At 40.2% G+C, this 57,587-nt stretch overlaps 3 protein-coding genes across 3 annotated transcripts; 2 read left to right on the top strand and 1 right to left on the bottom strand.

Moving 5' to 3' along the window:
- Positions 1 to 19,485: 19,485 nt before the first annotated feature.
- LOC119646769 (phosrestin-2-like) lies at positions 19,486 to 21,549 on the top strand. The gene is made up of 5 exons (XM_038047351.1): positions 19,486 to 19,741; positions 20,004 to 20,332; positions 20,393 to 20,871; positions 20,937 to 21,066; positions 21,157 to 21,549. The coding sequence occupies exons 1-5, from the start codon at positions 19,633 to 19,635 to the stop codon at positions 21,226 to 21,228; spliced, it is 1,119 nt and encodes a 372-aa protein (XP_037903279.1). The 5' UTR covers positions 19,486 to 19,632; the 3' UTR covers positions 21,229 to 21,549.
- Positions 21,550 to 30,138: 8,589 nt separating this feature from the next.
- LOC119646970 (AN1-type zinc finger protein 2A) lies at positions 30,139 to 36,730 on the bottom strand. The gene is made up of 4 exons (XM_038047672.1): positions 36,570 to 36,730; positions 36,155 to 36,512; positions 36,017 to 36,101; positions 30,139 to 30,330 (listed from the first exon to the last, which is right to left on the bottom strand). The coding sequence occupies exons 1-4, from the start codon at positions 36,622 to 36,624 to the stop codon at positions 30,154 to 30,156; spliced, it is 675 nt and encodes a 224-aa protein (XP_037903600.1). The 5' UTR covers positions 36,625 to 36,730; the 3' UTR covers positions 30,139 to 30,153.
- Positions 36,731 to 37,003: 273 nt separating this feature from the next.
- Positions 37,004 to 54,276, top strand: LOC119646637 (PITH domain-containing protein GA19395). The gene is made up of 5 exons (XM_038047150.1): positions 37,004 to 37,314; positions 37,369 to 37,490; positions 49,517 to 49,621; positions 49,684 to 49,769; positions 54,136 to 54,276. The coding sequence occupies exons 1-5, from the start codon at positions 37,120 to 37,122 to the stop codon at positions 54,258 to 54,260; spliced, it is 633 nt and encodes a 210-aa protein (XP_037903078.1). The 5' UTR covers positions 37,004 to 37,119; the 3' UTR covers positions 54,261 to 54,276.
- The last annotated feature ends 3,311 nt before the right edge of the window (positions 54,277 to 57,587 follow it).

Raw genomic sequence — 57,587 nt, 5'->3', positions numbered from 1 at the left:
TACACGGTAAAGTCAACTTTCAGCTACTGTAACTTTGTTACTAATAGTATGATTTTAATCAAACTTGGGGATAATATGCTTCATATTAAATTTCATACTACTACCAACTTTTATAACTCTGGGATAAACTTAAGGGGGGTTTGACTCAATTTCCCTAAAAATATGGTAATATACTATTATTAACTTTATTTGAACAGATATCGATATGGAGAGTATTTTGAGGCCTGGGCACTATATAGAGGCAGCTTCAAGAATTTTTTCAGATTTTTCGGTTGAGTAGTTTATGAGAATGGGTCCGTTAAAGAAATCGTCACTTTCCACCCCTCCCACTGCAAACAAAACCTTAAAAATGAGAATAGTGCGCTTATATGAAATCTAGGCCTCAAAATATGTCACATCCCGATATCTTCTCAAATAAACTTACTAATACCATATTACCAACTTTTAGAAATTTACTGAAAAACACTCACTAACCTGTGTCTTAGGAGTAGTACAGTGCACGAGCATAGAGGAAAGTATCGCGCATAAGTGTGCCAAGTTCCATGTAAATCCGGCTATTAGTGTCAAAGTTATAGCAGTACAAACTTATCAATTTTACACGAATTTACTGCACCTTAAACCATGCAAATTAGCTGCTGACATCATAATTAACGAAAATAATTGACATTTGAGTGAAATATTAGAATTTTAGAATTAGAAATATTAGAATTTATAAAAAATCTGCTCCTCCACAGTCCTTTTTAAGGTTTTGTGTTTACAATCGGTTTACGGTCTGTCCGTCACACGCATTTTTCTCGGAGACGGTTATAGCGATTGACACCAAATTTAGTAGAAAGGTGAGAAATGTGAACGCTCACGCATACAGTGAGTTACATTCTTTTGCGTCGAATTTAAGAGGGGCTCCCCGCACATGCAAAAGGGAGGTGTCAATTTTTTTTCATCAAATATAGTCATGTGGGGTATCAAATTAAAGGTCTCGATTAGTACTTTTCGAAGCCGGTCTTAGTTTTGACATTTGTTAGAAAGGTGGAGAGTGCGTGGCGGGAGGGGGTTGAAAGAGATCATTTCCTTAAGGAGGGCATTTTCAGAAACTACCCAACCCAAAAATCTGAAAAAAATCAGGAGGCTGTCACTATATGGTGCCTGGGCTCCGAAATACCTTCCATACCGATATCTAATAATAATACATGACTATAATTTTTAGTAATTGGCTGCAAAATCCCCCTCAAGTTTATCCTAGCACCACAATTTTGCAGTGCCATAGGCTAAAATATGGAGCATGATCTTACCAAGTTTGATAGAAATCACACTATTACTAACAAAGTTATAATACATCTAAGTTGTTGCTTCTTTGAAAATTCAAGACTATGACATTCATAGTCCGTATCATCCGAAACTGGATACTCTCACATAATGTATGCATATATTACGTCCTACGTGCTAAGAAATACACAAAACCTTTCATACCTGAAGCGTCCAGCTTCCGGTCTCCCGAATTTTTTTTCTGTTTTACGTTAATTTCTTCACATTTGCTAATATTATTGAACTAGTGTGAAGCGCACGAGGTTGGCTGTTATCAACACAGTGCTTTCCAGTTCAAATCAATCGTGTGAATGACTTTTTAAAAAATAGAGGGCAATGGAATTTTTGTACACACGGAACGTTCGTGGGGTCGCCGATTCCTCATATAGGGGAGCACAAAACCTTTTATACCTGAGGTGTCTAGCATCGGGTTTCCCGACTTGTTTTGCTTTAAAAAGGCTGAAACATTTTCGACTAGATTCATATACGAACTATTCTTTTTTTTGGGTAGGAAGGTGAAATGCGTTTACGCACAAAGTGCAAGAGGACTCCTGTCTCAGACAGACTACCGACTAAAACACGCCCTCGGAGCGTCTAGCATTCTGACTCGAAACCATTTGATACATTACGTCTTGCCAGGCCTATTCAGTATAGAAACAGAACCCCGTGAATTCAGTGAGCCTCAGCTATCCTGGGATTTCTCCCATCCACCTCCCTCTTCTTCGCCTTAAAACGTGCTACTCGGCTCCACGTGTCCTCGCTCTGCAGCATGGCCTCAAACAAGTTATCAGGGAACACAAGCCATCCTTATATCGAAAGGTAATGGCGATGGCACTCCCACCTTCTTCAGAAAAAAAGGTGTGGCAGGCATCATTTATCTCATTCTTCCAATAAAAGCAGTCGGACAACCGTGATTTCCCGATTGTGTACAGATAAGGTTGAAAATATCCGCTGACCAGCTGGGTTAGGTAAATGACAACCTAGGCCCTTGCAGTATATTTCCTTACCTAGAGAGTCAATACAAACTCCGGAACCGTTAGCTGGGACGGACTGAAACACACTCATTATAAAGCGATGCCTGCTGGATAAGGGACCTCCGACATTGGACATCAGCTGGCAAATCGCTAACCGGCTTCGACAGAGCCATGGTTCCATCAACCTGAATAGAGAGTACTGTAGCAACTATCTCTCCTTGTTCAGCACAACGAATGCGGTTTTCTCCAAAGCAAGGGAGTGTAGTTCCACCACTTTGGAGACCCTAATTAAATTGCAAATTATTTTAAACCCACTGAAGACAAAAATACACTCATTACATGGATATTATTTTCTTAAACTCACATTTTTACACTTATCAAGATTCATCTATTTACAATTCAAAAATTAATTAATCATGGCCTGCTCCGCCACGGGGGACACCGATGGTGGCCACTATCAATCGAATTAACAACATTCGGAATAAATTTCGAATGTTGTTAACCCCGCTGCGCCACAGAAGAATCCATGTTCAGCCATACATCTGCTTGCTGTGCGCTGAGCTTGCTCAACTACATTAACCAGTGTCACAATATCATCCGCGTTCCCGATCAGATGCGATTCAGCAGGCATCTCAAATCATAGAAGACTATCGTATAAGGCGTTTCAAAGGTCCGGACCAAGGATAGATCCCCGAACGGCCCCAATGTTGCCTTCATTCTACGCCGTCCTTGATAGAGCTCACTAAGTAGAGCGCGGCCGTTTAAATAGCCTCCCAACATCCGCAATAGGTAACCTAGAGTATGGAAACGACTTTCCAGTGCCTAAGCATGTGGCACCACCTCGCAAAATTGAAGGCGTTTCTTACGTCTAGAGTCACAAGGAACACCACTCGCCGACAGTCGCGGCTGTCTGCCTGACCCAGTTTTAGCGCTTGGACCACCCCCTCAATGGCATCAATTGTGGATCGCCCCGCTCTAAAACCATATTGTGTTGGTGCCTTGATGAGCTTCTCAAGCAACTTCCCCGCTGTGTCGAACATAATTAGCGGACGATGCGCTAACGGCACTTCGGGTTTGCATTTGCCCCTTGGTTATTAACTCAAATCTCACAACCTTCCAGCGAGAAGGAATAACACCCATTGCCAAACATGCGTTGAATGTGCTGAGTAGCAAATCCGCTTGTAGTTACATACGAGTTTCAATACTTCGCTAGGAATAGCATCCGATCCAGATGCTTTCTTATCCTTCATAGATTGGACCGTCTTCTTTAATTCCTTTCCTGTGAAGAGTAGGCATTCCTCGGTACTCGCTGTTTCCTCGACAGTGTCAGTTGGGATGGAGTAGACAAGAAAAAGGCCTGTACGATTTCTTCCATTTTTGCTGCTTCCGTAGAACGGGGTAACCAGCTTATACCCAAGGCCCCATTGCTCTCTGTTTACGTGCCTCCTGCCTGTTGATTTCGTGGCGGAGTATCTTTTTCCCACTCTTATACTAATCTAAGCATCACCTCGTGTTGGCCTCTTACACGCTGAGCAAACCACCGAAGTCTGAGGCAATGCCATCATAGGTTGCGATTTCAGCGGTCAACACGAATAGTTTCCGGGGACACAGTTGGGAGGCGATGCATTACAAGCTTTGGTGATAAGGGTCGTTCTTGAATGAACTAGCAATCCAGTAGAAGTTCTGCTGTCTGCGCCTAGGTCATTCGCTGATATACTCATGAGAGGGCTTCGCCAAATTTTGAAACGGCGATTTAGCGCTGATGTTACCGTCGTAGTCGACTTCGACTTTGCTATAGAGGAGCCACTGCCGTCGCTATTCAACTTTGGCCATGGTTGCTGATTTTTCTCCTTTTTTCGTTGCTTGGTTCGCTTGGTTACCACCTCGCGGAATTCTTCTTGCTGGGTCCTCTTCGGCACACCCACGCCATTTTCCCCTCATCTCCTTTTGTCGATTGTTTGGTGACCCTCTTTTCCCTTAGCTCCTATTCGGCTGTCTTCCAGGATTTTCGTTGGTGTGCAATAAGGTTCAGCAGTTCTTCCATCTCCATTAAGCCATTTTTGACATCAATGGAGATAATTTGCTGGACGATGGTGGCAGTCATCATTTTGCGTAAGACCACCCGCACTTCCATCTTCTTTGGTGTGATGGCGTTTCCCAACAAATGGTGTCACGCAGCTCGGAGTTTGCCTTTATTTCTCCAAACTTGAATTCAATGGCGTCTCTCCTTTTTGATCGCCGAGACTCTTAGCCTCTACGGTGTCACTCCCTTTTTCACTTCCAGTGGCCTTCAAGTCGAGACAGTGGCCCTTTCTACTTTTTCATTAAGTGACCGTCGTCGTAACTTCACGCTTCTTGCAAAGGGATTTAAAGCGGAATCTTCCAATTTAGCTGCCAGAAGCCGTGAACGTGGCGTATTGTTGCTTCTTCTAAAAGTTTCAGCTATTGTCGGTTATGTTGTCGTGTTTGTTAGTGGTGTTGTAATTTTGATTTTGATTCTAGTTGCAAGCCGTTATCTCCGCTAGAAAGTGCAGTCACCTTAAATGATCCCCGTGATTGTCTAGGCGAGCAGGGACGTCACACGTGGGTTGACACAAATCTTTATGGGAGTTTCTGTTCATAGCCGCTAGTCAGGAGTGCAACTCCACTAAATCTAGACTGCCAACTTAACAGTGTCATAGCTCGTTTACACGAGATGTCATTCTCGTGTACTATTCCGTAATTGTTTGGCAAATCATAAATCAATTGTTAGGCGTTGCATCACCTTAGCGCCAACACGTTCACAAAGGCTGTCAACCAACCAAACTCCCCTAACAAATTTGCAAGTTGTGAACTTGCGACTGCGCGAAATAATATTAGAAATCGGACGACACATGCGGGTGCTAATCCGAATGGTAGCAGTTCAGCGAAATGACAGGGCCCTCGGTTCGCAAATATTATCCTCCTGTCAGAACTAAGAGATTTTATTCACGTGCCTAGTCTCAATAGTCAGAAAAACTAAACCCACCCGGGATAAACTACTCTATTAGTGACGTGAAGTCTCGAGGCAGTTTGATACCACGGAAAATGTCTCCACCAAGACAGCTAGACTGCCAAACGGCCTGATAAAGAAAGGGACAAAATCACAAAAAACTTAACGCGGGCGGGATTGATTAGGAAGGACTAGCCCTGAGTGAATTTTGGCACCTACGCAACGAGTGGCCCCGTCTTGCTTTCCTTGTCATGGGGAGCCCGATGATATCGTGACCAGCATCCCCATCCCCAACCTAAATGTTTACACCCTGCCGCTTCAAGCTCAATAGGAGGGATCTTAAATATTCGAGAGGACTGACACTTTCCTGAGGAGGGCTAGAGCAAAAATAACTTCAATTTTACGCATGATTATAATTTATATAAACAATAAGCCTTACTATATTTGCTAATTTATTGTAGTGAAAAGATTTGCGGATATTTCCTCAAATGAAACATCTGAACCACACTAAACCAAGATACAGATTTCTTAAAACCCACAGTTCGAGTGATTTAATTATTTCCAAAATCAGTTAACTGAGAGAACTTAGACATTGCCTCCCATTACATTTTCATATTTATACTTTACTTTTTAATTATATTTTTCAAGTGCACTTAAAAATATAATATATAATTATGTGGTAGTTCAAAAGAAGTCAACACTTAAACGACTTTTGGCAGCCAAAGTGACTTGTTTTTCATAGTACAATTTCTGCGTTACATCATCTGCGGCACATGATTAATTTCTTATCTTTAATGCAACAGAATAGTCATAATTGTGTTCTCAGTCAAACAAAATTTTTCATCTTCTGGTCAAGTGGCACTAAAGCAATGTTAAATAAAACAAGTCGGGAAACCGGAAGCTGGACGCTTCAGGTATAAAAGGTTTTGTGTTTCCCTATGTGAGGAGCATAACGTAGTTCCCCATTGGCTTATAGCATTGACCCGAGATATTGAAATCGTTCAGTTCTGGGCAGGTTACTGCCATTGCCAGAACTGAGCGATTTAAGTATCTCGAAGGGCAGGTTACTGCCATTGCCAGAACTCAGCGATTTAAATATCTCGAGTCAACGCTATCAGCCAATGGAGAACTGCGTAATGAAATTGTTTCACGCATTAATGCAACCTGGATGAAGTAGCATTCCCCAACTGGTGTTCTTTGTGATCGACGTATCAGCACACGTTCCAAATTTAAAATTTACTGCAATGTCGTCCGTCTGCCACTCTCTATAGTTCTGACTGTTGGCCGACTATAAAGGACAATGAACGACGTCTTGCGGTAATGGGGACGAAGATGTTGCATTGCACTGGTGGCGTGACACGTTTTGATCACGTCTAAAATGAGAATATCCGCGATCGATATGGGTTTGCACCGATCGTGGAAAAACTGCAAGAGGGGTGTTTTCGATGGTGTGGTCACATAATTCACACTAACGAGAATTCAACGACCAGTATTGGTCACAACATCAAAAACAATGGTAAGCAACCAAAAATCCGGCCAAAATAATGGTGGTTTAATATACTGGATGGGGATTTAAAGGTCTTAAGATTACATCCTGATCAGGCATTTGATAAAATAAAATTACGAAACCGATCACCACAGGCCGACCCCGCTTGTGAACTGATGGCTGAACAAAAAGAAAAAGATGTGAGGAGCGACGAGTGCACGACAGCTCCGTGTAATATAGCTAAAAATTCCATTGCCCTCTATTTTCTAGAAAGTGATTTAAATAAATCATTTGATGGAAAGCCCTGTGTTGATAATGGTCAACCTCATACGCCCCTGTTTATTATCATTATGAGTTTAATATTATTAGCAAATGCCAACAATTTAACCAACATCAAATATAAACAAGTCGGAATACCGGAAGCTCGTGCTTCTGGTATAAAGGTTTTGTGTTCATCTTATCTAAGAAATTTCAACGCACATTTTTCTATCCGTATACAGCTACAAAACTACGAGACATACGTACATATTACAGCCGTAGATGTTACGCTCACCCTAAACAAACAAACTGCCTATTTTCGAATACTGTACAGATATAGGCACGTATATAAATTGATCGTACCCATATTTCCGATTTACTTCTTATATCTATCCGAATTAAGTTCTACCAGCAAAGTTCATTAGCACGCATATACTATATACTTACATACACACATGTCTCGTTGGAATAATTGATATTCATATACAAATGATTAAAGAACTAAAACAAAATAATTCTTTTCCACCCAATTCATACGAACTTACTTCCTGTGGTATTGACGAATTGATATGTGATGATGACGTCATCAGGTTTTAGAGTGCAGGAAATTCACAAAAAATTGTAAAGTTTTACCTCCTATAACTTTGTTAATAATAGTTGGATTTTCTTCAAACTTGACCAAATTGTGCATTATATTCTTCATTATACCCATGCCAAATTCTGTACTTCTGGGACGAACATAAGGGGGGTGCCGGGTAAATTTCTAAAATGTGGAAATATACTATTATTAACTTTATTTGTGCAGATATCGGAACCGGATATATTTTGAGGCCTAGATTTCGTAGAGATGCACTATTGAGATTTTTTTCAGATTTTTCGGTTGGATAGGTTCTGAGAACGAGACCTGTTACACTTTTTGGGGGTCATATTTTGAGCCCTCACTCCCCTATGTTTTATCCAATATGAAATATTGAACCAGTTTCGAAAAGTACTAATTGAGACCTTTCATTTGATACCCCACATGGCAACATTTTATAAAAAAAAATTTTGCACCCTCCTTTCACATGTATGGGGAGCCCCCCTTAAACTTAACACAAAATGGCGTCAGTTACTGCATGTAAAGGGAACGGCAGATTACATACTCCTACCAATTTTCGTGATAATCGGTTCAGCCGTTTCCGAATAAATCGGCTGTGACAGACAGACAGACAGACAGACAGACGGACAGACAGACAGACAGACAGACAGACAGACAGACAGACGGACAGACAGACATCGAATCGATTCTAATAAGGTTTTGTTTCACACAAAACCTTAAAAAGGGCTAGAGAGAACTAGATTCTTCTTGAAAGGAATTTTAATATTTCACTCGAATGTCAATTATTCTCGTTAATTATGACGTCAGCATCTTATTTGTATGACTTAGAATGCTGTTAATTAGCACGAAATTGATAAGTTTGAACTGCTATAACTTTGGCATTAATTGCCTGATTTCTATGAAATTTAGCGCATATACACGAAATATTGTCCTCTATGCTGGTACAGAATCCGGAAGTCCTAGGATGAATTTAAGGGGGGTTTTCAGTAAATTTCTAAAAAGTAGTAATATACTATTAGTAAGTTTATTTGAGCAGATATCGGAATGGGACATATTTTGAGGCCTAGATTTCATCTAGGCGCACCACCCTGATTTTTTTCGGATTTTTGGGTTGAGTAGTTTCCGAAAATGAGTCCTGTCTCACTTCAAATGCGTACATTTTGACTCCTTACTCACGCACTTTGCAATTTATGCCAGAACTAATGTCAGTTTCGGAAAGTACAAATCGAGACCTTTCATTTGATACCCTACACACCTATATCCGGTGAAAAAAATGTGTGAATCCCCTCTTTGCATGTATGGGGAGCCCCCCTTTAAACTCCACCTAAATTTATGCCACTCGCTGTATGCGTGGGATTTCATAGTTCCCATCTGTCCACCAAATTTCGTTCGGATCGGTTCAGCCGTTTTGGAGAAAAATGCATGTGACAGACAGACAGACAGACAGACATTGAATCGATTTTAATAAGGTTTTGTTTTACACGAAACCTTAAAAAGCTGCTCCTTTCTACATTTAGAGAAAAAAATAAAATATTGCATGCGCATAGCTCGTCAACCAAACTTATGCACGATTGTTTGCGGTTACTTGAAATACGCTTCAGCTCTCCTAGAACTCCCCAAGATGCCCGCACTCATCTACTATTTTCCGCCAAGTACCTATGTTGCACCCCACTTGTCGGCTCTCTTGAGAGAGTGGGTTCCACTGCATGGTGGTAGGTATCAACGGCCGCTCCGAGGAGCCCAATTAGCGCTGTGGTGCGCCGTTTTGATGCCACAAACTCCTAAGACCCTGACTGTTGTTATCAGAGCAAGGAGGCAGAGTCTAACCGGTTCGGATCCGGCCCGTAGCATTAGCGAAGGAAAGCAGCTCTCCCACCCTGCAGCTAGAAATCTCTCTGAGAATCCCAACTAGCTTCTGACTCTAGCTAGAGCTGGGCGGAAGAAATACATGAGGGTTTCCCTTCCTTCTCCGCAACTTCGGCAATACGAATTGTAGGGTATGCCGAGTCTGGCGACATGGTCCCATATGGGCCAATGCCCCGTGCAGACCGGCGTAATCTTGAATGGATTTGAGCGCGCCTGGCACAAAAGCTCTTGTGATCAGGCTATTTTATAAGCGACAGCGACTTGGCACAGGAAGTATGCCGCGGCTGCTAAGTCGTGCGAGTACACTCCGCCCTTGACAGCCGCCAGCGAGATACCGGCTGGATTCACCGAAGGGCTGCCAAGAGCGGCGCCCCGCCTGACCAATCCGTCAGCCCGCTCGTTTTCCTCTATATTCTTTCCCCGGGATCCCAGAGGACGATGACCTTGAGCGTACCGCCCATACTGTTCAGCGCGTCTCTGCACCGCCCCTCTAGCCTGGAGGATGCCGTCGCTGTGTACAAGGTCTTAATGGCAACTTGGCTGTCTGTCAGAATGACTATGTTACGCTTTGGGCTCGGATCACACTCCAGTCATCGACAGACTTCCAATATTGCCAGTACTTCCACTTCTGGGAGACCAAACGACTCGGATACATTGTGTATATTCGAGAAAACCCACGCGCCGACTCAGCAGATCATCTTTGATTCAACGGTAAAATATACTGTGTCATAACCTTGCAAAACGCCGCCGGTCTTCCACTTTGTCCTGGTTGGAAAGACCACAGCAAAGTTTCTAGTGAAGTTCAACTTGCCTGTGGCATAGTCTGATGGGAATGCCCAGATTTCGCAAGGTACTTCGTTTAGGATGCTGCTGTGGACGTAGGACTTCACTGCCCAGTATCCGGACTGAAATAGTCTGACGGCGACGCACGCTACAACGTATTTAATGTGGAGGTTTAGGGGGAAGAGATGCAGGAGTACGTTGAGAGCATATGCCGGGCAGAGCTGCAGAGCCCCAGTAGCACCTACACACGTGGTTCTTTGAATCCTATTAAATTTCATCTTATTGTATTATTTGCTCAAAACCTGCCACCATACAATAGAGCCGTACGTTAGGATTGGACGCACCAGAGCGGTGTACATACAGAGAACCATCCTCGGCCTGAGGTCCCATTTCTTTGCAAAGGTTCTCCTACAAGCATAGAAGCCTGTATAGGCCTTCTGAACTCTCAGTTCTATATTCAATCCCCAATTTAGTTTTGGATGGGGGTGACTTTCCATGTACTACCACGAAAGCGGATCTAGTGATGTTAGTATGTCTAGCGACATCCAGCTCGTAGTCATCGTCAGTAGAAACTGCGCTTCCTAAATACACAAATTGATCGATGACTTCGGTGCTCTCCCCGTACATGCAATTAGGGAGATTGCGCTGACCTGTTTACTGATAATCTTGATTTTCTTGGTGTTTATCTTCAGTCCAACTCTACTTGCCTCTCTTTCCAAATCCAGAGCCATTTGCCCAAGGTTCATAACCCGGTGTAAAAGTAAACAGATGTCATCAGCGTAATCGAGGTGCTTGAGGAAAGATATCATGGCCCTTTGAACTCCTCCATTTCTTCGGACAAGGCAGCGGCAGCGACAACAAGAAAAAATAATATCTTTGACAAGATGTTATCTTGGCTTTGAGCTTCAAATTCCTCTTAGAGTTGCCTCGATACAGGACGTTACATTTTACACAACCGTATGCTGCTTTGAGAATAGTTATTACTTTCTCCGAAACGCACCCCAGATACATTCCTTGTTCACACTGGCGAAGCCTTTTTCGAAAATAATAAAGAACAGATGAAGCGAAGATTTAAACTCCGCGCACTGTTCCAAAATGATCCACAGGGTGATAATGTGGTCTGTACAAGAGAATCCGGAGCGGAAACTAGCCTGCTCTCTGTAAATGTTTCGAGATGTTCTTTGATGTGTTCCCGGATTGCTTTATTATTTCTTATTTTAGGGTTCATTGAACTATTATCTTTTCGATTTCAAGAGCACCCTTGTTTGAAATTTAAACAATCATCCCCTTCTTCTGCTTTAGAGAACGTCTTGGATTCCTAAGATTTCCGTACGGGTGGAAGTAGCAGATACGCAATAATTGCAGGTGCAGCGAGGAATAACTGCGCCGAGAGCGTGAAGCCCAGCGGCTTTACTCCGTTTGAGTGCATTGATGGCCAAGATTCTTTCCTATCAGTTTGGAGGAACAGTCCATATCCGCATGTTACGGTGACGAGTCATTTAATCCACAAGAGGCGGATCCGGATGTGATACGATTAGGAACCGCGGAGAAATGTCCCTTGCACTTCAGGTGCTCATCATCGTGGATAAGGCATATAACGTTAATGTGCTTCACAGGAATATCGAAAGGTTTGCGACCGCATGTAAGCGCTTCCACGATTCGGTAATCAGCAAGGCCTAGTGACGCTCCACCCCCAAGAAAAAATAATTTTTGATAGCGGGGGCAGTATGCTCAGACCTCTCCTAAGTTGCGTGCAATTGCTGTTAGAAAGTATCCTTCTCGATAACTTCGTTGGTGCATTGCATTGTACAATTGTGCTGCTCTTTAACCTGAACCGGAATCTGGCAGTCAGAATCCTTTCAGAAACCGGCTTCTAGGTGAAGAGAACGTACCATGTGGTAGCCATCTATAACAATCTGCCACCGGATTCGCATCTACCACCGCTTAGCTTTCGTTTCCCGGGTACAAAGGTACATTGCCATTAGTGTGGCAAGAGGAAAAGGAGTACTTTCCAGAGTCCCACCATCTTTTTTGACTTAGGCCCAAAATGCCCAGCTTATATCGTTGGAATTCCTGCTCAAGTTGGAAAAAGCGAGAATTCTGGGGAATCTCAATACCATTGTGGAGGAGCGAGCACAGATTCTAGGAACCAAATATAGCCAAAGATCGTAAACGTTAGGTCAGTTTCGAAATTCGCAGGTGACTGGCCTACAAAGATATATGATCAGTCATTAATAGGCTCTCGCACCCGCTAAGCTTTCCCATCTCCAAAGCGGTATTATAGTGGTCACTTTTATCAATTATTTTAATTCCGCTTTCAGAAGCATGGGAGACGGTTACTCATACCATGAACCACTCCACTCGTACTATTGTCGCCTTATCTTTTCAAAAAACCAATTATAGATCCACCGACGAAAGCTATCTGTTAAAAATAAACGAAAAATAAATGCAACATGAAGGCTTGAAAAATTAAAAACAATAAGCTGCTTCTCACTATTTTAGTTGATAACTTTACTTGACCCTAACTTAAAATTTCCCATTAACGCAAGATTTAAAAATACACTCAAAGTATTAAAGCAACCAGCTAGCAACCAGCAAATTTCCAAAATATTTTGCTACCGAAACTATAATTAACCCTTGGAATTTCATTGATTTTACTATTATGACCTTCAAAAAGGATTTTAATTGATTTCTGAAATGTGCTCACTCTCTGCAGCAATGATATCGATATCCATATGAGCGAGAATTCCACAATGTCGGCCGGGCATTTGAGTTTAAGCGAAATGAGATGGTGGGACTCTAGAGATTGATTGATTCTGTCCTGCCTACTATGCTCTTGTTCTCTATTAAGCCAAGCGGCAGTAGACGCGAACCCGATATGGGACTGATGAAAAGTGCATTCTCTTAATTTGGGAGTCGGTTTCTGGCAGGAACTTCACCATGAAACAGTACAGTGCTACGTAGATTTGCTATGCGAAAGGCAAGAATAGTTCCTTAGGAGCGACATCAGGCAGTTCAGGAGAAACCTCCTTTCCATTGAATTGGAACTGGAAGGAACAATTCATCCGCAAGCCACCGTAACATGCGAATGTGGATTGCTCCTCCAAACAAAAGTGAAATTAACTCTGCCATCAATGCGATCAGGTGGAGTAAAGTTACCGACCGTGACGGTCCCCTCGGGGAGCTACTCATTGCAGTTTCTATAGAGCTGTTACTTCCATTTATACAGAAATCCTGAGGTTCTGAAACCTTTTGCAAAGAGTGGAAGAAAGAGAAAGTCATTAAAAATGCGGAAAAAAGTACCCGTCTTGAGTGTGATAATTTGAGAGGCATTCCGGATAGCTAATAATAAAGGTAAAATCTCGGAATCTGAGATACGAACTCAAACGCACAAAGGAATGCTTAAACCTTACCAAAAATATCCCGCCATAAGCACCCTGGCCTGCTCCATTCCTGGTAAGTTCCTCTTTATTTTTAAGGTTTTGTGTAAAATATTCTACCTACCTGTCTGTCTGTCACACGCATTTTGCTTTGGTGGAAAGGTGGCAACTGTGAACGCTCACGCACACAGTGAGTGGATATTCTCACTTAATATATGAATATATATTACGTGCTAGGTACTAATGGGACAAATATTCACTCAAATGTTTTTATAAAAGAAATACACAGAACCTTTCATACCTGACTGTTTAATATTATAACCTTGAACTCATTTCCGATTCCTCAGAAGGATTCTGGTCCGTATAGAGGCATCATTGCTCCATTCCTGGCCAGTTCATCCGCTACGTCATTGCCTTCCAACCCAACATGGGCTGGAACCCAGAATATCCAGACCTTACTGGGCGATCCCAGCGTGTTCGGTTTCCCAAGGCATAACAATACCAGTTTAGAGTCTACCTGATTGGAACTAAGTGCCTGGATAGTCGCTTGGCTGTCGGTCAAAATAATAGTGTTCCCTTCCTTCTAGTTTCTTTCGAGGTTGAAACCGGCAAATTTGTCTATGACATATATGTCCACCTGGACACCCGCTTCGTCTACTGTGAGGGACCCGTCAGTATACCAGGTAATCTGTTACTGGTTTAAGCCATATGTCACAACCACGCTCTCCCAGTTTGCTCTGTTACTCCAACGTGTTTCAAACTTCTTATCCAAATGAAGCCTCATTGTCATATTATCCCACTCTTGCCCGCCTCCGTGGCCTTGGTATATATCCCAAAACTATGCTGCTCTTGATCACCCTTAGAAGAGATGACTTCTAGGCCTTTCTAGAATGCTGGGAAGATACCATCTACTCCGGCTAATTTCAGTGCTTGAAAGGTTCTCAACTTACCAAAGCTTCCGAACATACCTCTTTTGCTAGTTTCTAGCTCTCCTTTCGTCCCCTTTTGTTCGTTGTACGGGTGTTGGTTAGAATGTTGTCGCCTTCCGCCGTGGGATAGGATCCCAGGAAATGAGTTCTGAAAAGCAGAAGTACTCTATCCTCCTCATTCTCGGTAAATGTCCCATCTTCCTTCTTCAGATAGCTATAGCTTTGTATAGCTTAGTTGCTTCTGTGGTTTGTTCGATCTCCTCACAGAAAGCTTTCCCAATTTGCTTCCGTGATTGTGTTGCTATACGCAATTAGTGCATTTTTGTAACTTGGCCAGTCTCCGGTTCGTTTTGCCGGTTGAAAAGTTTTCACCCTTCTGTTCTCAGTCTGGCTTATTCCACTAGGGTTCATCTCTTAATCACTTAACTGGTTTAGCCGGACAATGACGAATTTGTCTAGGTCTTCCAGTTCACTCCTGATATAACTGCCCCTATGTAGATGAGCGATGTTGTTGTGCTGCATATAAAAGTGTATTACCGTATTTTAGAAATTTACCCGAAAATCCCCCTTAAGTTCATCCTAGAAGTACAAAATTTGGTGTAGTTATAATGAAATAATGGACAATTTTTGAAAGGTTGACAAAAATCCAACTATTATTGGCAAAAATATAGAAAATCAAAATTGTGTATTTCACGTGAGTTTATCCCACTTTAATACTTGTATGACGTTATCATCATAGAAAGTGAACTCATATGAACGCCGGGGTTGGAGTTTGGAAATACATATTAAGAAATATTTTAAATTTTTGGGTATATAGGAAGGGCAAAACGTGAATAAGAAATTTCTCACACAAAATGAACACAAAACTTTTATACTCGAAATGCCCAGCTTATATTATTTCCCCTTGTTTCTTTTTAAGGTTTTGTGTTTACAAAATCGGTTTACTGTCTGTCTGTCTCTCTGCCCATCAGACGCATTTTTCTCGGAGACGGTTACAGCGATTGACACCAAATTTGGTACAAAGGTGGGAACTGTGAACGCTCATGCATATAATGAGTTACATCCTTTTACGTCGAATTCAAGGGGGTCCCCATACATGCAAAAGGGGGGTGTAAAATTTTTTTTCATCAAATATAGTCATGTGGGGTATCAAATAAAAGGTCTCGATTAGTAATTTTCGAAGCCCGTCTTAGTTTTGACATTTCTTGGAAATGTGGGGAGTGCGGGGGGTTGAAAGTGATCATTTCTTTAAGGGGGCCATTCTCAGAAACTACCAAACCGAAAAATCTGAAAAAAATCAGGAGGCTGCCACTATATGGTGCCTGGGCTCTATACCGATATCTGTTCAAATAAAGTTAATTTTTAGTAATTGGCTGCAAAATCCCCCTTAAGTTCATTCTAGCACCGCGCAGTGATGTAGGCTATAATGTAGAGCATGAACTTACCAAATTTGGTGCAAATCGCTCTAATACTAACAAAGTTATAATATAATATAAGTTGTTGCTTCTTTGAAAATTGAAGACTATGAATGTCAATATCACCCGAAAGTGGATACTCTCACATAAGATATGGATATATTACGTGATACGTACTAAAAAATACACAAAACCTTTTGTACCTGAAGAGTCCAGCTTCCGGTTTCCCGACTTGTTTAGACATCGAATATACTACGCAAGCGAAACTTTAATTGAATTGTTTCACGATGAAGTATGATGTGACCAGTTACCCTCGTTTCACATAACCGGCGGTCTTCATTTTCACCTCCTTTGCACCCTTTTCATTAACACTAGGATTTAAGGGCATGTCAATCTCAAACCGAGAAACAAATTCTGTTGAAATAAAAAAACATTGAATCTAAGACGCCATCATAACGCACCCCACTTTTTAAAGCACGAAAATTGGAAAAAAGTGAATCGAAATTATTCGGTATGAACGGAACAAATGGCATCAAGGAAACGGACTAGCAGTGTTACACGAAATGGCTTTTAGAAGTAAATGGTTTGCATGGGAAGAGATCCACAAATAAACACAGGTCTCTTCAGACGGGAACATTTTCAATCAAATTAACCACATGTTAATCGAGCAACATGATGCTCCAGCTCCAATAACAACATCACCTCGAATTCCGACTGACAGTCAGGTGGGAGTAACCACAACAAAGCCCTCCTATAAGGGTAAATGGATTCCACAACAACTGCAACTGAATCATCGGCAATTTACCTTCGCATCCACTTTAAGAACTTTATCATTGGTACTGCCACAAACATATTTGGACTAAACCGCAAGAAAACTAGGAACGACTGGTACAGTGATGGTTGTCAGTTAGCATCGGAACGAAAGAATGCTGTATATCAAGCAATGAAGCAATCTTAAAGAGCACCATCACACCTTCAGACTTACTACGGACTACGTCGAGCGAAGAAAGAATTTCACAGCTTGGGAAAACTAAAAAGTCCAGAAAGGTGTAGGAAAAAAGCGTTCCGGGCCCCAAAGCATGGAAGAAGCAGTCCGCGTAATTCATCGGTTTCGGAACTATGCATCACCAGGAGTGGATGGAACTACAGCCTAATTTGTTTAAATATGGAGACGATCAACCACACCAAGCAATTCATTAATTTATGGTCAAGGTTCGGGACGACAAATCAATGCCCCATACATTATAAACAATCGGGAAACCGGGAGCTGGACGCTTCAGGTATAAAAGGTTTTGTGTATTTCTTTTATAATAAAATGCGAGTGTGCATTTGTCGCAGTAGTACCTAGCACGTAATATATGCATATATTATGTGAGAATATCCACTATCGCATGATATAAGTCTTGAATTTGCAAGGAAGCAACAACTTGGACCTTTGCTAGTAATAGTGCTATTTCCACCAAACTGGTAGGACTATGCTCTATATTATAGCCTACATAGCTGCAAAATTTAATGATTCCAGGATGAACCTAAGGGGGGTTTTGCAGTCAATTACTAAAAATTATAGTAATATACTATTGTTGACTTTATTTGAACAGATATCGACATGGATTTCAGATTTTTCGTTTGGGTAGTTTCTGAGAATGGACCCATGAAATAAGTGATCAATTTCTACCCCCGCACTTCTCACCTTTCAAGCAAATGTCAAAACTAATACCGGCTTCGCAAAATACTAACCAAGAACTTTCCTATGATATCCCACATAACTATATTTGGTGAAAAAAATGTATACCCCTCCCCCTCAATCGCTATAACAGTTTCCTAGAAAAATACGTGTGGCAGACAGACAGACAGTAAACCGATTTTAATAAGATTTTGTTTTATACAAAATCGTAAAAAGATATCACTTAGTGCAACAATTATAAGGTATAACATAGTTAAAGAAGTACAACCTGTAAGATATTCTCCACTATTTAGCTAGTCCCATACGCCCAGCATATTAGCGACGAGGCTCCACTCTAAGCAAATCAGTAACAGATCAGATTCTCCTGTGACAATCACTGTTGGAAAATGACCATAAGTGATACCATCTTTTCATCGATTTCAAGGCAGCCTCCAATACCAAAGCCAAGGTAAAACTTTACACGGCAATTGAAATTTAGTACGGCTGGCTAAACTAGCCAGTCTCGAAACCTTCAAGCTCCTTCCTCCTAGAACAATTTTTCGAAGTGCACCAATAACATTGGTAGTCACATTAAACAATATACATGAGTATGACCCAAAATAAAACGGCAGCAGAAATGAAAATGTTGCAGTCAACAGAATCTATTTCAACTTACGAAAACTGTCCCATCTGAAACGCCTCACCATAGGGTCAAACCTCTTACTGTACAACACAAGAATTTTTGGCCCCCTGCAATAGGATGAATAACACAACCGTTTAGTTGTGGCTAAAACCAAGTTCAATAGGCTATGTCACTCAATCCATATGGGTGAGGTTGCCCCCGCCCGGATAGCTTAAAGAGGTAATATTTGTGATACAAAAGGATGACATGCCAGATAACTACGGGACGAATTCACGAAATTCACGAGGATATTCGAGTGATTTTTCACCGAACTCAAATTGATAGACTATGTTCAACATGTTACTGTAAAAAGTTTTTCTTTTTAATCTCTAGTCCTAGAAGATTCCTTTTAACCAAATACACTTACTGTAACTCTCTATACTCAGTGAGCCCGCACCTACCTACATCTCTGTTCATTTAGAAATATAAGCTGGTATAAATACTGTTATTTATTAGGATTACATCGAAAAGGTTCCGAAGCAAAAACCTTTTTATCAACTGAAGCAGCTAAGCTAAGCAAACAACTAAGATGAAATTTTAGTTTAATCTCTCATTGTTCATTAGGAGGCAGGATTATTAATTAGGAAAACCTATACGAATGTATATCTCGTATGTTTCAATGCAAAAGCGATATCTATAACTGGGGCAAATACGGACACACATACAAACCTCGTTGGCCTAGACCTTGCTCTTACGACTATGTGATTTGGCTAATTTAATCGAACTCAAAGTTTCGTGGCGACCAACTATCGGGTTTTCAAAATGAAAGAATTCCCACATAAAGTAACATGAACGGAAACTTGGAAATAATATAAACAAATTGAAAACCAGAACTGCAAGAGTTCATCCGAAAGCTGCAAATATGTAAGTTCGCAATGCATTAATCTAGGGCCATCAAGTGGTGTTACTTAGAAGGTATAAATGCCACGTAATATGAGCTCCACTCGCGCCCTCAAAGACAATGTTATTATCACCTCAACCGTGTTTCGCCCGAATTGCATATTTTCCAATTGCCTTTCGCTATTCTAGTGACAAATTATCGATTTAGCAGTTTATTTCCGTCGAAAGACCATTATTGATTTCAAATATACGAGAAGCCTCTCCGGTGCTAATGACTTGCAATGGAGGCTAATTGGATAAGTTTAGTACGCCGCTATAAAAGCACCCTGTGCTGCGAAACAAGCGCAAACGATCTCTCGGCCTGCTAAGCGACAAACCCAACCTCGACGCAACATTTTCGTAACGGAATAAAAAGGAATCCTTGTGACCAGCAAGCGCAAGTTCTAAGTGTATAATAGTGTGCCCAGTTTCATAGTTTATTTAAAATGGTTGTTAACTTCAAAGTATACAAGAAGTGCTCGCCTAATGGCAAGGTTACCCTCTATATGGGCAAACGGGACTTCATCGACTCCATTACTACTGTGGAGCCAGTCGGTATGACCTGTGACTGTTTATCTTTAAATCTTAAGTTCTTACAATGTGGAAGGATAAATCTGAGAACTTGCTAGTGCGTAAATAGATTGAACTTTCATTTGTTCAAGTAAACAATTCAAACTTGACATGCAAAGTTTCCTTTCTAACGAATTTTATTAACCAAATAAAAGTCAAGTGACTTCTTGTTACCCCAGATTTCAAGATGTCTTTAAACTGAAATGTGTCCTCTGAAGAAACGATAAATATTTGTTTCAATTTATAGATGGTCTTGTTGTCCTCAATGACGACTACGTTCGAAACAACCGCAAAATTTATGCCCAACTCATTTGCCACTTCCGATATGGCCGAGAAGAAGACGAAACCATGGGACTCAACTTCCAAAAAGAACTAACCCTTGCATCGCAGCAAATTTATCCTCAGGAAAAGTCTGACGTAGTAATGACCAAAATGCAGGAGCGTCTTCTCAAGAAGCTCGGACCGAACGCCTTCCCCTTCCTCCTCACTATGCCGCCAAACTCCCCAGCTTCAATTACCTTGCAGCAGAAAGCTGGTGATGAAAGCCAGCCTTGCGGTATTCAATACTTTGTCAAGGTAACAATAAAGCCCTACAATGTCTCCTATAAATAGTGACGTTGCTTTCCCGTGTGGTAGGTATTTGCTGGTGATTCGGAACTCGATCGCAACCATCGACGAAGCTCAGTGGCTCTGGGTGTCCGCAAAGTACAGTACGCCCCAACAAAGCAAGGAGTACAACCATGCACCATTGTGCGAAAGGACTTCTTGCTCTCTCCTGGCGAACTGGAGCTGGAAGTGACCTTGGACAAGCAACTGTACCACCATGGGGATAAGATTGCTGTTAATATTTGCATTCGCAATAACTCCAATAAAATTGTGAAGAAGATTAAGGCAATGGTGCAGCAAGGAGTCGATGTTGTCCTCTTCCAAAGCGGACAATTCCGGCACACTATCTCGTCCATGGAAACTACTGAGGGATGCCCAATCCAACCCGGATCCAGTGTCCAAAAGGTTGTCTACTTGCAGCCGAATCTAATTCCTAATCAAAATCGGTTTGGAATTGCAGTTGAAGGCGATCCAAAGAGGCGTGAGACTTTCTTAGCTTCAACTACCCTGTAAGCAAATGAGTAATATTAATGTGCATATAAAGTATCAATGGTCATTTTTCACCCCGCCACAGACTCTCTGCTCCGGAATGCCGCGATGCGTTTGGAATAATTGTCTCCTATGCCGTCAAAGTCAAGCTTTTCCTTGGCGCTTTGGGTGGAGAACTATGTGCTGAGCTTCCATTCGTACTTATGCATCCAAAGGTAAGGTTTAAAAGGGTCTTTTGACAATATTAAATAATATTCACCCACTTAGCAAAACTGTAAAGACTAACTAACCAAATGATGTTTTAGCCAACTCGTGGAAAGATGTTGCCACAGGAAAGTGCTGAAATCAATGACGAGAAGATCGTCGATTATGAATAAACGGAAGGACGATGAGCCAAAGGATCTTAAGGAACAGGAACGCTTGACTGGATTCCACTTTATTCGTTCGTTTTAAGTTGCGTAACCAAGTTTATGTCCTATATATTTTATAATCGAATTTCTGAAACAAACTACTCCATTATTTCGCTCGCGTAGCTTAAAATATTTTTCTCTTCTCAGTTAGAATTAAAAATGACTTATTGTAACCAAAGTATTCGCTGCTGAAAATGAAAATGGATATATTACCTTAAAATAGCACGATTTGTTTGAAATTTTAATAGATATACAAATAAACTCAAATATCACATGCTGAAACCTGAATACCTCACTAATTAATAATTCACGTGTTCTCTTATTCACTCTTTGATCAAACGAACTGTATTTTCTCAAATTCATCTTTCATAATTATTCATCAACGATGGAAATTGAAGTTTTTGTCTGACGTCAGTTAGTGTTGATGAAGTTAAATGCATGATCCCGGGACTTAGCTGAACTTCAGTATTCAACAAGGCTTCCTTCAAATTCCTTACTTCGCTTCAACTGGCCTTCATAATGAAGTTTTGGGACAACTGTCTCCCCGGGCTTGATAATAATAATATGTGATAGTATTATTATCTTAGGAAGTTGCACTGCGTGCTAAAGAACTACTACGCTAATTTGATGGTTATAGTATGCCTACTAACTATAATATGTCGATCAATTCAATAATCGAGAGGAATTTTAGGATGTTTCCTACTACTAAGCGCCGGACATTGTCCTAGAATATGTAGTTTCATCGCTCTCACCACAGAATGTACAGGGATGTCCACAAATATCAAAATCAAACCAGTCGGGATACCGGAAACTGGACCTGCGGGTAGAAAGGTTTTGTGTTCATCTTATGTGAGGAACTTTATACGCACAATTTTCCATTCGTATATGGCTAAAAGCAAAAATATCCCCCATATTTTTTCAAAGTAATTTTCCCTAATTCACCCTAAACAAACAAACGTCCCAATAGGAAAAGCAGCGCTCCAGAAGCACAATTAGAACGCTTCCATAGCATCATAGAACGATTCTTTTGCGCTTCCGCTTCATATACTTTTTACCATTGCGTATCATTGCCAGGAAGCGTTCCTTTTATGCGCCACTAAATAAGTGCTTCCTAAGAAGCATATTGGGATATGGAAGAGAAGCACATCAATTTCACCTCAGAGAAGAACTGAAAGCAAGCATACTAATGCTGCTCGAGAAGCACTTTTGAATATGAAGCGCTTCCGAAATTTACGATTCCTATTACCGAATATATGCACATATATAAATTAATCGTACACATTATTGCGACTTACTTCGTGTGCAAAAGCATACATGTTTACATATACAGTACGTATATTGAATACCGCTGGTTTAATGTACAAATATGTGTATCTATCTCAATTAGACACTACCCCAAAGCTTCATTAGCATATATGTACATATTTTCGCCAACACCTTCGAGGCGTGCCTAAAAGAAGGAACATTCTCTGCCCAGTGGAAAAAGCAAAAGTTGGTGTTGCTTCCGAAACCTGGCAAGCCACCTGGAAACCCAGCGTCTTATCGTCCTATCTGCCTGTTGGATACAATGGGGAAGATGATGGAGAGAGTCATCTACAACAGACTCCTGCCCATCGTCGAAGCCAGCAATGGTTTGTCGGAACGCCAGTTTGGTTTCCGACGCGCCCACTCTACGGTGGACGCAATTAACATGGTGGTAAACCTGGCAAAAGGTGCACTGATTTCTGGCGGCTGCTGTGCCGTGGTGGCGTTGGATGCCAAAAACGCATTCAACTCGGCCAACTGGAATAGAATTAAAGGGGCGTTGGCTGACATAGGTGTCCCCGGATACTTAGCGAATTTGGTGGAAAACTACCTCTCAGAGAGGACTCTCTGGTTCGGGACGGATGAGGGCCCCAAAGAGTACATTGTCACAGCTGGGGTACCACATGGATCGGTGCTTGGTCCCCTGTTGTGGAATATCATGTATAATGGGGTGCTTGCTCTTCCCGTCCCAGAGGGGCCTACGATTGTCCGCTAGCTGTGGTTGTTGCAGCAAAACACCCAGAAGATGTGGAGGTTTACGCAACAGAAACAGTGAGAGCGGTAAAGTCCTGGCTAGAAAAGGCCGGGCTGACCTTGGTGGACGCGAAAACGGAAGCGGTCTTAATAACGAAACACAGGAAAAATAACACTATAAAAGTGGAGGTCGGTGGACATACGGTCGTATCAAAGCCGGCTATCAAATACCTGGGGGTAATAATTGACACCAAATTGAGTTTTAGGGAACACCTAGAGTATGCATGCCAAAAGGCAGTCAGTGCCACCACGGCACTTGCAAAAATGTTGCCAAATATTCGTGGGCCGAAACATTGCCGAAGGTGGTGCGCTCCATCCTGCTCTACTCGTCGCCTGTGTGGGCAGAGGCGTTTGCAAACTCTCCGAGACGGAAGCAAGTGAACTCGGTTTACCGGCGGATGGCTTTGAGGGTTTGCAGTGCTTTTAGAACCACATCAGATGAGGCAGTATTGGTGGTGGCAGGCATGATCCCGGTTGACTTTCTGGCCAAAGAAATGAGTGTCCTGTACAGTGCAAGACATATAGAGGGGCATGCACAGCGTAGAAATGCGGCAATGTCAGAGTCGCTTGATCTCTGGCAACGCAGATGGGTCGAGTCTGCGAAAGGTCCGTGGACGCACAGGCTCATTCCCAACATTAGGGTGTGGCTTGAGCGAAAACATGGGGAGACCAACTACCACATTACCCAGTTCCTCACGGGGCACGGTGGTTGCTACAGGCAGTATCTGCACCGCTTTGGGTTGGATGATTCTCCGAACTGTCCCAGATGCGATGGCATACCGGAGGATCCAGAGCATGTGATGTTTCACTGCCCACGATTTGCGATGGAGAGAAGGAGCTTAAACCAGGTGCTGGGCAGGAGCGGGACCCCGGAGAGCTTGGTTACTGAGATGCTGGAGTCCGAGGAGAAGTGGCTTGCGGTTGGCTCCGCAATCATCCAAATGCAGGAGGAGTTGCTGAAGGAACAAAGAAGAAGGAAAGCTGCAAATAGGAGAAGGATGAGTGCCTAAGAGCAAACCTACCCCGCGAAGTAATACCTCAATGGTGGTCCCGCGGGGCTGGGGCTGAAGAGACCGGGGGTGGTTTTTAGTGGGTGTGAATCCCACACACGCCCGCTGTATTTCCGCCGTTCAGGCGGCGGAACTGCGGCGGACGTATCTTTCTAAGATTTTCCACCTCCGTGTACGCACAAAAAAAAATATATGTACATATAAATACATACATATGGCAGTCTCGAGTAATTGATCAATATCAAATATAAATGATTAAAAAACTAAACGAAATGTTTTTTTTTTTGTTGTGGTATTGACGAATTGATACGTTATGGTGACGTCATATACATTTTATAATGCACGAAACTCACATAAAGTGTAAAAGTTTCACCCTCAATATCAAATATGGAACCAGTTTCGAAACGTACTAATTGAACTATTTCGTTTGACACCCCACATGGCCATAGTCTGTAAAAAAAATGTACACTCCCTTCTCACATATGGGAAGCCCCCCTTAAAGTCAGCACAAAATGGCGCCACTTACCATATGCAAAGGGATTCGCAGACCACAAGTCCTTACCAAATTTCTTAACAATTGATTCAGCCGTTTCTGAATAAATCGGGTGTGACAGACAGACGGATAGACAGACATCGAATCGATTCTGTTTCACAAGTTCTGTTTCACACAAAACTTTAAAAATCAACAATAAGATTGTTCTTGCTGAGGTTTAAACAATCCAGCGAGCGCTTTGGTTCAAATTTTTCCCATGAGCACCCTAGACTGTTGCATTCTTAGTGAGCTCGTCCAGTATAGTTCCCTTAATCATTACTCCTTTCTCCTTACTGGCATTGCAGTTGACCCATTCCCGATTTCACAAAACCGTTCTGACCAGTTCATCAAGTACACGTGTACGTGGAGCAAAGAAATATCATTAAGTTTTCCGCCAGAGAGGCAATGAATCCAACCGAAATTTTAGAGCGAATATGTGCACAGTTTCGAGAAAATACTTTTGAAGGATCCAAGTATTTGTGTGGCACAGGGATTCCTTGGAGAGCGTGAGGAAGTCGATAGTCTGAGCCACGATCGACGACTATTATTAAGATATCGAGACGGTCCGTAGTCTCATAGAGCAAAATCGATGAATATCCCTAATCGAAACCATTAAGGAAATCAACTGGCAATGGAAGTGTCCAAACAATCGTGGCAGATGACTTGGAATTTCAAAGTCTCCGCGACATTGATTGAAACTTTCTCGACGATCCCAGCAAGAGAGACGCGTTTTAGATAGAATCGTTATCTGTGATGAAACTTGGATGCACCACCAACATACACCCGAAGCGAAACAGGCCAGTTTGGAGGTAAAGAAGGAAAAAAGAAGAAGAGCAGGAAGAGAGCGCCAGTGAAGACAAAGATGTAATCGTCTACCATTAAGGTAATGGCAACTGTTTTTCTTATCCGAAAGGTGTTATTCATCTCGATTTTCTCTATGATCGACGCTGTATTATTGCGAAATGATGAATACCGCGCGATTGGCATTTCGGCAAAAAAAGAAGACAAAATCCGTTAAAAGCGTGATTTTCCTTCATGACAATCCAAGTCCTCATGTAGCCAGCGCAATGAGACAAAAATTGGACTTCTTTGACTGGGAAATCTTAGAACAACCTCTCTTCAGTCCGGACTTGTCTCACTGCGATTTTCACCTTTTTGGGCCATTAGAAGAAGCGCTTGGAAAAAAGCAAGACAAAAATTGGACTTCTTCGGCTGGGAAATTTTGGAACATCCTCTCTTCAGTCCGGACTTGTCTTCCTGCGATTTTCACCTTTTTGGACTTTGCAAAAAACCGGTTTGACTGTTAAGGTGAATGGGACCCTGGCTGCAATAAAATTATCCACCTACCATCGAGAGGCATAGAGAGAAAAAATTCATGCAACATTATTGGAGTACAAGTTTTTTTATGTGAAAGGTCTAGAATCATATTCAGCGTAAGTGTCCAAGTTGAATCCTGCAAAATGAATCTACTAACAAAGGAATCACAGCACATATCTCTTGAAAAAAATTATTCATATCAGTCACAGTGGAATTTACTGACCAACCTACAGCAAACACGAGGAGGCCACAGATCCACCAGCAGTTTCCACCAGCAGTTTCCACCAACGATTATGTCACATATCACACAATTCCAAGATATACATCCATAATCTTAATCATTGTTACAATTAGCAACATACTCTGCAAAAGTAGGAATAGTCTCTGCAAGCAGAAACCCACCCTAGCACCTAAATTACCCCCAAAGCCGAATTTTTCCATCGATAAAAATAATAGCGGCTTTTGTTAGTTTGAAAAAAAATGGATAAAAACTAATTTCTTATATTAATAAAGCATTGCTTTTTGGTGAACAAATACTGTTGACGCTTCATAAACATTATTCGGACTTTGCACCAGGAAAAGTTAAGAAGTGATTTGCTAAGTTTAAACGAGGTGAAATGAGGACCGAGGACGAGAAACAGTTGGCTGGTAGTATTTTGGGATGTGCAGGGTATAATATTCACTATCTTGAGAAGAGAAAAACCAACAACAGTAACTATTACATAGCGTAAGAAAGTGATGTTTCATCAAGACAATACACCGTGCCACAAATCAATGAAAACGATGAAAAAATGTTCTAAAAAGATACTTCACTTGGACGTAGACTTTTGTTGGAGCTAAAATGAAATAAAATATTCTAATGGCATAAGCAAGTAGTTGTTTAAGAGCGATTTACGAAAATTATGTAGCTTAAATGGAAAGTTTCTAATTGGTGGAGATCGCCATTACAGAAACACTATTTGGGGTTGCAAGAAAGTCACCAAATGGGGTAATATCCTACAAAACTTCATACAAACTTACCCCGTCTCACTGCTTTTCGTAGATGATCCCATTTAACAAAAAAGCTTCGGCATCAAATCTAGATGTGGTACTTTGTAATGTCCAAAATATCTGTTCTGCACACACACAACAAGCTCACTTCTGATCATTTGCCAGTTATCTTTAAGTTTAGTTCTCCGGATTTATTAAGCAATCAATTTTTCTTTGATTTCAAGTTGGCTGATTGGGCAAGATTTCAAAACAGATTTCTAAATCAGATATTAGCCATAAATCGTAGTCTCCCGAGAACACCTGTTAAAAAAGTTATTCACATTGCCTTTCTCTCGGGATTGGAAAAACTCAACTCAACCCACTCTCATACAGAAACGCCCATAGATGTGACTGGTGAAGGCATAGAAATTTAGGTGGAAACAAATAAACTAACTGATTCAAGAATTACTCATCATCGTTAGAAACAACCAGTGGAATAATGTATCTGGAACATTGTCCGAATTTGAAAAGAAAAAAATAAACATATTTCGAGTTTAGAAGAATGCAGTCAAGTTTATTTAACAAAAAACAAGTCGGGAAACCGGAAGCTCAGCGCTTCAGGTATGAAAGGTTTTGTGTATTTCCTTTACAAAGAGATTTGAGTGTGCATTTGTCTCATTAGCATGTAGCACGTAAAATATGCATATATTATGTGAAAATTTCCACTTTCAAGTAATATTTGCATTCATAGTCTTGAATTTGCAGAGAAGCGACAGTTTTGACCTAGTATAACTTTGTTAGTAATAGTGTGATTTCCACCAAATTTGGCAGGATCATGCTCTATGCTGTAGCCTACATTGGTGCAAAATTTTGTGATTCTAGAGTGAGCTTAAGGGGGGTTTTCCTGTCAATTACTAAAAATTCTAGTAATGTACTACTATTAACTTTATTTTAACAGGTATTGGTATGGAGGGTATTTCGGAGACTAGGCACCATATAGTGGCAGCCCCCTGATTCTTTTCAGATTTTTCGGTTTGGTAGTTTCTGAGAATGGGTCCGTTAAAAAAATTATCAATTTCAACCCCCCGCACTCCCCACCAGTACTAATGGAAACCTTTAATTTGATACCCCACATGACTATATTTAATGAAAAAAATGTACACCCCCATTTTGCATGTATGGGGACCCGACGTAAAAGGATGTAACTCACTGTATGCGTGAGCGTTCACAGTTCCCCCCTTTCTACCAAATTTGGTGCCAATCGCTATAGCCGTCTCTGAGAAAAATGCGTGTGACGGACAGACAGACAGACAGACAGTAAACCGATTTTAATAAAAGAAAGGGTTACCAAGGACATTTGCTAAAAACTTTTGCGAAAATGGGGAACTTTATGCTCCTGCAACAGAAACCGAGGTTGAATAGATAATTAGGGAATGGACCACATTTTCCATGCCTAAAACTTTCCAGCCGAAGATTATATGGAATATAATCAAAAGTGCACAAACTTTGATTCCGAACATTTGCTTGCCAAGAACCGCAATCGTCTTTCTTATGCATATCTTCAAAGCATGCGTCAAATGCGGCTATTAGCCAACCGTTTGGAAGTCCGTGAAAATTATACCGATTTTGAAACCACAAAAACACGTAAGTCTTCTGAGCAATCTTGCGAAAGTGTTTGAGAAAATCATCAAGCAACACCTTTCCGGCTAGGTGGAATGACAAAAAATGATACCAAACGGACAATTTGAATTTAGACAAAGACATTCAACAACCCAATAATTAATGCGTGTAAAGAACGCAGTTGAATTATTTTTCGGTGCTAAACAATCTATGGCTTCAGTGTCCCTCGACATAGAAAGAGCTTTTAATAGAGTGTGGCACAACGGTTTGCTCTACAAACTCGCAAAGGCGGACTTTCCGGCTTACCTTTTTATCTGGTGAAGAGTTTCCTAAGTGCCAGATCACCCAATTTCGTTGCTCTGGGTTTGAATCCCAGTCGTCATATGTCATCACTTGCACAGCGTTAACTGTGATGCACTACAATCTGATTGTGCAAATGCCCTACTTTCCATTAAGGAGTGAACAGGAAACAATTTCGGGGACCAAGAATATTAAGGCAGGAGTCCTCCAAGGTTCAGTCCTGGTCCCACTGTTGTACCTTGTATACAGGCTTGATTTTCCTTGGTCAAACGGTGTACAAATTGCAATATTTTCGAACGATATACAATTTATACAGCAGATACCTTATATTCTCTCAATCGGTTTCACATTAGAATATTGCAAAAAGTGGAAAGTTAAAATTAACGAACAAAAAACTTAAGACATTCTTTTTACTAAACGTAGAGCCTTATATACCTGCCATATATTTATCCATAAATAAATCTAAAGGACTAAGCAGCTCAAATATAGATCTTTATTATATAAAGATCACATTACGTTGTCAACAAATAGGGTTAATAATCCTATTAAAGTTCTTTACCCACTAATTAATAGGTCATAGAAAATAGGCTGTTCATTTTTAAAATGATTTTTCAGCCTGTAATCTGCTGTAGGGCTCCAATTTTCACTACTTGTGCAGGATCAAATACCATCGAACTGGAAGTTGCACAAAATAAAGTTCTGAAAATAATTTTAAACCGCTCGAAATTCTTCAGCACGAAAGCACTGCTAAAGTCGACTTGATTGATTCAAAAATTAATAAATTGAGGAAAAAATTTTATGGCGGGATTTCACCTGTAGATAATCTGTTAATAGCTTCCATAAAGAAAATAATTAGCTTATAAAGTTTAAATAGGTCAAGTTAGGTTAAACTTTCAAGAGGTTTTCAATTGCCATTTTGCTCTAAATTACACGTAGATACATTAAGATCAAAGTTACAAATTGCGAGCATGCAACACTAGTAATCGTTAGATGTAAAGTAGGTTAACTGGATTCCGAATTTTAAGCTTTGTTTAAAACAGTATAACATATTATTGGCAATAAATTACATATCCATCAATATTCCTTTCAAAAAAAAAACAACATCAAATATGATATACGACATTTATTTTTACTTTCTTCTGTGGTAATATTCGTGGAATGATTATGAGCATCTGAAGTTTGTCCACGTCGATTGAGTTCAGCTAGTTTATCCTGTTCAATCATTGAGAGTTCTAATGCACGCGCCAGCGCTTCATCGTCATTCTAAATGAAAAAAATATATTAAGTAGATTCTTAATTTTGAAGAATAAGTGAAAACATATTCCGAAGCACTCAAATTTCAACAACAACCATTTTCTAATTATAAATCTATTAAGTTCATCAGAAGTTACTTCACATTAAAAAAAACTATTTGCCATGGAGTAAAAACTTTAGAACTTGTTTCCCCCAGAAAATTAATAAAATCTAATACTTAAATTTGCATTCCTCTAACTTCTCGATTACACAATGTTTAAAAGATAAAATTGTTTTTAGATGAAAGCGCAGTCAAAACTATTCTTGTTATTCTGAATATATTGATTGATATTCTGGAAGTTTGGAGAGACAACATCAGAGAAGAATTAAACCTCTAGTTTCCCAAATAGGATAGAACAATAAGTGTAGGCCGCCACTTAATTAAGAAACCTATCCTTTGCTTCTAACATTAATCAATAATCACAATAATCTAATTCCATTAACTCTGACGAGAACTTTATTCAAGGAGGTGTTGCAGTGATTACATAGGGCGTTTTTCATATAAGATGTTTCTATGGAACAAGTCGGGAAACCGGAAGCTAGACGCTTCAGGTATGAAAGGTTTTGTGTAGTTCTTTTATAAAGAGATTTGAGTGTGCATTTGTCCCATTAGTATGTAGAACATTAACGACGTAATGATGTAACTCACTATATGCGTGAGCGTTCACAGTTCCCACCTTTCTACCAAATTTTGTGTGAAACGCTACAACCATCTCTGAGAAAAATGCGGGGGACGGACGGACAGATAGTAAACCGATTTTAATAAGGTTTTGTGTTTACACAAAACCTTAAAAATGATCTCGAGCAAATTGTCCAAAAATGGAATGATCGTCTCATGCAACACCATCTTAGATTGAATCTGAATAAAACTGAATTTTTGACGTCCGATCCCCATGAAACAAACACTATCACGGTCAGTGACAGTACCCTGCACAGAACTGAGCGATTTAAATATCTCGGGTCAATGCTGTCAGCCAATGGAGAACTGCATTGTGAAATTGTTTCACGCATTAGCGCAACCTAAATGAAATGGCATTCCACAACTAGCGTTCTTTATTTCTCAGATTCAAAATTTACCGCAATATCGTCCATCATATCTCCTTCTATGCTCCTGAGCGTTGGAGACGAAGATGTTGCATTGGACTAGTGGCGTGACATGTTTCGATCACTTCCGAAATAAGGATATCGGCGATCGATATGCGGTTACACCAATCGTGGAATAATTACGAGAGATGCGTCCTTGATAGTATGGTGAAGTAATTCGCACTAACGAGAATTCTTTTACCACTATTGGTCTGAACATCGAAGTCGATGGTAAGCGACCAAAATACCGGCCGAAATAACAGTGGCTTGATACGGTAGATGGGAATTCGAAAGTCTCGTGATTGCATCCAGATCAGGCCTTTGATAGAACAAAATGGCACTATCGATCACGACGAGCCGACCACGCTTTTGTATGGGACAAAGACTAAAGAAAAAGAAGGAAAGCTCTCCCTTAGATGCATTACAAAATCAATCATTAGTTTGTGGAACGTTTTAACACTACTTGAAATAGAGTCGTTATGAAATTGGTATATACCGCTGTCCTTGGCATATATGTAGAATTCCTATTGGGGTTTGACATTTTATTGTGTGAATCGAAGAAAAAACAATTACCTTCGATTATTCGAAGCAAAGAAATTACATTGGACTGCATATGCAAAATAAATGTTTGTCACAAAATTTCCCCTGATCAGTGTTGAAGAAAAGACCTGGAGGACCACCAACATCATTTACTAAGCATAATGTAAAGCCAGTCGAAACATTGATTAACAATTAGAGATATAGTTGTCGCTGGTAGAATCTCAGATGCTATGCATAATGCTACCTAAGTGGTTACAGTCAAATCAAATGTAGATGATCTAAAACTATTCTTCGTTTTTGACTCCCCTAATTAACAAAGTTGCATGCCATCAAACTTCGACAAGGTATATCTGAGAGGCTCTGAATAAACTTCCCACTACTTCACTACCTTCATTGTCAACTCTTAAGAAAAATAGCTTCTAATAAGAATCTCGAGGTGGCACTTGACAGCTTTGATTTAATCTTTAATATGTCGACGACTCCAGCCGGGCTCCCATAATATCTAGCTTCGTCTTTCCATATACACTTCCGAGCTATTCTTTATTATTCCTTGACCGGTAATATTTTTGAATATCTTTCCATAATATGGCAGCCATTTCAAAATTATTATAGAATTGAGAAGGAGGTTTATTCGTTCGATTTTCTTCAAAACGAACCTGTAGTATTCGAACTATCCTGATCGACTGCTTTTGCCTCTACGATCCTGGACATCTATATCCTCTTGACACTTTTTAACGGCTTGATGGAAAGCTATGTAGTCTCAATGCATCTTTCACGTATCTCTTCTCCTATTATTTTGTGCCTAGAATACATGATTAACCGCTTGCAATTTGTTTCTGTGATTCATTTTTTACCGGTAAAAAAAGGAAATAAATGCCAGAGGAAATTTGTGCCATTAATATCTAGGGAAATGCCTTTACCACAAATTTTTCCACAATAAAACGATGACCAATTGGCAAAATTACAAGAATGCCAAACGGTAAGCAAAAAAAGCGATCGCTGCTACCCGAGCGGTCGAGAAAGATCTGTATCGACTTGTCAAAAGCCGACACCAACGCACATAGGATATCGAACACTTCTGTTGCGTTAACGACAAAAACCGTACTTTGCATATCGACGCCGCGACGGATACATGGCGAGAATATTTCAAACAGATTTCAACGGAAGAATTTGTTAGGGCCATTCCACCTGTCAGCGCTACTGAAATTGTGGGAGCAAAAATACGAATGAAATGGGGAAAAGCAACAGGATCTGATGACATCGCATCTGATCTCTGGAAAGCGAAGAGCGAGGACCCGAACACTATGACCCAGATAATTCTCGAAATTGGATTATTGAGGAAGGTAGAACACCATCTCACTGGCAAGAAAGTACCAGAGTTGCAATAAGGAAAAAGGAAGGATGTCTGGCGAAATGTTCAAATTACCGTCCGAACCGGTTGCTATTCCATACCATGAAGATTTTTGAACGCATTATTGATAACCATATTCATGAAATCGTTTAAATAATTGTGAATCATGCCAGGATTGTCAAGAACTGCGGAACTACTGATACAATAATAATCGTTGGCACAACAATCCATATTGGATCAGGGCCTTGAAGAGTGTTAGAGTACTTCATTCAAGACCGTGACGGTACACCACAGTACACTGTGAGAGGCAATGTGGTCAGCATTGCGCTCGCCCGAGATTATTATCCTTATTTGACTCAGATACTCATTCACAGCTGAGTCAATTGGTGTCCGACATCTAGTCACGAAAACAAATTCCTCTGCCCCCAGCGAGATTTGAACCGCGACCTTTCGCTATAACAGCCCAGCGCTCTAACCACTTGAGCCATCCGGACACCACACATCGCCCTCTTTACATTGCATTTCGGGATCAAAAGAAAGCGTTTGCCACATGAACGCATCTGGTATGCTCTACGACAACACCTAATCCCAGAAGAATTTGTCAGCTTGGTTCAATTGCTCTACCACTATCCGATTTAAATATATCGGGCCAACGCTATCAGCCAATGGAGAACTGCTTTATGAAATTGTTTCACGCATTAACGCAACCAGGATGAAGTGACGTTCCACAACTGGTGTTCTTTGTGATCGATGTATTCATATCTAAAATTTATCACAATGTTGTCCGCCCTGTCTCGCCCTATTTTTGTGAATGCTGGCCGACTACAAAAGGCAATTAGCAATGTCTTGCAATATTGAAGGCGAAGATATAACGTTAGGCTAGTGGCGTAACACGCCTTGATCACATCCGAAATGAAGATATCTGCGATTGATATAGGGTCGCACCGATAGTGGAAAAATTGCGAGGGAAACGTCTTCAATGGTATGGGCAAGTAATTCGCGCTAACGGAAATTCATTTGTCAAAATTAGTCTGAATATCAAAGTCGTTGGAAAACGAGCAAAATGCCAATTGAACCAACAGTGGCTTGATAAGTTACTTTTGCGATCTTCTCAAATTGGCCAAATAAAGTTTATGAGCTCAGACCAAATAGTATTTATGATCTCATGAAACCCCCCAATTTTTACGCCTTTAGTAGCTCCACAACTATTCCATCCACCCTGGCACTTTGCTATTGTTTCCAGTGCACCTTCACTTCTTCAAATGTAGGTTCCTGAACGACCTCTGCTCCTACGAGGATGGTGGCATTGAATAGCTCCGCTAAGTTTTTTCGCTGCGTTCCTGCAAAATATGGCTCTGGGTTGGGGTCCTGTTGCTGTTGTATGCGAATTTCGCTCTTGTAACAACCAACAGATTTCCCTGGAAAACAATCCCTTTGCAATAGATTGAATAGACCAGCCGATAATATTTAATCAAATAAATATCGATAAAAAGCACATAAAAACGAAAAGTATCAACAATCGTACAATAGGGTCTCCTTCGTATTTTCAGTAATAATAGAAACAATTTTGTATAGCATTCGAAAGAAACTGAGATGAAAAATGTATATGGAAAACTGTCATTTTCAAACAGAATATTTTAAATTCACTTCCGATTTAAGTTTAGTGAAAAGCGCACATCTGGTGTACAAGTATAGCATCACAAGTCAGGTCGACTGCAACTAACATGCGCCCATTGCACCTTCTCAACCCCAATACCTCCACTACTTTTACGTTCGGATACACGCAAATCTATCTTCCTCTTTTTCTTCAACCTTTGTCCCGTTCACAAGCGGGGTCGGCTCGTCGTGATCGGTTTCGCCATTTAGCTCTATCGAATGCCTGATCTGGGTGCAATCTCGAGGCTTTTAAATCCCCATCTAACGAATTTATATTAGCTTGACACATCTTATATGCAAACGATTCGCTCAATGATGTCACTAGGCATCTCAACTAATCAGCATATTTTTTAAGTTTCGATGCTAAGTCCTAAACGAGGGGTCCGGTCCGACATCAAGTGGATGCGGACTTAGGCCCCGCAATCCCTAAAAAAATATAATCACTTTGTTCTTTTCCCGCCTTTTAACTACTCAATGTTCAAAAAAACTCTCAACATACCCCCAAAGGTATCAAAATATGATTTTTTTCTTCAACACTTTTTCGACAGTTCCTGCGATACAAGTGATCAACTCCCTGAAAGATAGACGCGGCAGGTACCAGCCAACTAGTGGAAGAACAGTATTAATGCTATCCCAGCGCCAACCCAAACGAAAACTGTATACTTCTCAATCAGTAAGTTTTTGCAAACTACCCTTGCTGCCTTTTTTCCATAAAAAAATATTACAAAAGAATTGTCTTCATCACTTATTTTTCTTGGGTCCTTGACTTCTAACAAATAATGGAAATAGAAAAGATGAACTCTGACGAACCACTTAAAATTATTTCTCGAAATTTCTGTCGGAATTTCACAACGTCTCCCCCTCGCTAATTTCCATTTCATTAGCAAACCTATGACTAATATTTGTCACATTTTTTAGATAAATAGGAAACAACCAGATTTTGTATGTAACGTAAACAATGCAATTTCTTGGCTCGACCGAAGAAATCAGAGTGCTCGGAAAATAAATCATTAAAATCGGACTCACCATGTCTCCCTGTACAGCTTGGACGTGGTTTGTTCTAGAACTATTTACAAGGTCTCGCCGTAGACCTGCGGCTTGACGCGCTGGCCTGAAACAAACCTCATTACTTTCCATTCCAAACAACGTCTTCATGGCACTTACGAATTATTTGGCGCCTTCCTATCACATTTGTGGTCGGTGGGATGTCGATGACCCAAGCAGAAATTTCTCCTGCAAATTGAACACGTAATCGGAACCAGCTCTTTCTTTTTGCAGTTTGCGTAGGAACAAGCATTCGTGAAGATTTTCTTGGTTTCCAGCTTGCAATATTTGTCTATGTGCTGGCCAACAGTCTGATCCGGCAGGACCCCTCGAGGAGTAGGCACTGGTTCTCCGCACAGTGGACATATAGGCACTTGGAAGTCTTTCCTACCAGGGGTCGGACAATTGTGCTGCGAGTAGGAATAATGACTTGCACAGAAGATTCTTTTACAACCATCGCACTTCACAGGCAAAAAGTCTGAAAATATAGAAGTTGTCAATGCGTACCCTTCACCAGACTTTCTCCTGATCTTACCAAGCTTGTTACACGACTCTTCAGAGCAATGCGAACCTAAATCCGGGAACTCCATCTCTATGAACACTGAACACAGTATCGAAAACAAGTAAACTGCCCATCACTGATTACGAGCCAATGACTAAGCTTCATAATGACATTGACAGCCTCAGAATTGAGTCAAAAAGGAATGCCAACACTCTGAATCCCAGCTGATTGCCAAGTAACTTATTTGCTAATGGAGTTGAAAACTTGGCAAACCAAATATAAGAGAATAAGCACCCATCGATGGAACAAATGCTTTTCCGATAAGTGACCTTATGAACCTCGATTCTGTGTTTGATTTTGCTTTTACCAGTGGAATATTTTCATAAAATTAGAAGGTTTCATAAATTGGCGTCAAGATGGCGCTTCATGGGTCGATGTCGGTAGTACACTTCCTTAAAAATTCAACTTCATTTTGGCATTTCTCTGCAATTACATTGCGGTTTCCAGAGTTGTTTTGCATGTGTATGGCCCATATTGGGAGTTCTGCTTTGGGGTTCCCGCGGAAGTTTTTAATTTAAAGGACATGTCGCACCCAGGAGGGCACGAAGGCTGCTCCTGTTGCTCAGAAGGAGGGTCAGAAGATCCGCTCGAAATGGGCATACAATACAGCTTGTACAAGAGGATCGACTTGGAGAACTTGGAATGCCTTAACGAGGAGGAGGATGGATCGGGCAAAACTGTTTTCAAACCATACGAATCTAAACTGGATACAAGCCAGGTATTAAGTGAAGCGTTGATAACTCATTTAAGCGACTCACAACTTTGCTTGCAGTTCGTGCAGAGTGACAGCGACGAGGAGTTACTTTTCAATATACCTTTCACCGGCAACGTTAAATTGAAGAACATAAGGATCGCTGGCGGCGATGATGACTCTCATCCAAAGATGGTTAAACTGTAAGACTATTTCCTTCCACAACGCTTGATTATCTCTTAAACATCCACGCACAACATTGGGTTATGTATATGGGATATATTTGGATGACTCAAGAAGTGTTTATTCTTCGCATCACTAATCACGCGCATACCAACTAGGGGTTTAAATGGTGATGGCAGGTATTAGTGCGTCCTTGCACTAAGCCCTAATGGTCGCTTAACTGTCACTCAGAATAAATATGTTACGCTTGGGCCTCGGAGCACGCTCTACCCATCAGCAAGTCTCCAGTATTATTAGTACCTCCGCTTGCAATACACTGGCGAATGCTAGAAGACCATAGGATTCGGCTACAAGTATCTGAAAATACTCCAAAATCGACTCGAGACCATTTTTGACCTATCCATATAGAATACACAACCATAACCTCGGAACACGGTGCCGGTCTTCCACTCTGCCCTGGTTGAAAAGTCCGTTGTCACTATGGCTGTAGCGCCCATTCAAACCATGTTATTAACTCACGAATCAGATTGTGCACAACTATCACCAAGGATCCTATCAGCAAGCCGAAGTGTGCCCAACAGGGAAACGGCGACATCCTTCCACACAGACACATGGGTATGCATCGTGACTATCTCTTTTATTTAAAGAGTTATTCTATATGCAATTGTGTTATCTCCCACCATACAATTGTGTTAACAATATTTATACATACATCTCATATTATGCCAACTGCTTCTATTTATCCCTCCCGCCCTTTGTCTAAAACTAAACCTTATTAAAATCGATTCGATGTCTGTCTGTCTGCCTGTCTGGCACCCATGTTTTAGTCCGAAACAGTTGAACCAATTGTAATGAAATTTGGTGAAAAAGTGAAATTCTAAAAACCTATCGAACTGAAAATTCTAAAAAAAAAATCACAGAGACCTATGCGAAATCTAGGCTCCAAAATACATTTTAATTTATTGCGCTCTAGGACGTGTATGACATCATTGTCATATTTGTAAAGTGAATTTATATGGAGACACTTTCGCTTTTCTTTTTAAGGTTTTGTGTAAAACAAAACCTTATTAAAGTCGGTTTACTGTCTGTCTGTCTGTCACGCGCATTTTTCTCGGAGACTGAAGCCACGATTGATACCAAATTTGGTGGAAAGGTGGGAACTGTGAACGCTCCGACATACAGTGAGTTATATACTGTTACGTCGAATTTAAGGGAAAGCAGCCATTAATGTAAAAAGGGGGTGTACATTTTTTTCCCCAAATATAATCATGTGTAGGCTATAATATAGAGCTTGATCCTGCTAAGTCTGGTGTAAATCGCACTACTAACGAAGTTATAATAGATCAAAGTTTCACTTTTTTGGTTGAATTTACACACACAAAACGTAGAAGCTAATGAAGTTGAACGTGTGTCGTCAAAACTTTGGAAAATTTTGTCTTAGAAGCAGTTTACACAATAATAACAATGTGAAAAAGGGAGTAATTTTTTTCTAATATCTTGTTGAATAGGCTTTAGTCTTTCTTATCACTTCACATCTTCACGGAATAGATTCAATTAAGTTCATTATTAGTTCTGCTGTTTTAGAAAAGTTTTGATCTCAAATACGTCAATCTAACTTTTCTCAAAGATGCTCAAAAAGATTCAGGTCAGGACTTTGAGAAGACCAGGTTATTTTTACAACTTGGTTGTCATTTGGCCAATTTTGAACAAACTTGGACGAGTACTTAGAACCGCTATTCTGCGAGAAAACCCAGCATTTTCCCATCTTGTCATGAGTATGTGCTTTCCCAAAACGTCACAAATCATTGGCGATCTCATAACTCCTTCAACTTGAATCAATGGATCATAACAAGAAAAGCACCCTATAATACATGTTGTTAGTGCCGAAAATTTCACACAAAAGTGATACCAGCCCCAGATAATTACGCTTCCATCCCTTGGTACTTGGGATCTTTACAGGCTTCACCTGGAGGGCGAACATATATAATTTTATCAGTACCTAACAGATTAAGTTTGCTTTCGTTGCTCCAAAAAACGCGACCCCAATCACCGACTGATCAATCTTTATGAGTTTCCGAAAATTTTTTATCTATCTTTAATTTTTTTTTTCGAAATCCAAGTTCTTTTTGATGGCCGTCCTCCCATTAGTCAATTTTTACTAAAAGTTATAATAATTAAGTCATATCAGTAAAAATCAATTGTTTCACAACCGCAAAAGACACAGCTGGGGTCGATATTTGAACATTGTAAAATTCACCAGCTTCTTTCGAACATGTGTACTATTTTTGTGCAGATTGTCTCGCGCAGCGCTAACCAAGGATCTGCTCATTGATTTCGTTAAGTTAGGCATCCACTTCCTGTCCGTTTTTATGGACTCCCCATAGCGCAGATTTTGTGACATCAAAAACTACTCCGGCTTCTCATAAAGTGTTATCATTCTCGACTGCACTTATGATTAGTTCCTTGAAAATGCTATAGTACGTGGCATCGTTTAAAAACTGTAATATCCAACTCTAAGAAAAATTTCCAAAGTTTTGACCGGTTAAAAATCCGGTATTCCGACTTGTTTTTATTGATTTGTTGAAAACAAAACCTTATTAAAATTGATCATCTCAAAGCAAACTTAATGCAAACAAAATTAACTGTAAAGTATAATGCAATAAAGAGTTACAAAATCTTTTATATCAAACGGCTTTATAGAAGTTGCTAGGAACACCAAGAAAAAAAATGTTTTCGCATATATTACAAAAACAGCAAATAAAGTCCAAAATAAATAAGTACATTAATTAAATAAATTAATATATATGTATGTATATGCAATCAAATACACTCTTGGCCAGATAAGTGTTACAGAGCAGCTTATCCTGTGTAATTGTCATTCTTTAAGGTTTTTTCTATAGCTATGAACTTAAATGAATATGTGTATGTATTTTCATGAAATTTATGTAAAATGAATGTTTTTATTTTTTTGTTAAACCCCGTTTTTCGAATATTCCCTGCTATTGACACTTTTTCTTACAACTGGAAAACTACATAAACTTCATAAATATAAAAAAAAGTTAGCTCAATAATGCTTGTATCTAGTAAAGGAGGAAGGTAGTGATTTTAATATTTATGTGTAATTTTGTTGCGATAATGATCACAAAAAAATGCAGTGTTACCTTCTTTGCCCCAGAGCAGCCGCAGATTCATCCTGCGAAATTGGATCGATCGCGGGAGGAAACGGTCTGTTGATAGAAGGCTCCAAATATTTATTTATTATAGTTATGTAGCCATGCGCATTTAGTGCGATCAGACTGGTTGTGGCTTATTTTTTACTCATCTGTAAATATCACTCTCCTCAATATTCGTCTAAGTCTAAAATTCATGCTCATTCGCAAATTTCAACCGAGCAGTACTCATTTTCGCCGTTAGCTTTTTTTTATGGTCGCCTTCCGTAGAATCCTATTTCTTACAATCGTCCGCGTACAGTTCGCGAACTGATGTCGATTTGGTGACATTCTCAAAAGTTCATTGCTTATTTGACTTTTGAATCATGTCTGATGAATAAATTATTTTTTGTTCATTTATTTATTATATCGAAAAAATCATTGTAATATTCAACAAGAAACTCAAAGACTGATTTCACTCAAGCAATTCTAAGAACAAATGAACTGCCCCAGAATAACATTTCTCACCCAATATCCTTCGTAAATTTTGCAATGAATCTATTGCATTAATACATTTTTCCCGCGGTGGGTGATATTCTTACGCGAGTGTAAATAAAAAAACTTAAATTTCTGAGCAAAGTCATTTACAAGTCAATTTTTTCACTTTCATATCCTTACATTCATACATAAACAAATAAACCCTAAATTCCTGTCAACAATAATCATCCAACATATTGGACCTTATTTAAGAAGCACCCGCTCAAGCTTGACTCCGTTCATATTCCCGGGTCTGGAATCAACGTGTTTCTGTTTCTCGCAGCATCATGTATTCGTATCATCACAGCTAGAAACGCATGTTGCCAATGCGATTCGTAAATGTGTAAATTGTATGGTTGGCTTGGGTTCGTGCATTAATTCATATTATCGTATGCTACACGTGTATATTCCATGGTTTGATAAAGTTGGGAGCAACTACTTTTGAGTCAAGCAGTTTCGAAGTGCTTGTGCATGTGACTGCGATCAGATCAACAACGAGAGCTGAGCTATCCCAAAACCTAAAGGAAATGCCGAAATAATTCCGAAAATCCACAGCACTTACTCGATGTATGGGTCCATACCAAAACCTGAACTATAAAAGGAACATTACTCAGGCAAACGAAAAATAAAAAAGCGGTCCTACCGCACGAACCAATCGGTTCCTTTATTATCTTGGTTCGAGCCGCCGGGAAAAAATATGTCCAATGGAGTACAGGAATCCCATCTCGACTACACAAAAATAAAAATCAACGTCATTAATGTGTATCACTTGTAAATGATCAACGCCATCTCAACATCCCATTTAGTAATTTAATTATCCAATTACATTAATTGCAAATTAAAATGATCATTGACGTAGTATTCTTCTCCTAAGAAGCACAGCATTTGTAAATAGCCAAAAATAAGGCAATATTTACAATTTTTTCTTTATTGTAACTGATGTGGATACAGCAGCGCGGCTTTCAAATCATCATGCAGCATACGAATTCACCGTTGTTTCGGTTGGCCTTTTGCTCGCTTACCATCAACTTCGATGTTCAGACCAACCTTGGCGAGTTAATCTTCGTTAGTGCGAATTAGATGACCATACCATTGAAAATGCCTCTCTCACAATTTTTCCACGATCGGTGCAACCCCATATCGATCGCGGATTTCCTCATTACGGATGTGATCAAGGCGTATCGCGCCACTAGTCGCAACATTTTCGTCCCCATTATCGCAACTCGCCGTACATTGTCTTTCATAGTCAACCAACACTCACAACTATAAAAGTAAATTTTAGATTTGAGACGTTGATGACAATGACAAAGAACGCCAGGTATGGAACGCCATTTCATCCAGGTTGTGCTTATGCGTGAAGCATTTTTCGTGAAACAAAACCTTTAGAATCGAATCGATGTCTGTCTGTCACACCCGATTTATTCGGAAACGGCTGGACCCATTGTCATGAAAATTGGTGAGATCGTGTGGTTTGTTGTTCCTTTACATGCAGTAAGTTGCGCCATTTTGTATTAAGTTTAAGGGGGGCTTACCGTACATGTGAATGAAGGGTGCAACTGATCCCATATTTGATATGGGGTGAAACATAGAGGAGTGAGGGGTCAAAATATGACCCCCAAAAGGGTAACAGGTTTCGTTCTCAGACCCAAGGTGTATTTAAATAAAATCTAGGGCTCAAAATACATCCCGTTCCGATATCTGCACAAATAAAGTTAATGATAATATATTACCATATACGGAAACCCCCCTTAAGTTCATACTAGAACTACAAAATTTTGGTTCTTGCATAAAGGATAAAATAAAACATAACATTGGGAAGTGGGAGATTCAACCATTATTAACAAAGTTATAGAAGGTGAAACTTTTACATTTTGTGTGAATTTCGTGCCTTCTAAAACGTGTCGTGTCGTGTAAATTCGTCGCAGGGACTTTTCGTTCTAATTTTGTATTTAATCATTTAATATCAATATCAATTACTCCAGGCAGCCATATGTATGTGTTTATATGTATATGTAAATGAAGGCACTACCCCGAACTGATTCAGTTAGATATATTTGTACATTAAACAAGTGGTATTTAATATACGTACTTTAGATGTACATATGTATACTTTTATGAACGTAGTAAATCGGGAATAGGAGTAAGATCAATTTATATACATGGATATGGAATACAGTAGTCGGTAATAGGCAATGTTTGTTTGTTTAGGGCGAGCATAATATCTACTTTTGTAATATGTACCTATATCTTGTAGTTTGAAAAAAGTATAAACGAATGTTTTGGGTTTTTAGCCATATACAAATGGAAAAATATGCGTTGAAAGTTTCTCACATGATGAACAGAAAATCTTTATATCCGAAGCGCCAGTTTCCTTTATTGCGACTTGTTTGGTTTGTTGACTCCATGCTGCACTGACGTGCAGTTATTACTGCAAAACGATATCCGGCAAATTATTAACTTTTAATCCGTATGCTTGTTCATTTTTATTAACCTTTTTGGTAAAAAATTCGTATTTTAAATGAGTGAGCACGTTTTTTTCGGTTAAAATATTGACAAAAGCGGCAAAAATGAAAGTGGTTACCCTATGACAATTTTTTTTTTCAAAAGTTGGACCTACACGTTATTTTATATAAAATATGTTACAAAATCACATATAAATATATAAAGATTAAAAATAAATTCGTTCTTGGACGAAAGACATCTTTAAATAATTTGAGAATTTTTTTCCGGCGCTGTACATACATAAGTATAGCTGCATATAAAACAGTTAGTTGTCCAAAACGAATCACAATGGGAGACATTATGAGAAGGTGAGTACTATCCTTCTGGCAGGGTAGCTGGAAGTTTACCAACATGACACTACATGACAAAAACTCATGAACTTTTTGAACCGGTTGCATCTAAATTGAAATTAATGTCCATGTTTTTTTACAGTTAATATATAAATTTAAAAAAAACTAGGTATTGTTCCTTATACTGTAAATAATTTTATTTCCCTTCCCCATACAATTGTTTCGGAGACTACGTGCCTCCTTCCTCAGTGCTAGTACGTAATTCTAATTCGGTTGTATCTCTCCCCATTAAATTACATGCGCGTGAAACTGCCCAATAGGCGCTACTACCTAAACTCTTTGTGGTTAACGCGCGGCAATATATAGAGGCAACAAAATGCAGCCTGTACGTATTATTGTTGTTGCGAATAATTGACTTCTGGCTGCATTGTCCGCGTTCTGGATGAAGGGCTTTGAATTTTTTTCTCGGGTGGGCGACCGGGAAATCACCTGATCGGCGGAGAAGACTTAGGAATTTGTTCGAGGAAAAAAGTCTGCGGGAAATTTTTGAGATTTGTAGAGTAGGAAAATACAGAAAAGTGCCCATCAAGATTGGCTTCTATTCATAATTTGGAGACGTAAAGAACGTGCCGAAGCCTTCCGCGGTTGAATCAACAATTACTTTTGAAGTTCATAAAATTAAGTAAAAACAAGTCGGGAAACCGGAAGCTCGACGCTTCAGGTATTTTTGAGTATAGAACTATCCCATTTGTAGGTTGCCCGTTATGTATATGCAGTTAGCATGTCTGACTATCCACTTTAGTTTGATATTGATATTTAGTTGCAGTAAATTTACACGGTAAAGCCAACTTTGAGTTACTGTAACTTTGTTACTAATGGTATGATTTTGATCAAGCTTGGGGATAATATGCTTCATATTATATTTTATACTACTTCTAACTTTTATAACTCTGGGATGCACTTAAGGGGGGTTTTACTCAATTTCCCCAAAAATATGATAATATACTATTATTAACTTAATTTGAACAGATATCGATATGCAGAGTATTTTGAGGCCTGGGCACCATATAGAGGCAGCTTCATGACTTTTTTCATATTTTTCAGTTGGGTAATTTCTGAGAATGGGTCCGTTAAAAAAATCATCACTTTCCACCCCTCCCACTCCCCGTCTTTCTAACAAACCTCAAGACCGGTTCGAAATGTCAGTCTTCATTATCATTTTCACAATATTAAGACCACTTATTGGTTAACAAATGACAAATTACTAAAAGATTGCTTTATGTCTCTATGAAGATAACCATAGGAATATCATTTGGTCTTACTATTTGTGAATAAATAGATTATTATTCGTCAGGACTGCATCTTTACCATTCCAAGAGTTAGTACATGGTTGTGCGCACACAACACAATGGCGTTTGAAAAGTGTCTTTAACATGGAATGAAGAGAACTCCTCATCTCCATTGGATTTTATTTTGTTGTGAATATGTTACAGATCGTATCATAATAATAATAATTGTTGGCGTGACAATCCAATTGGACCAGGGTCTTAAAGCGTGTTAGAGCACTTTATTCAGTTGATTCAGGTACTCATCACTGCTAAGTCGACAGGAATCCGACATTTAGTCACGATAACAAATCTCTCTGCCCCCAGTAAGATATGAACCGCGGTCGTAGCCCAGTGCTCTAGCCACTGTGCCATCCGGATACGTCATATCATACGAATTACAAAAACCAGAAAAACAGGCTTCAGGTATGCAATCTTTTGTTCACATTAGCTAATAAATTAAATATTTGGGTATACTTCTCATATGTACTTAAAAAGGGTTTCGACTGACCGGTTGCAAGCATCTAACCAAATCAACCATATTGGGATCAGTAGTAAATTTAGAAATTATCTTCCGAATGTGCATAACAAAAGAGATGCTAACACCGACATCGAAAGGGACCAACATCTGATGGTCGATTACTTAGGTTACGTGTCGCTGCTTCATCTCCTCACAGGAGAGCAGAGTGTCGAAACCCAATTCAATATAGTTTTAAACAACCCACCCGGGAATACTCATGAGCATTGGGCCGCCACAAAAGTCTCTAGTGCGGGTGAAGTTTTTACAAAATGTGGTTTACTGCGGGAACGGAGGAGGATAAGGGAAGGAACTGATAAATTTGTTGTTGGTTGCGAGCGGAGGTAAGCGTGACATGTTGGAGCTCCCTTACCGTAACAAAGTATGAGAAATTCAGCGTAAGGTGCACCATGACAAGAGGAATTGCGTTGCGTTGGTGAATGGAGCAACGATTTCGCCACCGTATACCATCTCACAGAACTTACAAGTGAACGTAAGTATTTGATGGTCCTGCGAGTTACGTTAACGATAGGACTCTCATCCGTGTGTGTGTGTATGGTGGGGGAGAAGCTGCAGCTTCTGAGCACTCAGGCCGTGTTGGCCCATTGTACTCACCTCCCCCGTCTAACGGATATTCCGGATTCGTTAACGTATCGCAGGATTTCCGTTAGTGGATGTGATGCTACCCGTCGCAATTGGAGAACATCGGCACCAAAGATCTGATGCCTGATGCGTCCATAGGCGGGGCATTCACATAGGAAATGCTCCATGGATTCCGCTTCCTCATTAAGGAGAGACACGTATCATCTTCGGTAATTCCTATTCTGAACATATGCCCAGCTAGTGAATTATGGCCTGTCAGAATGCCCACAATACACCTGCAAGTCCTCCTGCTTTTCGACAGGATAAACTTTGCTTTACGTATATTCGGTTCTGGCAGGAAAAGTTTGGTGTGTCGAGCAGCATTTAGGCTCTGCCACCTATCATTATGGGAAACTTGTTCCCAGTTTTTGAAAACAGATTTAGCCAATGCTACTGATACCCCAATTGCTGGTTCCGATCCCGGCTCCCGGCATAGGGGAGATTGACCCCTCTTTCGCTAAAGCGTCCGAGATTTCATTCCCCTCTATGCCACAGTGCTTATGCTGATGACGTGTCTGTACTTGCTGTTGATCGGGATCTTGGAACGGTGTGTAGGAATATACAGCGTGCCGTTGATTTGATAGACAGCTGGTGCCTTAGACATGGTTTGTCAGTTAATCCAAATAAAACCACAATGGTTTTATTCACAGAAAGGAGAAAACTGGATGGACTTTGTCTCCCTGAGATGAGGGGTACTACCCTTCAACTCTCCGAAGAAGTGAAATATCTGGGGGTCACTCTAGATAAAAAACTTCTTTGGAACAAACATGTAGAGGTAAAGATGAAACGAGCTATCACAGCTTATGGGCTGTGCAGGCGGACCTTTGCCTCGACATGGGGACTCAGGCCTCATGTGGTAATGATATACGTTGCCATCATTAGGCCGATGTTCGTATATGCATCCGTAGTGTGGTGGGTTAAGGTGAGACAAAAAGGTTTTCATCGTAAACTAGACGCACTGCAAAGAACTGTTTGTCTGGGTATCACTGGTGCCATGAGCACGACATCCGGCGCAGCTCTGAATGCACTACTCAATTTGCAGCCCCTGGATATATTTATTCAAGGCACTGCAATGAGCAGCTCATAGGCTAATTCGATTAGAACTATGGGAAAACAACGGATGTGGGGGGCACAGAGCATTGGAAGAGTTACTGGGAGGACTAAATCCAGTTCTTACAATGCCTTCCGATTCTCGTGTCCCCATACATCTGTTTGGTAGAAGATATGTAGTTACCCTGAAGAGTAGAGAGGACTGGGAAGACCCAGAGGAATGCGTGGCGGGATATACGGAAGTCTTCTACACCGATGGCTCAAAAACAGAAGAGGGTTCTGGGGCCGGAGTCTACCTCTCGAATAAAAACGAGAAGTGGGCTTTTCCTTTGGGACAATATGCAATGGTTTTTCAAGCCGAAGTTTATGCGATCCTAAGGGTGGAAAACTGGGTGATTGACGAGCGGTTGAAGGGCAGCCGCATCGCAATCTGCAGTGACAGTCAAGCTGCACTGAGGGCATTGAGCAGTCCTTTGATCACCTCGAAAATCGTTCAGGAATGCAGAAACCGTTTGAACTCTATGTCTAGATTCAATACGGTGGAACTACTCTGGGTACCTGGTCACTGTGGCATAGAGGGAAATGAAATCTCGGACGCTTTAGCGAAAGAGGGGTCAATCTCCCCTATGCCGGGATCGGAACCAGCAATTGGGGTATCAGTAGCATTGGCTAAATCTGTTTTCAAAAACTGGGAACAAGTTTCCCATAATGATAGGTGGCAGAGCCTAAATGCTGCTCGACACACCAAACTTTTCCTGCCAGAACCGAATATACGTAAAGCAAAGTTTATCCTGTCGAAAAGCAGGAGGACTTGCAGGTGTATTGTGGGCATTCTGACAGGCCATAATTCACTAGCTGGGCATATGTTCAGAATAGGAATTACCGAAGATGATACGTGTCCCTCCTGTAATGAGGAAGCGGAATCCATGGAGCATTTCCTATGTGAATGACCCGCCTATGGACGCATCAGGCATCAGATCTTTGGTGCCGATGTCCTCCAATTGCGACGGGTAGCATCACATCCACTAACGGAAATCCTGCGATACGTTAACGAATTCGGAATATTCCGTTAGACGGGGGAGGCGAGTACAATGGGCCAACACGGCCTGAGTGCTCAGAAGCTGTAGCTTCTCCCCCACCATACACACACACACACACACATCCCACAGTGACCAGTTACCCAGAGTAGTTCCACCGTATTAAATCTAGACAAAGAGTTCAAACGGTTTCTGCATTCCTGAACGATTTTCGAGGTGATCAAAGGACTGCTCAATGCCCTCAGCGCAGCTTGACTGTCACAGCAGATTGCGATGCGCCTGCCCTTCAACCGCTCGCCAATCACCCAGTTTTCCACCCTTAGGATCGCATATACTTCGGCTTGAAAAATCGTTGCATATTGTCCATTGCATTGCGCCCCTTTATCTTTTAAGTAGGTAAGATCGTCCGAGCCTAAATACTTGGCACTTAGAGTTAGTATTAGGTAAAATCCGGCATCTGCCGATATTATGACAACTCGGAATAATAATAATCCAATTGGATCAGTGTCCGGATAGCTGAGTGGTTAGAGCACAAGGCTGTCATACGGAAGGTCGCGGTTCAAATCTCGCTGGTGGCAGTGGGATTTGTATCGTGATTTGCCGTCGGATACCAGTCCGAGTACCTGTGTCAAATCAGGGTAATAAACTTGGCCGAGCGCAATGCTGACCACATTGTCTCCTACAATATACGGTCTTGAATGAAGTGCTCTAACGTCAGGGCCTTCCTGATCCAATATGGATTGTTGCGCCAACGATTATTATTATTATAATTGGATCAGGGCCTTGAAGTGTGTTAGAGCACTTCATTCAAGACCGTAACAGTACACTACAGGATTACAGTACCCCGTACGGGGCAATGTGGTCAGTATTGCGCTCGCCCATGTGCTCTAACCACTGAGCTATCCTGACACAAAGCAAAAAATTGTAGGCAAAAAGTTCCCAACTTTCCAGGGACCTGAAATTCTCACTTTCTTATATATTATAATATTAATTTCAGATACAAAAACCGACCGAAAATGGCTTTTGATGATACTTCCGTGAAAGCTGATCAGGAATTACAGTTAACCAAGGATCCGACTGCTAGCCTAGAGTATCCTGTAAAGTAGGTACAATGCGAAGAATCAATCTTAGAAGTACTAAAATATTGTTTGATATGTATTTCAGAACGGCCATATTCTCCGGAATTCACCATCTTTCTCTTTATTTCCCATCGAATTTCGGAAACGACAAAACAAAAATTTACTACATAGGTGAGTTAATTATTACTAATTAAAAATTTCTTCCTCGTACTTATCCAATATTCTTTCATTGTTATTTTTCTCCGCTTCATTTTAAATTAGACTATGCCCACATTTTATTATCATCACAATGCCCTTTTAGGAAACCGCAAATTTAGGAATGATGAGTATTCACATCTGAGTAGGCTATTGTCGACTATGAAAGCACAACTATATGTTATGCCAGTAAATTTTGACCGTTCAGTTCCGTCCACATACGAATGCAGCTACCATTGTACCCATGACACGCGCTCAGCTGTTCAGTTCAGGCAGATTGACCGGATCTTTGACACTTCATGATGCATTGGGACCAACATCAAGATGGTCCTTAAAAATCAAATTCAGAGTCATGGCTGTAGGGTATTGGCGATACTGAGATACATTACAATACAAATTTGTTAACCAATACAATTCCGGTTTTCCGGATGTCAAGATCGAGGCTACTAATAATGAGCTTGTGCCTAATAAACTAATTTCAACAACAAAAACCAAATTGAAAGAGTGTCCGGATAGCTGAGTGGTTAGAGCCTAAGGCTGTTGTACGCAAGGTCGCGGTTCAAATCTCCCAGGTGGCAGTGGGAGTTGTATCGCGATTTGACATCGGATACCAGTCGACTCAGTTGTGAATGAGTACCTGAGTCAAATCAGGGTAATAATCTCGGGCGAGCGCAATGCTGACCACATTGCCTTCTCAGTATACTGTAGTGTATCATTACGGTCTTGAATGAAGTGCTCTAACTCACTTCAATGTCCTGATCCAATTGGATTGTTGCGCCAACGATTATTATTATTATTAAGTTGAACAACTAATGCTGACTTATGGCACTAAAGTTAATGAACCTTTGCTAAACCGACTTTGCGATTATTTAAAACCAATTGGAGAGCTATCAAAGCTGATTTTTTTATTTTCGTGGAACTAGTTTTGTTTTCTGTGGAATTTATTTTTAACTTCGTGAAATGTTTTAAATTGTCCTCCTTTTTAAAATTGTAATTTTAAACTATCTTCCCCAACTATAGATGCATTTACAGTCAGTTGTGTTGTGTTTCCGGGTTCAAATTTCCACTTATGTACTCCTTCACAGTAAATCCTCAATTGAAACAAAAAACAAAAATTATCACTATTTTTCTATGTTATATTTCAATTCTTTTTTTCGTAACTATTAACTGCTAGTTTGATGTGTTTCGATGTTCTTTTGTTCTCATAGAATGAACATAATCCTTCAAGCCACAAAGCCGTACTTCAAATTTAAAAAGCTCATCCATCCTCCAAATCTCTCCCAACTGTTTTTCTGTTAATTCGGCTGTCGTTAATCTCCAGCAGGGGGCAAAATCCGTTCTCCCGCTCGAATTACTATTATCGGCGGCTGCTCATAAAACTACCTACAATTAACTGATGGGCATGCATATCAGAACATAGTGGCAAGATTTCCGTTCATACGATTTGAAGTTTGCTTTCCCATAGTATATCGGACCATTGATATTTGAGGAATACTAAGTTCGATGTGGTAACGAAGCTTTATACGTTCGGTATCCACGGTAGTTGGTTGATCTGAATGTGACAGCTCTTCGATGAAAGTGTTGCACAATTGCACCAGAAATTATACTTTCAATTTGACATATTGTGTGTTACGCCTCTGTCGAACCCTCTCTCCAATGGTGTTGTAAAAGTATTCGAGTTTCAACTTCTGCAATTTTCTTGTAGGAATAAAAATAGGAAAATAGATAAATACGGACAAGCTGAATAAGATATTAAACAAATCGGAATACCGGAACCTGGACGCTTTAGATGTAAAGATTTTGTATTCATCTTATGTGAGAGACTTTCTATGTACGTTTTTCTTTTCGAAGATAAGACAGTAAAATTCCCGACGATTTGCTACGAAATATCAGAATTATCAATTATCGGAAGTACAAAATAAAAAAAAGTTAACTCTAGGGACTGGCAAATTTATACGAATTAGCCGGAAATACGAATTATCAATGTGTACGCATTATCGGGATTCCACTGTATTTTCGAACTTTTAAGTATGCTATGTACATATTGTACACATAAATATGCTCATTCCAAACATTGTCTATTACCTCATATTGATGTACGGACACCCAGCAATTGAATCGATTTTAGTAAGGTTTTGCTTCACACAGCCTTAAAAACACTCAAAATACCACACAAAAATAAAAATAATAGATAAATACCAACTAATTTATTGAAAAGGCCTTTAGTTCAGCTCAATATTATGCAAGAAATGGACTCCCCCGGCAGAAAATAAGTATATATTTTTTTACGCCGAAATAGTAGTCTCACCTGCAAAATTACCATATCCGTTAAAAAAACAATTCGGAACGTTCATTTGTTATTTAGAATGGTTTAACAATTAAAGTCATCGAGCGAGCAATTTGAATCTTATCTACGTGAGGACATCCGGTTTAGTGTTTGTTACTTGCTACTTTTCAAGTAAACAATCAGTTTTTTACATAAAAAAGGAGAATTTAAGCGTCAATGGACAATGCTTCAATTTCAAATTCTGACATTTTTACCAGAACGCAAAAAAAATGGATCTGCACGTTGAATATTCGGCTGTATTTCTTCCCTTGTGACTTGATTTGAATTTGAATAATAGTGACAAAAAATTCTAGCGCAGTCGTATATTATCGATTACGATTGGAGTTAAAGTTTAAAAAATTTTAAATCACATTGAAATGATCCACAAAATTTCAACCTGACTCCAGTGAAACTGGATTCCGTCGGACGATTGCGAGCCACTTCTTCCGAAAATTTCCTTTCGGAACATCCAAAAAAGCTTTCTGCGAGGTTTTTTTTGTGGAATTATTTGTGCAGTAAAACGCGAAACCATATTTCATCGTCCTCGTTTTATATTTTTATGAATAAATGGCAGTTGCTGAAGTTTCTTGACTCGTGTTGTGACGTCACACAACATGGCGCAGGCTTTTCGGTCTGTTTGAATTTGGTTGAAATTTAAAATGCTGATAATTGCAAATACACGATTTATTTCTTTTAAAAACTGAGTTTTGTTAAATTGCACTATAAAAGTGTTTTCCGTCATTAGTGAAAATAATAAATTTCTAAAACCATAATACTCCACAGAAATTCAATCTCCATCTAGGTAGGATTTTCTAAGTCTGCTCTTTCCATCCATAGATATTCCTTTTCCCCACCCATAAGGATAAGGTGGCCTACCCACTGCACCCTATTGAGCCAACTACCAAACGGTTGTCGTAACTATCATCGAGTTCATCGTTATAAAGGCTGCCAAATCGTCCAATCCCCAACCCAAGTCTCCGAGAAATACTTCAGAACTGGCAAGATCATTGTCTTATATCGTAAGAACAGTTTTTGTAAGCTGAAATAGGCCCCCAATTAATATGGCACTGACATTTTTTATTTTAAGGCGGAGGCAACTTTGATCTACCATAACTTCGTTAATAATAGTAGGATTTACATCAAACTACGAACTTCTAGAATGCTGCTTCATTTTTCAAATTTTACAAATCTAGGATGAGGTTAAGAGGGTTGCAGTAGATTTTTAAAATGTAGGAATATACTATTATTAACTTTATTTGACCAAATATGATAACGAAGAGTATCGCACTAGCCTAGATACAGTGTGCATTGACCAATTGAAACATTTGGGCCCTCGTACTCCTCTCCTTTGCAACCAATGTGAAAATTAATACCTGCTTTGCAGACCTTTCATTTGATACCCGACATGACTATATTCGGTATTAGGACCTCCCTTAAGTTCAACGTGCAGCAATGTAATTCACCGCATACGTGGGGGTTTATAGTTGCACGTTTCTACCAAATCTTATGTCAATAGGTGTAATCGTTTCTTAGAGAATTCCGTGAGACAGACAGTTAACCGAATCTAATAAGGTTTTGTTTTCAACAATTTTGATTCCTATTTTTGTGAGATATGTTATTGATCCTTCATTTAAAGTGGAAGCCTTGCAATTCGGGCAAGGCAGTGAATATTTCGTCACCGACTTGCGGCATATTTCACAAAATTTTTAACAAAATTTCACGAATTTTACAAAGTTGCTTTTAGCTCTCTAGTGTTAATAAATATACGACGTGAGAGGAACCAGCTAGCGCGTCGTGTTTCGCTTTGATTAGAAACCCATTAATGCGTAGGTACCATTACAAAAATAGCTATAACTTTTTTCATTGAGAATTCCTTAATAAAATTTTAGGAGTTAATTCTTGAAAGCAAAGTGTAATAAAATGTGAAAAAAGAAAAATTTGATTTTTCTTTAATTTTGAAACAGAAAGTCCCCTTAAAACAAACGACATTCTAATAAAATTCTTTTATTTTTTTAGGTCTTCGAGGCGAATATACAGAAGCACATCATCACGGTGTAACAATCTGCAATTACGAAATAAGACCTAACATTCACGACCACGAGTGTAAAACATACGACCCTACCAATTTTACGATTCAATAAATATTTTCTCTTGCAATTTAATATTTATATCAATATGCTTTAAAAAAGGTTTTTACATAAAGAATATAGAATATTGATTAAAAACATGATATTTTGCGGATATTTCACTACTTAATCTCCCGGCAATAATTGTCTAACTAAGTAATGTTAATACACATATTATGTGAGAATATTCACTTTTACGTGCTACTGATATTCTAAGTCTTAGAATTCGCACTGAAGCGGTAATTTCGACCTACTATAACTTTGTTAGTAATAGTTCGACTTCTACTAAACTTGGTAGAATCATGCTTTATATTATAACTTTATTGCTGCATTTCATGGTTCTAGGATGAACTTAAGGGGACCCTGCAGTCATTGACGAAAAATTACAGTAATGTACTGTTATTAACTTTATTTGAACAGATATCGGCACGAAGGATATTTCAGAGCCTAGCCACAGCCGGCAGCTTCGTATTTTTTTAGTTTTTTGTTAGATAGGTTCTGAAATGGGTCCGTGAAAGAATTGACCTTCCCCTATGTGAGGAGCATAATGTAATAGATAGTTAATTTTAACATTAACCTGCCCAGAACTGAGCGATTTAAATATCCCGGGTCAATGCTATCAGCCAATGGAGAACTGTGTAATGAAATTGCTTCACAGATTAACGCCACCTGGATGAACTGGCATTCAACAATTGGTGTTTTTGTAATCGACGTATCAGCGAACGTCTCAAATCTAAAATTTACTGGAAAGTCGTCCGTCTGCCGCTCTCTCTAGTTCTGAGTGTTGGCCAAATATAAAAGACAATGAACGGCGTCTTGCAGTAATGGGAACTAAGATGTTGCATTGGACTAGTGGCTTGTCACGTTTTGATCACATCCGAAACGAGGATATCCGCGATTGATATAGGGTTGCACCGATCGTAGAAAAACTGCGAGTGAGGCGTTTTCGATGGTGTGGTCACGTAATTCACGCTAACGAGAATTCACTTACCAATATTGGGCTGAACATCGAAGTCAATGGTAAGCGACCAAAAGGCCAGCCGAAACAACGGTGGCTTGATACGTTGGATGGGGATCTAAAAGCTCGCGATTACATCCAAATCAGGCATTTGATAAAATAAATAAATTATGAACGGGACAAAGGCTGAAGAAGATGTGAGGAGCGACGAGTGGTTGACAGCTCCGTGTCATATAGCTAAAAATTCCATTGCCCTCTATTTTTTAGAAAGTGATTTAAATAAATCATTTAATGGAAAGCCCTATATTGATAATAGTCAATCTCATACGCTTCACACTCTGAGTTTAATATTATTAGCAAATTCGAAGAAATTAACCTACATCAGATATAAACAAGTCAGAATACCGGAAGCTCACGCTTCTGATATAAAGTTTTTATGTTCATCTTATGTAAGAAACTTCAACGCACATTTTTCTATCCGTATATAGCCACAAATCCAACATAATCCTTCATAATTTTCCAAACTACAAGGCATAAGTACATATTACAGACATAGATATTATCCTCACCCTAATCGAAAAAAACTGCCTATTTCCGAATACTGCACGTATATAAATTGATCGTACCCATATTTCCGATTTACTTCGTGCGCAAAAGCATACATATGTACATATATAGTACGTATATTGAATACCGCTGGTTTAATGTACAAATATATCTATCTGGAGAGCCTATATTGGTGGGCCGAAACATTGCCGGAAGTTGATGCTAGCCGGAGTGGTGCGCTCCATCCTGGTCTACTCGTCGCCTGTGTGGGCAGAGGCGCTTGCAAGCTCTCAGAGGCGGAAGCAGGTGAACTCGGTTTGCAGGGTTTGCAGTCTTTTAGAACCACATCAGATGAAGCAGTATTGGTGGTGGCAGGCATGATCCCGGTTGACATTCTGGCCAAAGAAATGAGTGTCCTATACAATGCAAGACATATGGAGGGGCATGCACAGCGTCGAAATGCGGCAAGGTCAGACTCGCTTTATCTCTGGCAACGCAGATGGGACGAGTCTGCGAAAGGTCGGTGGACGCACAAGCTCATTCCCAACATTAGAGTGTGGCTTGAGCGAAAACATGGGGATACCAACTACCACATTACCCAGTTCCTCACAGGACACGGTGGTTGCTACAGGCAGTATCTGCACCGCTTTGGGTTGGATGATTTTCCGAACTGTCCCAGATGCGATGGCATACCGGAGGATCCAGAGCATGTGATGTTTCACTGCCCACGATTTGCGATGGAGAGAAGGAGCTTAAACCAGGTGCTGGGCAGGAGCGGGACCCCAGAGAGCTTGGTTACTGAAATGCTGGAGTCCGAGGAGAAGTGGCTTGCGGTTAGCTCCGCAATCATCCAAATGCAGGAGGAGTTGCTGAAAGAACAAAGAAGGAGGAAAGCTGCAAATAGGAGAAGGATGAGTGCCTAAGAGCAAACCTACCCCGCGAAGTAATACCTCAATGGTGGTCCCGCGGGGCTGGGGCTGGAGAGACCGGGGGTGGTTTTTAGTGGGTGTGAATCCCACACGCGCCCGCTGTTGTTCCGCCGTTCGGGCGGCGGACGTGTCTTTCTAAGATTTTCCACCTCCGTGTACGCACAAAAAAAAAAAATATATCTAGCTGAATTAGACACTACCCGTAGACTTCATTAGCATTCATATGTTATATACCTACATACACACATGTAATTTTTTCCGACTCCATTCATAAGAACTCATTTCGTTGTGGTATTGAGGAATTGATATGTGATGATGACGTCATACAGATTGTAGAGTGCACGAAATTCACAAAAAATGGCAAAGTTGCACCCCCTATAACTTTGTTAACAATAGTTAGCTTTTCTTCAAGCTTGACCAAATTGTGCACTATGTTATCTCCTACACCCAATTTTGTACTTCTGGGATGAACATAAGGGGGGTTGCCGAGTAAATTTCTAAAGTGTGGAAATATGCTATAATTAACTTTGTTTGTGCAGATATTGGAACCGGATGGATTTTGAGGCCTAGATTACGTAGTGATGCACCACTGTGATTTTTTCCAAATTCTGAGAACGAGACCTGTTACACTTTCCGAGGGTCACATTTTGAGTCCCCAATCCCCTACCTTTCACCCGGTATCAAATATGGAACCAGTTTCGAAAAGTACTAATTGAGCCCTTTCGTTTAATACCCCACATTGCCACATTTTATGAAAAACAAATTGAACCCTCCATTCACATGTATGGGGAAAAATCACGATACAAATCCCACTGCAGTTAGCGAGATTTGAACCGAGATCTTCCGTACGACAGCTTTGTGTTCTCAGTTATCCGGACAAAAAAGTTGGTAATATACCATTAGTAAGTT

The sequence above is a fragment of the Hermetia illucens genome, chromosome 1, assembly GCF_905115235.1.
Source record: "Hermetia illucens chromosome 1, iHerIll2.2.curated.20191125, whole genome shotgun sequence".
Classification (NCBI taxonomy): Eukaryota; Metazoa; Arthropoda; class Insecta; order Diptera; family Stratiomyidae; genus Hermetia; species Hermetia illucens.
This window is presented reverse-complemented; position numbering and strand designations above follow the sequence as displayed.

Bases quoted from the DNA above. Each gene is read 5' to 3' on its own strand.
- LOC119646769 (XM_038047351.1), top strand. From the start codon at position 19,633: ATGGTTGTTAACTTCAAAGTATACAAGAAGTGCTCGCCTAATGGCAAG. The intron at 19,742-20,003 runs GTATGACCTGTG...TTCAATTTATAG, and splicing joins TACTACTGTGGAGCCAGTCG to ATGGTCTTGTTGTCCTCAAT. The intron at 20,872-20,936 runs GTAAGCAAATGA...ACCCCGCCACAG, and splicing joins TTCTTAGCTTCAACTACCCT to ACTCTCTGCTCCGGAATGCC.
- LOC119646970 (XM_038047672.1), bottom strand. From the start codon at position 36,624: ATGGAGTTCCCGGATTTAGGTTCGCATTGCTCTGAAGAGTCGTGTAAC. The intron at 36,102-36,154 runs GTAAGTGCCATG...GGTTTGTTTCAG, and splicing joins AGGAAGGCGCCAAATAATTC to GCCAGCGCGTCAAGCCGCAG. The intron at 30,331-36,016 runs GTGAGTCCGATT...TTTTTCATTTAG, and splicing joins AAGCTGTACAGGGAGACATG to AATGACGATGAAGCGCTGGC.
- LOC119646637 (XM_038047150.1), top strand. From the start codon at position 37,120: ATGTCGCACCCAGGAGGGCACGAAGGCTGCTCCTGTTGCTCAGAAGGA. The intron at 37,491-49,516 runs GTAAGACTATTT...TATTAATTTCAG, and splicing joins CATCCAAAGATGGTTAAACT to ATACAAAAACCGACCGAAAA. The intron at 49,622-49,683 runs GTAGGTACAATG...TATGTATTTCAG, and splicing joins AGCCTAGAGTATCCTGTAAA to AACGGCCATATTCTCCGGAA.